At 43.9% G+C, this 72089-nt stretch overlaps 1 protein-coding gene across 1 annotated transcript; it reads right to left on the reverse strand.

Annotated features, from left to right (window-relative positions):
• Positions 1 to 2310: 2310 nt before the first annotated feature.
• PRKRIP1 (PRKR interacting protein 1) lies at positions 2311 to 55387 on the reverse strand. The gene is made up of 6 exons (XM_073616657.1): positions 55199 to 55387; positions 50847 to 50925; positions 34553 to 34653; positions 23743 to 23828; positions 8267 to 8319; positions 2311 to 2549 (listed from the first exon to the last, which is right to left on the reverse strand). The coding sequence occupies exons 1-6, from the start codon at positions 55319 to 55321 to the stop codon at positions 2479 to 2481; spliced, it is 513 nt and encodes a 170-aa protein (XP_073472758.1). The 5' UTR covers positions 55322 to 55387; the 3' UTR covers positions 2311 to 2478.
• Between the last annotated feature and the right edge of the window lie 16702 nt (positions 55388 to 72089).

Here is a 72089-nt window from a genome sequence, read left to right on the forward strand (position 1 = left end):
CAAGGTGTTGACTTGCCATCCAAGTTGTCCAGATGCCAATCTAATCAAGCATGTATGGGATGTGCTGGAAAAACAAGTCCGATCCATGGAGATCCCACCTCGCAACTTACAGGATCTGCTACTGACAGTTGGTGCCAAATACCACAGCATACCTTCAGAGGTCTACTGAAGTCCATTCCTTAATGGGTTGTGGTGGGTTGTCATAATGTTATGGCTAATCAATGTATAGTGGGGTTTACGCAAATGTGACGGTGGAAGTGAAAATATCCTTTATAGCAGAACTCCAGGAATTGCAGCAATTATAAAAATGTGCTAGTGTATAAGGGGTTTAGTCCAAAAGTTTATACTATCCTGTGGACTTCTCTATTATTTACTAATTTTTTTTTTTTTTTTTTTTATTTACTTAGTGCTGGGAGTACAGCTAGGGCTATACTCCCAGCACTCTGACAGGAGAGCTAAGCTCTGCTACACAGCAGCTGCTCTGCCAGTCCCTCCCCTGTCTATTTAAAGAACACTTTGTATGTTTCCAATGGATTCACATAATACAAAGCCTTCCATGATTGCAAGGGGAGAGGAGGGTGGGGCAGCTACTGTATCAGGGATCCAAAAGTCCTTTGTCAGAACACTGAATGTATAGTGATAGCTATACTGGCACTCAGTAAAAATTTAAACAGTAAATAAAAGATATAATTGCATGAGGTGGCACACCCCTAAATGAGCCAGCAGAATTTTTTAAAGTATTACAATTCTTCTTTAAATGTATCTAAAGCCAAACATTCTCTTGGTATTAAAGGAGAAGACCAGCCTGAGCTCGTTTGGCTGGGCTTCTATGGATCACAGGAGTGCAATTAAGTTTGCACTCCTGTGACCCGTTTTCAGCAGAGAGCGGTCTGAAGTCCGCTCTCTGCTGATCTCACACAGAACGGTCCAGGCACCGCTTCATCCCGACTCTAGAAGTCTGGATTAGCTGGGTGCCTGGACTGATGGCCGTCTCAGCGAGCCGCTGAGACGGCCACTCCCTGCCCCTCCACAGCTCAGCACTCCAGTGAGTGTGGAGGAGCAGAGCAGGACAGGAGAGCTGCTGATTGACAGGCAGCAGCTCTCCTCTCGGGGAGCTGTGTTCTCAATGCAGAGACACCGGGGGAAATATAATGGGGGAAAAACCCCAAACCCATACTTCTTTAAAATGTGGAGAAGAGTTGTAGTAGTCAGTGTGCCCGCTGTGGAGATTTGGCTCCTTATATTTATTCCTGCGACAGTTGTCAGCAATAGAAAGTGTTGAGAAATTCAGACTTTGGAGCTGGTACTAGAAAATTAATAAATGGGAAATGTTCAGCGGGGACACCTATTCCATTGACTTTGGCAAGAGTTCATAAAAGTTCTTGGGTCTCCAGGCCTAGAAGTGAAACTTTCCTAATAGAACACAGACAGCAAAGAAAAAAAAAGGGGGGGGGGGGGGGGGGGTTTTGACCATTCCCCTACATTTTGCCTTCAGATATATTTTACATGATTAGAACTGCTTAGGCTTCTTTAATAAATAATCTAATTTGCATTATTATCAAGCATCACTTGTTTGTCAAAAAAAATTGGCTTCAGCTTGATTTGTTTTCTAAAGTTTACAGTAGCTGCTCTGTCATCTACCAACTCTCACACACTAGGGTTGATTTACTAAAACGGGAGAGTACAAAATACAGTGCAGCTGTGCATGGTAGCCAATCAGCTTCTAACTTCCACTTGTTCAGCCAAGCTTTGACAATAAAACCTGGAAGCTGATTGGTTTCTATGCAGAGCTGCACCAGATTTTACAGTCTCAGTAAATCAACTTCACCGTATCTTAGATCTTAAGAGTACATAGCCGTGTCCAATAACCGGGCCAAGCAGTTGAGTTTAATTGAATGTACAGGGTCAGAGTATTGATACTGTTATACACTAAAGAATGGTGAAACAGTTATAGAAGCAACTATCAGACTTGACATGATCATGTAAAACCAGGGTGAAAATATACATATTCCATAATTACACCTGCACAGTTGTAATTTAAGGCTGGATTTTCAAATTTTTAAATAAGGCCAACTGGGACAGGCTCGCTTAACTAGTGTTTCCGAAATAACCCTTAAATATAGGGAACCCTCATAATATATATACAGAAGAACAATGTTAATATGACTTACATCAATGCATGGTCAAAATCTACAATATCTGCCTTGTGTGTAATCAATAAACCCCATAATAATATATGGATTTGTTCATGGTCAATGGCTTCTATAATACCATTATGACTTGTAACTAATACAAAATAAAGTATACATATTGGGTCTGTCACAATCTTGCTGTTATTGTATGACTGGCTGTGTTTTAGCATCCAGTTTTAAAATCAGGGCAGTGATCCAAGTCCAATAATGTTCAAATCCTTATTTTTGGAAGATCTTCAGCCCAAGATAAAAAAAAAGTCCATAAATGGCTCCTAACACAATACGTCTAGTCATCAGACTCATCCTCTTCAGAACTCATCTCTTTATCTTCCCCTTTTTGAGGATCCTTCTGTGTTCCTAAAATAAAAGGCACATGCCATAGTTAAGATTCAGGGGTCAAGATTAGTAAAAGTAATTAGTTTGCATTGTGATTTTAAATGATGAATACAAAAATATGCCTATTTCTCACCACCTCCAATCAGTCATCTCCAGTTTTATTTTGTAGAATAAGGGCAAAAGGACAGAAACCATTTTTACCCACCAAAAAGATCAATCAGTGTTGTACAGTGAGAGTATTGGATAGTGCTGAAATGATGCTTCCAGCTACAGGAAATGTGCCCCTGTATTATGCACGAGTGTTTAATTACCTCACATGGATAACAGACATGCAAAAGTAATTAATTGGATGGACAATCCCATTAAAAAAAAAAAAAAAGATTTAGAGCCAGTTCACACCACATGCAGTCCAGTGCGTTTTTTTTTTTCTGCATAGAAAGTAGGTTATATGGTTTTCAGTGGCATAGTTCACACCAGTGCTTGCAGTTCCAGTGAAAAAAGTAAAAGATGCTGCATTTTTTCTGCACTGAAACGCTCCTAAATGCACCAAAAACACACACTGGAACACACATTTTCTTATTTAAAGTTAAGAAAAAAAAAAAAACCGGGGGGAAGCACTGTACTGCATCAAAAAATGTGTATGCAGAAAAGCATCTGGACTGCATTTCTATGGTGTGAACTGGCCCTTAGGGTCTATTCTACAGATCATATTCATGTAATATTCAATAGAAAGATGTCCACACATTTCAATATCACGGTACTATAATCTGATTGTGGTTTCAAATACATCTATGGAAATGAACACATTTGGGCATTTTCAGCTCAGTACCAACTGTAGAAAAACGACCAGGAAGGTTGAAAAAGTTTTTATTTATTTATGGTTGCAGAATATGGGGTAGAATGATAAAACAGGTTAAAATGTTTATCAATTTCATCTTTTTATCAGAAAATCGAAAAATTATGGGATAACCAGCTATCTGAAAATGAATGTAATGTAGGCAAATCCCGATTTCTGCAAAAGATATGTAAACAATCGCCCCCCTTAGTTATCTTGCAGTATCACAGTGATGATAAAGGCCTACCATGATAATGTGAGGTATCTCCTGGTGTGTTTGAGGAAGAAAAGGCAGGGATCATATCATATTATACAAGAGTTTAAGCACTCTAAGGTAAGGGACATAGTCCAGACAGGTATACTCATGTGCACTGATTGACATACGCAATGGAATTCATAAAGACTGGGGCAAACAGATTTTATGAAAGTGTCCCTCATGCATTGTGAATTTGATGTTTAATGCCCCAAATTCATGTACCTGTCTAGAACTTGTACTTGAATTTGGCTCATGCTGCACCACTTTTAGAATGCACTCGAGACACTTTCACAAAATCTCTCTGTAAGCCCAAAGAGTTGGTCTTAATTAGCTCCACTTTTACATTTGACGCATTCAATGCGACACAATGTAAAAGTGGCACATTCTAGAACTACCTGAATTTGGAGCACGAGTCACCGTCAGAACTAATAGTGGCACAATACAATCTCCTGCGCTCGGGAGCCTGGTCAACCCCCTTAAAAAAAAAATAAATTGAATATTGCACGTCTTGCCGCCCTCCTCAGAACAATGAGTATCCTTAGAACTGAAACATACAAAAAGAAAAAGGAGGGCGCACCGACCTTGTGCATTACCAAAGATAAAATTTATTTATAAAATATAACAAAATTATACTCACAAACAAGCTTTAAAACAAGGCTCATCGATACTCCCTCCAGCAATTGGGAGCAATATCTCTAGACACCTGCAACCTGGACCAGATATTTGGAGGAACCAGATGCCATCGCAAATGGCCGTTTGCGATTCCATCTGGTTCCTCCAAATATCTGGTCCAGGTTGCAGGCGTCTAGAGATATTGCTCCCAATTGCTGGAGTATCAATAAGCCTTGTTTTAAAGCTTGTTTGTGTGAGTATAATTCTTGTTATATTTTATAAATAAATGTTATCTTTGGTAATGCACAAGGTCGGTGAACCCTCCTTTTCTTTTTGTAAGAACCAAAAGTGGCACAATACATTAGCAAGATTAATGTTAATTTTCTGGGATTAACACCAGAAAAGTGGTGCAGCAACTTTACTGAATTCCCCATACTGGGTCATAACAGTGTGCTGGGGCGATGACTGGCTGCATTGTGTGCTGGAAGTCACAGAACTGGGAAAAGGCTGGCTTATGTTACCTACCTGGTCATTAAAGTGTATGTTATCCCTAACAATTACCTTCTCTAATTTGTGCTCTTTTTTCTGTTATATCAGAACACTGTTTTTGTGTGGTTTATCTGTTCATTAAGGGCCAATTCACACTATGTGTGGTGACAGACAGATTTTACTGCATGGTAAAACATCTGTTACTGCAGAGACACACAGGAAACAATTGTTTCCTATGTGTCCAATTCACACTGCAACTCAGTCTAGCACAGCACTGCAATAAATGCAGACATGCTGCATTTTATCGCAGCTCACCAGCCCGAATCACACTGCAATGTGAAGAATGAGCTGATAACATTGCTTGACATAACAGGAAATTATCAGCCCTGCCCAGATCACCTCAGCTGGATGATTACAGAACACCTCCCCCATATGCTATGGAGGTGAGGGGAAGGGTTTTGTAGTCCTAACACACATCCTATTCTAAGGAGACAACAGAACTCCTCTATAGATACAATACAGTGAGTGAGTGTGGCCAACCTAAGACAGGAAGAGTATTACTGGTAGGATCATCAGGAACAAGTAAAGAAGAAAAAGGTCTAACAGAAAACTAATGCAGCCACCACATCTAAAAGACTGGCAAGCTAAAATATATAACTTTTTGTTGCTGGGCTTACATACACTTAAAGAGGAGGTCCACCTGAAAAAAAAAAAAAAAAAAAAAAAAAAAAAGTTAAAGGCCAGCAGCTACAAATACTGCAGCTGCTGACTTAATAAATGGACACTTACCTGTCCAGGGTGCCCGCGATGTTGGCAGCCGATCGAACGATCGGCTCTCGGCTGCTACCGCCACCATCGTCGGTGAGGGAATTAGGAAGTGAAGCGTTGCGGCTTCACTTCCCGGTTCCCTACCGCTCATGCGCGAGTCGCGCTGCGCATGATAACTGGTCCCCGCTATCTCCTGGGGCCTGTGTGTTTCCCAGGAGACAGCGGGGGGGGGGGGGGGTCATTGAGGGGCGTGACTATTCCCGGAAGTGGGTCAAATACCTGTATTATACAGGTATCTGCACCCCCCTTCCCCCTGAAAGGTGCCAAATGTGAAACTGGAGGGAGGGAGGGTTCCGAAAAGCGGAGGTTCCATTTTTGTGTGAACCTCCGCTTTAAAGTTGGTATAGTATAAATGGGTATACATTTGGAATAAATCTGCTGGTGGTTATTTTGGCACAAGAGCAGATAATAATCATTATTTATAGTAAGTGAGTTTTTTTCTCCTGATGCCATTTGACGTTTGAACACCTAGGACAGTACTACTCCCTCTAGCTTCACTCAGGTGTAGTACCATATGGGAGTGTTACTTATACTTTTATTGGTCGTATATTCATACACTTGTTAGCATTTGGATACATTTTATTGCAAATACTATTGCGGTGATAATATAAACATTTTTTCATGCCCTGATATCATTTAACTGCACATTGGAGGGATTATATATAGATTTCTAGGTTGTATGGCATATTTTGTGCTTGTGACCAGGATCACATACAGTCATGGCCGAAATTGTTGGCACCCCAGAAATGTTTCCAGAAAATCAAGAAAATCACGTAAAATCAAGAAAAGTATTGCAGTAACACATGTTTTGCTATACAGATGTTTATTCCCTTTGTGTGTATTGGAACAAAACAAGAAAAAGGGAGGAAAAAAAGCAAATTGGACATAATGTCACACAAAACTCCAAAAATGGGCTGGTCAAAATTCTTGGCACCCTTAACTTAATATTTGGTTGCACACCCTTTGGAAAAAATAACTGAAATCAGTCGCTTCCTATAACCATCAATAAGCTTCTTACACCTCTCACCAGGAATTTTGGACCACTCTTCCTTTGCAAACTGCTCCAGGTCTCTCTTATTGGAAGGGCGCCTTTTCCAAACAGCAATTTTAAGATCTCTCCACAGGTGTTCAATGGGATTTAGATCTGGACTCATTGCTGGCCACTTTAGAACTCTCCAGCGCTTTGTTGCCATCCATTTCTGGGTGCTTTTTGATGTATGTTTGGGGTCATTGTCCTGCTGGAAGACCCAAGATCTCGGACTCAAACCCAGCTTTCTGACAGTGGGCTCTACAGTGCGACCCAAAATCCTTTGGTAATCCTCAGATTTCATGATGCCTTGCACACATTCAAGGGACCCAGTGCCAGAGGCAGCAGAACAACGCCAAAACATCATTGAACCTCCACCATATTTCACTGTAGGTACTGTGTTCTTTTCTTTGTAGACCTCATTTCGTTTTCGGTAAACAGTAGAATGATGTGCTTTACCAAAAAGATCTATCTTGGTCTCATCTGTCCACAAGACATTTTCCCAGAAGGATTTTGGCTTACTCAAGTATATTTTGGTAAACTGTAGTCTTGCATTTTTATGTCTCTGTGTCAGCAGTGGGGTCCTCCTGGGTCTCCTGCCATAGCGTTTCATTTCATTTAAATGTCGACGGATAGTTTGCGCTGACACTGATGTTCCCTGAGCCTGCAGGACAGCTTGAATTTTTTTGGAACTTGTTTGGGGCTGCTTATCCACCATCCGGACTATCCTGCGCTGCAACCTTTCATCAATTTTTCTCTTCCGTCCAAGCCCAGAGAGATTAGCTACAGTGCCATGGATTGCAAACTTCTTGATATTGTTGTGCACTGTGGACTAAGGCAAATCTAGATCTCTGGAAACGGACTTGTAACCTTGAGATTGTTGATATTTTTCCACAATTTTGGTTCTCAAGTCCTCAGACAGTTCTCTTCTCCTCTTTCTGTTGTCCATGCTTAGTGTGGCACACACAGACACACAATGCAAAGACTAAGTGAACTTCTCTGATTTTAATCTGCTTTCAGGTGTGATTTTTATATTGACCATACCTGTTACTTGCCCCAGGTGAGTTTAAAGGAGCATCACATGCTTGAAACAATCTTATTTATCCACAATTTTGAAAGGGTACCAAGAATTTTGACCAGTCCATTTTTGGAATTTTGTGTGACATTATGTCCAATTTGCTTTTTATCCTTTTATCCTCCTTTTTTTGTTTCCAATACACACAAAAGGGAATGTTGGAAAACCAAACGTGTATAGCAAAACATGTGTTACTGCAATACTTTTCTGTGAGAAATACTTGATTTTCTGGAAAAATTTCTGGGGTGCCAACAATTTCGGCCATGACTGTAAGAATTCTCTTGAAAATTTGTTCACTTTTTTTTTTTTTTTTTTTTTAATTAGAAGTTATTATGAGGCTGTCTTCTGTTGATAGGGGGATCATGATCTTATTGGTATATTGGGACATGTATTCTACTACAGGAATGTTTGGTGATACCTTGTACACTTTTTTGTAGGAGTCATACTTTTTGATATATCGATTACAAAATAATAAAATTATTTGTACTTATGCTGTATATCAAAATTAGTGCAGATATTTTTATTAGGATTTCAGTTGGTGTGTGATAAATGTGATTTATCAATTATGGTAAATCATGAATATATATATTACACAAAAAAAAAAATATATACAAACCATTGTTTTCTTGTTTTGCTTTTTTAGCCTTTTTCTTCTCTTTAAGCTTTTGTCTGTAAATAACATTGAAGGTCAATTTAGTCTATATAGCACCACACATTTATGTTACGATTTTCACATACAATATAAAAATTAAATGCTAAAAAAAAAAAAAAAAAAACATGAAAAAATATATGATGAAATATTTTCTGCTAACAGGAATAGTACATAGCCATAGTACATCGGCAATTTTTCTCAGTATTCAACCTCATACAAGCAGGGTTTAATACAAGACACATGCTTTAAAGGATAAGTTCACCATCCACAGCCTCTCCCCCACTCCCTGTGACAGCGGGTGGGGGGATCTTCTCCTAGCACCCGTTGTCACAATTTGAAAACAAGATGGCCGTTTGGTCTTGAAAGGGTAGACAGGAGAGACTTTCAAACACAAATGAAATAATACACTATTATCCTATTTCTCCTCCCCTTTTCCACCTAACAATGGATGCTAAACTGTTCCCAGACTATGGACATTAAATAATTTACATATTCATAACAAGCAGTAAAACAGCTTTTAACAAGCCATCTCTGACCTCTCTTGTGACTTGTACTATGAAGTAATTAATTCTCAGAGATCACAACAAAGACTCTAGGGCAGGTCAAATTTCTGATTTCTAGCAGCTAAACACCCACTGGCAGACTGACAAGATTCTTTAGCAGTATAAAGTAATAGAAAAAAAAAAAAAAGCCGAGATGTCAATGCCTGTTTTTAAACTTTGAAGACACATTTCTCCACAATGCCTGAGGCTACAGGAGGTGCATGACAGCTTGTTTTAGTGTGCTTTTACTGTTAGTTCAGAATATTTACAGTGCCTTGAAAAAGTACTCATACACCTTGAAATTTTCCACATTTTGTCATGTTACAACCAAAAACGTAAAAATGTATTTTATGTGATAGACCAACACAAAGTGGCACATAATTGTGAAGTGTAAGGAAAAAATATATATATATATTTTTCAAATTTTTTTACAAACAAAATTATCTGAAAAGTGTGGCGTGCATTTGTATTCAGCCCCCCTGAGTCAATATTTTGTAGAACCTCCTTTCACTGCAAATACAGCCGCAAGTCTTTTTGCACAACTAGAGTGAAATTTTCGCCCATTCTTCTTTGCAAAATAGTCTAAGCTCTGTCAGATTGGATGGAGAGTGTTTGGACAGCAATTTTAAAGTCTTGCCACATATTCTCAATTGGATTTAGGTCTGGACTTTGCCTGGGCCAGTCTAACACATGAATATGCTTTGATCTAAACCGTTCCATTGTAGCTCTGGCTATTTGTTTAGTGTAGTTGTCCCGCTTGAAGGTGAACCTCCGCCATAGTCTCAAGTCTTTTGCAGACTCTAATGGGGCGTACACACTGTCGGACTTTCCGGCTACAAAAGTCCGACAGCCCATCCGACAAACTTTCAACTGACTTTTTAACGAATGGACTTGCCTACACACGATCACACAAAAGTCTGACGGATTCGTACGTGATGACGTACACCGGACTAAAATAAGAAAGTTGATAGCCAGTAGCCAATAGCTGCCCTAGCGTGGGTTTTTGTCCGTCGGACTAGCATACAGACGAGCGGATATCTGGGTCCGGCGGAGTTACGACAAAGATTTGAAGCATGTTCCAAATCTAAAGTCCGTCAGATTTGTGACTGGAAAAGTCCGCTGAAAGTCCGGAGAAGCCCACACAAGATCGGATTGTCCGCCGGACTTGGTCCGTCGGACTTTTGTAGCCGAAAAGTCTGACCGTGTGTACGCCTCATTACAGGTTTTCTTCTAAGATTGCCCTGCATTTGGCTCCATCCATCTGACCAGCTTCCCTGTCCCTGCTGAAGAAAGGCATCCCCACAACATGATGCTGCCACCACCATGTTTCACAGTGGGGATGGTGTGTTCAGGGTGATGTGCAGTGTTAGTTTTCCACCACACAGTTTTGCTTATAGGCCCATTAGGGCTGGGTTCAGCCCTTTCTTCTCAGAGCTCTGTGCGCTGCTGTCGGTTAATTGCCAGCACTCTTCATTCCACAGTGACTCACCTGGTCTTCATTTCCTGCTCATCAGCTAGCTCTGCTAGCTATTTAAACTGCATGGGTCAGATCTTCTGTGCCTTCGCCTTGGTCAACATATTCAGACTCTCTCTGCTGTGTTTTCCTGTAAGACACTTCTGCTTGGCTGACATCCCTTCTGGTTCCTGATCCTGTTTGCTGCACCCGACTTGGCTGATCTCTGGACTGCCGTTTCTCTGGCTTGTTCTGAATACCCGTCCTGGTTACCGAAATCTGGCTATGTTTTGACTACGTTTGCTGTGTTTATACCATTTTATTAAATAGTGTGATTTTTACTGCACTTCTGTCTTAGTCTGATTCATGGTTCCTGACAGTAGGCGAAGGCCATGAATTCAGAAGATGCAAGCAATCCACTTATTGGTAATATTTTTTCCAGATTGGATGAGCAGGACCACATCCACTGCATGGATCAGTGTGCCATAGCGTTACAGACGCTCCAGAGTCACCTGGATCCTCCCACTGAGGCTGTTCTGGTACAATCTGTGTTGCAGGCCATCCCTGCTGATGTTCGTGTCTCTGTGCAGGCACCCACCTCGAATATTACCTCTATAAAGGAAGCATGTCTGGTTCTGCTCCGCTTCCCAAGCAATTTGGGGGTGATCCAGTTCAATGCAGAGGGTTTCTCAACCAGGTTGGGATATACTTTGAGATGCTGACCCAGGCGTGTCTCACAGATAGAAGCAAAGTAGGCTTCCTGATTGAGCCTTGGCCTGGGCAGACCCTCTATGGGAGACACAAAACCCTGTCGTCCTGAGTTACCCTGAGTTTGTGGCTTCCTTTAAAATGGTATTTGACGTTCCTGCACGCTTCACTTCTGCTGCCCAAGAGCCTCATGTCCATCAGAGTACGAGAACTGTTGCAGATTACGCCATTCCGTACTCTGGCAGCAGAGGTTGCTTAGAACAAGGAGGCCCTTGTGGCTGTTTTTTCTCATGGTCTCTCGAATACCAAAGATGAGATAGCAGCCCGAGACATACCCACTGAGCTGGAGAGGTTGATCACGTTTGCCGTTCTCATTGGACTTCAGACTCTGAGAGACCTTCCTTTAACCACTTCCCGCCCGCCCTATAGCGGATTGACGTCCGGGAAGTGGTTGTGTTATCCTGACTGGACGTCATATGACGTCCAGCAGGATAACATGCCGCAGCGCGCCCCCGGGGGCGCGCATCGCGGCGATCGGTGGAGCGGTGTGTCAGTCTGACACACCGCTACACTGATCTTGGTAAAAAGCCTCCGGCGGAGGCTCTTTACCACGTGATCAGCCGTGTCCAATCACGGCTGATCACGCTGTCAATAGGAAGAGCCGTTGATCGGCTCTTCCTCACTCGCGTCTGACAGACGCAAGTAGAGGAGAGCCGATCGGCGGCTCTCCTGGCAGGGGGGGTCTGCGCTGATTGTTTATCAGCGCAGCCCCCCCTCAGATCACCCCACTGGACTACCAGGGATGCCACTAGGACCACCAGGGAAGGGGCAACGTGGATGGCCAGGTATGTACCCCATGGCCATCCACATGTGCCCAATCTGTGCCAATCAGTGCCCACAAATGGGCACTGATTGGCACTATGTCCATGATATGCCCAGATCTGCCCAGCAATGCTCTATCAGTGCCACCTGTCATTGCCCATCTGTGCCACCTGTCATTGCCCATCTGTGCCACCTGTCATTGCCCATCAGTGCCACCTGTCATTGCCCATCAGTGCCACCTGTCAGTGCCCACCTATCAGTGCCCATCAGTGCCACACATACGTACCCATCCGTACCACCCATATATACCAATCAATGCCACCTACGAGTGCCCATCAGTGCCGCCTATGTGTGCCCATCGGTGCCACCTATGTGTGCCCATCGGTGCCACCTATGAGTGCCCATCAGTGCCGCCTATCAGTGCCCATCATCAGTGCCCGTTAGTGCCACCTCATCAGTACCACCTCATCGGTGCCCATCAGTGCCGCCGTATCAGTGCCCATTATTGAAGGAGAAAGCGTACTTATTTACAATAAAATTTAACAGAAACAAAGAAAAACTTGTTTTTTTTCGAAATTTTCGGTCTTTTTTTATTTGTTGCGCAAAAAAATAAAAACCGCAGAGGTGATCAAATACCACCAAAAGAAAGCTCTATTTGTGGGAACAAAATGATAAAAAATTTGTTTGGGTACAGTGTAGCATGACCGCGCAATTGTCATTCAAATTGCAACATCGCTGAAAGGTGAAAATTGGGCTGGGCGGGAAGGTGTCTAAGTGCCTGGTATTGAAGTGGTTAAGGAGTGCTTGCGGACGCCTCCTGTGTGTTTTGCTCCGAGCTTTGCAGTTTCCCCCGTGCCTCCCTCACCTCCCATAGCTCCTTGTTGCAGCTATGTGTGGTGGTTAGGGATGAGCCGAACACCCCCCTGTTCGGTTCGCATCAGAACATGCGAACAGGAAAAAAGTTTGTTCGAACACGCGAACACCGTTAAAGTCTATGGGACACGAACATGAATAATCAAAAGTGCTAATTTTAAAGGCTAATATGCAAGTTATTGTCATAAAAGGTGTTTGGGGACCCGGGTCCTGCCCCAGGGGACATGGATCAATGCAAAAAAAAGTTTTAAAAACGGACGTTTTTTCAGGAGCAGTGATTTTAATAATGCTTAAAGTCAAACAATAAAAGTGTAATATCCCTTTAAATTTCGTACTTGGGGGGTGTCTATAGTATGCCTGTAAAGGGGCGCATGTTTCCTGTGTTTAGAACAGTCTGACAGCAAAATTACATTTTGAAGGAAAAAACTCATTTAAAACTACCCGCGGCTATTGCATTGCCGACAATACACATAGAAGTTCATTGATAAAAACGGCATAGGAATTCCCCAAAGGGGAACCCCGAACCAAAATTAAAAAAAAAAAAAAAAAAAGATGTGGGAGTCCCCCTAAATTCCATACCAGGCCCTTCAGGTCTGGTATGGATTTTAAGGGGAACCCCGCGCCAAAAAAAAAAAAAAAAAAGGCGTGGGGTCCCCCCAAAAATCCATACCAGACCCTTATCCGAGCAGCAACCTGGCAGGCCGCAGGAAAAGAGGGGGGGACGAGAGTGCGGCCCCCCCCCCTCCTGAACCGTACCAGGCCACATGCCCTCAACATTGGGAGGGTGCTTTGGGGTAGCCCCCCAAAACACCTTGTCCCCATGTTGATGAGGACAAGGGCCTCATCCCCACAACCCTGGCCGGTGGTTGTGGGGTCTGCGGGCGGGGGGCTTATCGGAATCTGGAAGCCCCCTTTAACAAGGGGACCCCCAGATCCCGGCCCCCCCCCTGTGTGAAATGGTAAGGGGGTACTTACCCCTACCATTTCACTAAAAAACTGTCAAAAATGTTAAAAATGACAAGAGACAGTTTTTGACAATTCCTTTATTTAAATGCTTCTTCTTTCTTCTATCTTCCTTCATCTTCTGGTTCTTCTGGTTCTTCCTCCGGCGTTCTCGTCCAGCATCTCCTCCGCGGCGTCTTCTATCTTCTTCTCCTCGGGCCGCTCCGCACCCATGGCATGGGGGGGGAGGCTCCCGCTCTTCTCTTCTCTTCTTCATTTTCTTCTCCGGGCCGCTCCGCAATCCATGCTGGCATGGAGGGAGGCTCCCGCTGTGTGACGGCGCTCCTCGTCTGACAGTTCTTAAATAACGGGTGACTTGACGGTTTTCCCTGTGACGTCACGGGGAATGCCACAGGGAAGTCCCGTCATGTCCCGTGCGTCAGAGGGGGGCGGGGTCACCGGGTGGCCCCGCCCCCCGTTATTTAAGAACTGTCAGACGAGGAGCGCCGTCACACAGCGGGAGCCTCCCTCCATGCCAGCATGGATTGCGGAGCGGCCCGGAGAAGAAAATGAAGGAGAAGAAGAGAAGAAGGAAGAAGAGAAGAGGATGAAGAAGAAGATGAAGAGAAGAGCGGGAGCCTCCCCCCATGCCAGCATGGGTTGCGGAGCGGCCCGGAGAAGAAAATGAAGAGAAGAAGAGAAGAAGAGAAGAAAAGAAGAAGAGAAGAGCGGGAGCCTCCCCCCCATGCCATGGGTGCGGAGCGGCCCGAGGAGAAGAAGATAGAAGACGCCGTGGAGGAGATACTGGACGAGAACGCCGGAGGAAGAGCCAGAAGAACCAGAAGATGAAGGAAGAAAGAAGAAGCATTTAAATAAAGGAATTGTCAAAAACTGTCTCTTGTCATTTTTAACATTTTTGACAGTTTTTTAGTGAAATGGTAGGGGTAAGTACCCCCTTACCATTTCACACAGGGGGGGGGGCCGGGATCTGGGGGTCCCCTTGTTAAAGGGGGCTTCCAGATTCCGATAAGCCCCCCGCCCGCAGACCCCCACAACCACCGGCCAGGGTTGTGGGGATGAGGCCCTTGTCCTCATCAACATGGGGACAAGGTGTTTTGGGGGGCTACCCCAAAGCACCCTCCCGATGTTGAGGGCATGTGGCCTGGTACGGTTCAGGAGGGGGGGGGCCGCACTCTTGTCCCCCCCTCTTTTCCTGCGGCCTGCCAGGTTGCGTGCTCGGATAAGGGTCTGGTATGGATTTTTGGGGGGACCCCACGCCGTTTTTTTTTTTTTTTTTTTTGGCGCGGGGTTCCCCTTAAAATCCATACCAGACCTGAAGGGTCTGGTATAGAATTTAGGGGGAACCCCACGTCTTTTTTTTTTAATTTTGGCCAGGGTTCCCCTTAATATCCATATCAGACCTGAAGGGCCTGGTATGGAATTTAGGGGGGCTCCCACGTCATTTTTTTTTTTTAATTTTGGTTCGGGGTTCCCCTTTGGGGAATTCCTATGCCGTTTTTATCAATGAACTTCTATGTGTATTGTCGGCAATGCAATAGCCGCGGGTAGTTTTAAATGAGTTTTTTCCTTCAAAATGTCATTTTGCTGTCAGACTGTTCTAAACACAGGAAACATGCGCCCCTTTACAGGCATACTATAGACACCCCCCAGGTACGAAATTTAAAGGGATATTACACTTTTATTGTTTGACTTTAAGCATTATTAAAATCACTGCTCCTGAAAAAACGTCCGTTTTTAAAACTTTTTTTTGCATTGATCCATGTCCCCTGGGGCAGGACCCAGGTCCCCAAACACTTTTTATGACAATAACTTGCATATTAGCCTTTAAAATTAGCACTTTTGATTTCTCCCATAGACTTTTAAAGGGTGTTCTGCGGCATTCGAATTTGCCGCGAACACCCCAAATTGTTCGCTGTTCGGTGAACTTGCGAACAGCCAATGTTCGAGTCGAACAGGAGTTCGACTCGAACTCGAAGCTCATCCCTAGTGGTGGTTTATCTCAACAATATCCTCATATTTTCCAATTCCCTAGAGAGCCACCACACAGATGTCTGCTGTGTGCTGCAGAGGCTGAGAGATAATAACCTGTATTATTGGAGAAGTGGAGTTTCATCGTTAACAGGTTAAATTCCTGGGTTATGTCATTTCCACTGCTGGTTTTTCAATGGACCCAGAGAAACTTTTGGCAGTTCTACAGTGGCCCCGACCCATGGGTTTACATCCTTTGCAAAGTTTTCTTGGCTTTGCCAATTATTAATCAGAAGTTTATTCGTAACTTTTCGTCTTTGGTCAAACCCCTGACTGATATGACCTGAAAGGACGGTAATCCATAGAATTGGTTTTCAGACTCCCTTAATGCCTTTGTTTCTGCTCCTGTGTTGGTACATCCTGATCCTATGGTACCTTTCAGCCTTGAGGTTGATGCATATGAGACTGGGAGTTGGTGCCCTGTTGTCTCAACGTCCTACCTCAGAGCGCTATGCATCCTTGTGGCTACTTTTGCAAGAAATTGTCTCCTGCGGAATGCAATTATGAGATTGGGGACAGAGTTGTTAGCGATCAATTTAGCCCTTAAAGAATGGGAGGCATCTCCTCGAAGGTACCACTGTGCCAGTTCTTATTCTGACTGACCATAAGAATCTCACATTCTTGTCTGAGGCTAAACGCCTCTCTCCCAGGAGGGCGCGATGGGCTCTTTTCTTGTCAAGATTCAATTATATAGTTTCATTCTTACCCGATACTAAGAATGTAAGGGCTGATACATTGTCGCAACAGTTTTCCTCTGCTTCCAAGATGGAGTCGGTTCCTGTGGTTCGTACCAGTCTCACTTCACCTTTAGGCGATAGAATTCTTGCCGCTCAGATCCATTTTCCTCCTGAGAAACCTTGTGACCGCTGCTTTGTCCCTGAGAGTCTCCACACTGCCGTGCTCCAAACTTACCATTCTCCCAAGGCTGCTGGCCACCCAGGGAAGAATCAACTCATTTGGGCTATTTCCCAACAATTCTGGTGGCCTAGTCTACGCGTTGATGTAGCCGCCTTCATAGCTGCTTGTTCCGTGTGTGCTCAGAGTAAGACACCACAACACCTTCCAGTGGGCCTCCTACAACCTATACCCAATGGAGAGAGGCCTTGGACCCGTCTATGGATTTCATTGTGCAGTTACCCAACTCTCAGCGCAACACAGTTATCCTTATGGTGGTTGACCGGTTCTCAAAAATGTCTCATTATATTCCACTTAAGAAGTTGCCCACATCCAAAGAACTGGCTTCCATTTTTGCTTGGGAGATCTTTCGCTTACATGGGCTACCCAAGGTTATCATCTCGGACAGGGGTAGCCAGTTTGTGTCCAGATTTTGGCAAGGCTTCTGTGCACAGTTGGGAATTCAGCTTTCTTTCTCCTCTGTGTATCACCCGCAGTCCAATGGGGCCGCAGAACGAGCCAACCAGTCCTTGGAGCAGTTTCTACTTTGCTACATTTCTGACCACAACAACTGGCAGACCTCTTACCTTGGGCAGAATTTGCTCACAATAGTGCAGTCAATACCACTTTCAGATTGTCTCCATTCATGGCGAATTATGGTTTCCAACCATCCATGTTGCCTGACTCATTTGTTCCTCAGAGCATTCCTCCAGTGGCTTATGCTTTAGACCTTCCTTCTAATGCGTATTTCAAATGTATTTCATGTCTCCTTATTAAAACCTGTGGTATGCAACCACTTCACCAACTTGTTACTAGGTCCTCACCCAGTTCAGGTTGAGAACCATGGGGAGTATGAGATACAATCCATTATTGATTTCCGAAGGTTCCATGGGCACATACAGTACCTGGTTCATTGGAAAGGGTACGGTCCGGAGGAACGATCTTGGATCTCATCCTCAGACGTACATGCTCCCGTCCTCCTTCATGCTTTCCATAGATGTTTTCCCCTCAAACCTGGTGGTCCTCCGAGGGTAAGGGGTCGTTGAGGAGGGGGTACTGTCAGGGCTGGGCTCAGCCCTTCGTTCTCAGAGCTCTGTTCTTAGCTGTCTGTTAATTGCCAGCACTCTTCATTCCACAGTGACTCACCTGGGTCTTCATTTCCTGCTCATCAGCTAGCTCTGCTAGCTATTTAAACTGCATGGATCAGACCTTTTGTGCCTTCGCCCTTGCTCAACATATCCGGACTCTCTCTGCTGTGTTTTCCTGTGAAAGACTTTTGCTTGGCTGACTTCCCTTCTGGTTCCTGATCCTGTTTGCTGCACCTGACTTCGCAGGTCTCTGGACTCCCGTTTCTCTGGCTTGTGCTGACTACCCGTCCTGGTTACCGAACTCTGGCTATGTTTTGACTATGTTTGCTCCGTTCATACCATTTTAGCATTTTATTAAATAGTGTGATTTTTACTGCACTTCTGTCTTAGTCTGATTCATGGTTCCTGACAAGGCCAAAAAGTTAAATTTCGGTCTCATCTGATCAGAGCACCTTCTTCCACATGTTTGCTGTGTCCCCAATATGGCTTCTCGCAAACTGCAAAACAGGACTTCTTATGGCTTTCATTCAACAATGGCTTTCTTCTTGCCACTCTTCCATAAGGGCCAGATTTGTGGAGTGCACGACTAATAGTTGTCCTGTGGAGATGCTCCCATCTGAACTGTGGATCTCTGCAGCTCCTCCAGAGTTACCGAGGGCCTCTTGGCTGCTTCTCTGATTAATTCTTGCTTTGCCTGACCTGTCAGTTTAGGTGGACAGCCATGTCTTCGTAGGTTTGCAGTTGTGCCATACTCTTTCCATTTTCGGATGATGGATTGAACAGTGCTCCGTAAGATGTTCAAAGCTTGGGATATTTTTTTTTATAACCAAACCCCGCTTCAAACTTCTCCACAACTTTATCCCTGACCTGTCTGGTGTCTTCCTTGGCCTTCATGATGCGGTTTGTTCACTAAGGATCTCTAACAAACCGCTGAGGGCTTCACAGAACAGAGGAATTTATACTGAGATTAAATTACACACAGGTGGACTCCATTTACTAATCAGGCGACTTCTGAAGGCAATTGGTTCCACTAGATTTTAGTTAAGGGTATCAGAGTAAAGGGGGCTGAATACAAATGCACGCCACACTTTTCAGATATTTGTAAAAAAAAAAAGTTATCACTTTCTTTCCACTTCACAATTATGTGCCACTTTGCATTAGTCTATCACATAAAATCCCAATAAAACACATTTACGTTTGTGGTTGTAAACAGTTGTATGTAGGTTCACTTTAACTAATTTGCTGACAACAGGGGACATCATATCCAGCTCATATTTTTCTTTAACATTTACACCAGGGGTCTGCAAACTTTTTACTTTGAGGGCCACATCATATAATTTCGTAGATATTTGCGGGCCGAAAAAAAAAAAAAGTTGTTTAGAAATGAATCCTTAGCCATGAAATAGAAAAGAATTTTAAAGGCTGCCATCAGAGCCCGGAGCCTTGTGCACCAGGGCTAAACACTTAGAATTTCCCCATACAGTACATCTGTGTCCTTATCAGACTCCCTGCCCATTTCTGTCCCCAGTAGTGTCTCTCCATACATCTGTGTCCCCATCAGAGTCTCTTTACACAATTGTGTCCTCATCAGACTCTGCCAGCACATTTGTGTCCCCCTTTACAGCCACCCCCACTCATCAGAGACCCTGCCACACACTATCATCAAAGCCACCTCCCCACACCCATTAAATTCCCTCCTGCCCATTTGTGTCCCCATCAGAGCCCCCCCATCCTTGTGTCCCCTATCACATTTGTGTCCCCACCAGAGACTCCCTGAACAACTATGTCCCAATCATAATCCCCCCCTGAATATGTGTCCCCATCAGAGCCCCCCCACACTTGTGCCCCCATCAGAGTACCCCCACCACAGAGTCCCCCCACCATTGTGCCCCCATCAGAGACCCCCTGAACAATTGTGTCCCCATCATAATCCCCCCTGAATATGTGCCCCCATCAGAGCCCCCCCCCATCCTTGTGTCCCCTACCAGAGTCCCCATCCCACATTTGTGTCCCCGCCAGAGACTCCCTGAACAACTGTGTCTCCATCATAATCCCCTCTGAATATGTGTCCCCATCAGAGCCCCCCCAAACACTTGTATTTCCATTAGAGCCCCCCCCTCCACACTTGTGCTCCCATCAGAGACCTCCTGAACAATTGTGTCCCTATCATCCCCCCTGAATATGTGTCCCCATCAGAGCCCCACCCTGCACAATTGTGTTCCCTCTCAGAACCCCCCTTCACATTTGTGTCCTCCATTACAGCCCCCTCCTTCCACACTTTTGTCCCCCCTTCTCTTGCGTCCCCACCAGAGCACATTTCTTTCTCCCTGCACCGTCATAAATTTCCCCTGTAGATCTGTGTACATTACCGCTGTGGTACTCCTCTGAAGGGATGGCTGTAGTGCAGATCTACTGCACTTCCCCACCCGGCTGTTACACGGGCACACTGTATGTGACATGACAGCGTTAAGGTCACTGAATTTAACTGCGGGCGGGAGCGGAGGTGCAGCCGGTCTGCACTGAATGAATCTGAACTTCATCGGGTTTCTCGATTTGCGGGACTTGCTCTGCACAGCCTCACTGCCTGTCAGTATGCAGAGCAAGCCCTGCAACCCGAGCAGAGACCATCCCTGCAGTGAGTCTAATGACTCTAGCTGCTGGCCGGATGTGGCCCGAGGGCCGTACTTTGGAGACCCCTGTTTTACACTATCAAACATACACAGAAACAGTGACTGCTGAATCTGACTGTTTAAATGTTGTCAGTCTTTTTTCCTCCCCCCGGAAGACGTTGTTTATTGCTTTTTAATACAATTTTAAATAAACACTGAAAAAAATCCTTAAATTAAATAAGGAAAACAATACATTCTCATGTCCTTTCATATATGTCAGCGAAACGTGTGACAGTACATTAAGTTCAAGATATTCACATATAAGAAATTAATAGAGAGAAACTTGTAGTCTTCTGAGAACCATATTGAGGTTAGGCTGTAAGAGGGGAACATGACAAGAGTCCCCTGATCTTACTAAAACTCATTGGGGGATTTACTAGTAGTGTAGGCGAGTTGGTAAAGAGGGGGGGGGGGGGGGGGGGGGGGGGACAGAGTTGATTAACTCTTTCCACCCAAAGTTGGAGAAAAGGGTAATTTCCAGGGGAATAAAAAAAATTTGGGGGCAGAAAAGTACAGTGCCTTTAAAGCGTCGTTCCAGCCGAAATATATGACTTTCAAGATAAAAAATACCCCTATAATACTCATGCCTCGTGCAATGTAACAAAGGTATGCTGTAAACTATGCCCAGTTTTCTATTTGTGCAGCATCGTTTTCTTACTTTGTGAAGTTCCTGCACAGCGCGGCCATCTCCAGTGTTGGCATCTGAAGCCACAGTGTCCCCCTTGCTGAATTTTGTGAATGCTGGCAACCCAGCATGCACATGCCGATCTCACGCATGTGCAGTGCGGTGCAATCCTGGTCAGCTTACCATGCCAAGCTGACCAAGATTTTCCATTGACGCCAATGTTAAATGTTACTGGGTCCGTGCCATGCCAAGCTGACCAAGATCTCCCAGGAGCCAATGCAAAACCAAAAATGATGTCCACGGCCGCGGCTGCTAAAGGAGGAAGTGAAATTAGATATAGGCTTAAATCAGTTAAGTGAACGGAAAAAAAATAAAATAAATTGCCAATTCATTTTAAAGGATGCACATTAGTGCTGCATGGTGAGGAGTGAAAAAATGTGGGTGGAACTCCGCTTTAAGCATTTTTTGGTGTGAGGGCTAATGGGAAAATACTCCACTAGCCCTAGGAAGTACAGTATCTCACAAAAGTAAGAACACCACTCAGATTTTTTAAAATAATTTATTATATTTTTTCATGGGACAACACTGAAGAAATTACACTTTGCTACAATGTAAAGTAGTGAGTGTACAGATTGTATAACAATGTAAATTTGCTGTCCCCTCAAAATAACTCACACAGCCACTAAGGTCTAAACCACTGGCAACAAAAATGAGTACACACCTAAGTAAAAATTTCCAAATTGGGCCCAATTAGCCATTTTCCCTCCCCAGTGTCATGTGACTTGTTAGTGTTACAAGGTCTCAGGTGTGAATGGAGAGCAGGTGTGTTAAATTTGTTGTTATCGCTCTCACTCTCTCATACTGGTCACTGGAAGTTCAACATGGCACCTCATGGCAAAGAACTCTGAGGATCTGAAAAAAAGAATTGTTGCTCTACATAAAGATCGCCTAGGCTATAAGAAGCTTGCCAAGTCCCTGAAACGGAGCTGCAGAACGGTGGCCAAAACAATACATCGGTTTAACAGGATACGTTACACTCAGAACAGGCCTCTCCATGGTCGACCAAAGAAGTTGCGTGCACGTGCTCAGCGTCATATCCAGAGGTTGTCTTTGGGAAATAGATGTATGAGTGCTGCCAGCATTGCTGCAGAGGTTGAAGGGGTGGGGGGGGGGGGTCAGCCTGTCAGTGCTTAGACCATACACCGCACACTGCATTAAATTGGTCTGCATGGCTGTCCTCCCAGAAGGAAGCATCTTCTAAGGATGATGCACAAAAAAAGCCCACAAACAGTTTGCCGAAGACAAGCAGACTAAGGACATGGATTACTGGAACCACGTCCTGCGGTCTGATGAGACCAAGATAAACTTATTTGGTTCAGATGGAGTCAAGCCTGTGTGGCGGCAACCAGGTGAGGAGTACAAAGACAAGTGTGTCTTTCCTACAGTCAAGTATGGTGGTGGGAGTGTCATAGTCTGGGGCGGCATGAGTGCTGCTGGCACTGGGGGGCTACAGTTTACTGAGGGAACCATGAATGCCAACATGTACTGTGACATACTAGAGCAGAGCATGATCCCCTCCCTTCAGAGACTGGGCCGCAGGGCAGTATTCCAACATAACAACCCCAAACACACCTCCAAGAGACCACACTGCCTTGCTAAAGAAGCTGAGGGTAAAGGTGATGGACTGGTCAAGCATGTCTCCAGACCTAAACCCTATTGAGCATCTGTGGGGCACTCAAATGGAAGGACATTTTCACTTAGGGGTGTACTCACTTTTGTGGCCAGCTGTTTAGATATTAATGGCTGCGTTTTGAGGGGACAGCAAATTTACACTGTTATACTAGCTGTACACTCACTACTTTACATTGTAGCAAAGTGTCATTTATTCAGTGTTGTCACATGAAAAGATATAATAAAATATTTACAAAAATGTGAGGGGTGTACTCACTTTGTGAGATACTGTAGGTCTTGGGACATTTTAAATTAGGCAGGCTGAGACCGTGTAAATAAATCACACACCAGGATGCAGAATAATTGCATCTTGGGGCAGGAGCATATAGTCTAAAAGAAAACCTGCTTCATGACTGCAGAGGCAAAAGCAGAGTGGAGAAATGTCTTTTTTAGATTAGACAACCACATGGGGTATAGTATGATAAAGTTTGAATTGAATTAATTTTTTTTGGAGGAAATAACTGAGGACATATATGTTTCCTCAATATTTTTCCAAGTCCTCTGAACAATTGTAATATAATATCATGCCATTTGGATTGAAATAGGGGAATATGTGACGTTTAAACAGTGTGCAGCTTGATAAAGTACTTGGAAATCAATTTCTTATTATCTCAACATAATAAAGGTTTTTCCAAAATGTTGGTGCCAGTTGGAGATCAGCATACCAGTAAATGTGAATGCATGTAAATAAGCCTATGTACAGGAACCCTGATACAGACAATACACAAAGTCTCTCTATTGGATAACCCAATAGATGAATGTGCTATATTCTGTATCTATCAATGTGAGTCGCACTTTCAACATCTGTGATAAATACAGGGCCAAAAATAAAGCTGAAGCTCTATCGAACAAAGCAGGGCAGCGATAAGTGCAAAAAAGAGAACTGTCACATGTATACAGACTACCAAACACTAGAAGATTATCCGAATAATGGAGTAGGGGTACAGCCAGGAGCCCTTTGTTTTATAATACAGTATGGGGTCCTTCTCATACACCCAGAGGAATTAGCTGGACTCCCGCTTTAACAATGCAGAACTCAATTACCTTTTCAATCTGCGTTTTGCTGTTCTCTCCTCTGCCTTCACTTGGTTATCCTTTATTTTTAATTGAAATTCTTCATCCAGCTTTTGCTGTAATAAGGTAATAGTCAGTTGGTTTGATCCACACAGCATACATTATATAAACTATACATTTCTTTTTCCAAATACACTATTTCAACAATAATCTGAAAGAAGTATAATGAACATCAGATAGGAAAGCAGGGCGAGGTTACAAATGCATCAGAAATAACGCTGCATGTCATGGGAAAAAAAATAAATAAAAAAGATGCTGACCCAGATCATCTTACTTTTATCTCTTGACTTAAGAATAAATAAAGTGTCCTATTGATGGGGATACAGGATGGCTGATTAGGATTCCCTGGCCAATAGTTGCTTCTATAGTAGTAGGAGAACTGATCCAGTAGTGCCAAGTATGCCAATAGGCTTTGGATTAGTTTTGTTGTTTTTCTTTAAGATAAAGTTAAAGCTGAACTCAGATCACAAAAACTTTCATGTAATATATTGTTCAATAGCCACAAAAGGATATACATGAAATTTGTCTGCACCAAAGGCTTTTGCAAACCCAGATAAGATAATAGTGACATTACCACTGTGCTGTACATAGCCTGTGCAGAGAGCAAAACTGGGGGAGGGACCCAGCAAGCCCCACCCACTACAGGCTGCCTGCAGAAAACTACAGGAGGGGGCGGAGGCAAGGAAAAAAAAAAAAAAAAAAAAACAGAATCACTGAATTGGGAAAAGGATCATCCCCCTTATGTCAGTATTTTCTTGCACCACATTTTGCTTTAATTACAGACTTTAGTCTGTTGGAATATGCCTCTACTAACTTTGCACATCTAGACTTTGCAATATTTGCCCACTCTTTGCAGAACTGCTCAAGTTCAGTTAAATTTGAGGGTGACCATTTGTGGACTGCAGTCTTCAAGTCATTTCACAGATTTTCAATGGGGTTTAAGTCTGGGCTCTGACTAGGCCATGCAAGGACATTCACCTTTTTCGCCTTCACCCTCTCTGTGGTAATTTTTGCTGTGTGCTTTCAGTCATTGTCATGTTGGAAGGTAAAACCTCTTCCCATTGACAACTTTCTGAGGGCAGGAGATTTTCCTCAAGAATTTGTCGGTATTTTTCCCCATTGATTTTTCCTTCTATCCTGACAAGTGCTCCAGTCCCTGCTGCAGAGAAACTCCCCCATAATAGGATATTAACACCTCCATGCTTTACTGTAGGAATGGTGTTATTTGGATGCTGAGCTGTATTGGATTTCCGACAGACAAATCATTTGGTGTTGAGGTCAAATAATTCATTTTATTCTCATCTGACCATAACCCCTTTTTCCATGTGGCCTCAGAATCTTCAAGGTGAGTTTTGGCAAAGCTTAGTCGTGACTGCATGTGGCCTTTCTTGGGGAGTGGCCTTTTTCTTGCAACCCTCCTATACAAGCCACATTTGTTGAGAATTTGTCATATTGTTGTCACATGCACACAAAGACCACTCCATCATAAATTACTGCAACTGCTCTCGAGTTGCTGTAAGCCTTAGTAGCCTCTCTGACCAGTTTCCTCCTGGCTCTTTCAATCCAGTTTGGAGCAACGGTCTGATCCAGGGAGGGTCTGTGTTGTACCAAATACCTTCCATTTCTTAATAGACTTCACTGTGCTTCTAGGCATTAATAAAGCTTTTAGAATTTTTATGGTACCCATCTCCTGACTTGTGCCTGTCCACAACTTTATTCCGGAGACCTTTTGACAGTGCCTTGCCACCCAAAGACATGCTGGTAGGTTACTTAGATCCTGTCAAAAAAAATTGGCCAAATATGTGTATGTTGTATGTGTATGTGTTTGTAAGCGCGTCGTGACCCCATGGGGCAAAGGACCGCGCTATACCACAGATAGACACCGGTGGCAAAAGTGCCCTGAGGCGATTCACTTGCATAGGTAGCGCTATACAAGTCACTCATTCATTCATAGTTGATAGTTTGCTTCAGTTGCACTATTAGGATGGGTTCACACTGGTACGACAAACGCTTAGGCATTGGGAGCTCATGTCGCATGACGTGTGAAAGTCAATGTTTCCCTATGAGAGCAGTCTTAACTGGTCGACTTTGAAAATGCTCACTGCACTACTTTAGTCCGACTTTGATCCTACTTCAGCCCATTGAATATCACTAAAGCCGAATCGTGGTCTTAACTGATCTGACTTTGGCATGCGACTTGTGCTCTGATGATCTTGAAGGGGAACTCCATGCCAAAATAAAAAAATAAAATAAAAAACGGCATGGGTTCCCCCTCCAAGACCATAGCAGGTTCTTGGGTCTGGCATGGATTTTAAGGGGAACCCACCCACTCAGAAAAACCGGCCCAAAGCACGTTGTCCCCATGTTGATGGGGATAAGGGCCTCTTCCGACAACCCTGGCCGTTGGTTGTTGGGGTCTGCGGGCGGGGGTTTGTCGGAATATGGAAGCCCCCCTTTAACAAGGGGGCCCCCAGATCCCGGCCCCCCACCCTATGTGAATGAGCATGGGGTACATTGTACCCCTACCCATTCACCAAAAAAAAAAAAAAAAAAAAAGTGTGTCAAAAATAAAACGCAGTACACAGAGGTTTTTAAAGTAATTTATTAAGACAGCTCCGGTGTCTCTTCCAATTTCTTCTCCCCTCTCCGCTGAAGTCTTCTAGCCCTCTCTGGTTCTTCACCCTCTGTCTGCTGTCTTCTGCCTCTGCCGGGTCTTCTTCGTTGTCTTCTCGCTCTTTTGCCAGGTGTTCTCCCTCTGTTCTTCTGATGATGTTGACTCAATGCTCTCTCCTGCTCTGTTAAGTGCGCGGCGTGCCACTTCTTATATTGGCATGAGGCAGGGGGTCACCGGGTGAAGTCATCCGGAGGCCCCGCCCCTTATGTCGTCACCACCTCATCATGCCCCGGGCGGTGACATAAGGGGTGGGGCGTCCGGATCACTACACCCGGTGATCCCCGCCCCATATCAATACAAGTAGTGGCAGACCCGCACACCTAACATTAAAGCGGGAGAGAGCATTGAGCCAACATCGGGAGAAGAACAGAGGGAGAAGACAGCGGAGAAGACCCAGCAGAGGCAGAAGACAGCGGACAGAGGGAGAAGAACCAGAGAGGGCTAGAAGACATCAGCGGAGAAGAACCGGCAGAGGCAGAAGACGTCAGCAGAGGAGGGAGAAGAGTCGGAGAGGGAAGAAGAAAAACCGGAAGAGACGCCGGAGCGGTCTTAATAAATTATTTTAAAAACCTGTGTGCTGCGTTTTATTTTTGACTGCAAAGCAACAAAATGTGATTAATTTAAAAAGGGGGGGTGGTTCTTTTCTATACCCACTGTATAAATACAAATTTATATATACACACACACACAGATACAGTGGATATAAAAACACAGCCCTGTTAAAATGTCAGGTTTCTGTGATGTAAAAAAAAAAAAATGAGACAAAGATAAAATAATTTCATCATTTTTTTCCACCTTTAATGTGACCTATAAACTGTACAACTCAGTTGAACAACAAACTGAAATATTTTAGATGGAGCAAAGTAAAAATAAAATAATATGGTTGCATAAGTGTGCACACCCTTAAAACTAATTACTTTGTTGAAGCACCTTTTGATTTTATTACATCACTTAGTCTTTTTGGGTATGAGTCTGTCAGCATGGCACATCTTGACTTGGCAATATCTGCCTACTCTTTGCAAAAACACTCCGAATCTGTCAGATTGCGAGGGCATCTCCTGTGTGAATCACCCCACAGATTTTCAATAGGATTCAGGTCTGGGCTCTGGTTGGGCCAGTCCAAAACTTTAATCTTCTTCTGAAGTCATTCCTTTGTCGATTTGGATGTATGCTTTGGTTCGTTGTCATGCTGAAAGATGAAGTTCCTCTTTTTGTTCAGCTTTCTAGCAGAATCCTGAAGGTTTTGTGCCAATATTGACTGGTATTTGGAACTGTCCATAATTCCCTCTACCTTGACTAAGACTCCTATTCCAGCTGAAGAAAAACTGGAGTTAGACTTACCGGTAACTCTTTTTCTAGGAGTCTTCCAGGACAGCCTCAGACATAGGGCTCTTCCCTCCGGATCAGGAAACACATTCACCTAAATAGTTAAAAGGAGGTCCTCCAGGCCTTCCCCTTCAGTTCTAAAAGACTCTAAAAAAGGCTATAAAAGACGTAACACACTGGTATAACATTAGTATATCCCTTTTGCACCAGCTATAAAGTCTGGGTGGTAAACCAGGCTGTCCTGGAAGACTCCTAGAAAAAGAGTTACCTGTAAGTTTAACTCCGGTTTTCTCTTATAGTCTTCCAGGAGAGCCTCTGAGATAAGCAAGAAACTCTGTTAGGGCAGGACCACTGCCTGGAGGACCTTTCACCCAAATGCCTGTTCTTTATCAGCAACCAGGTCCAAGCAATAATGCTTTGCGAACGTGGAGTAGCTGGACCACGTCGCTGCTCTGCAGATCTCCTCCAGAGTGGCACCCCCTTTCTCTGCCCAGGAAGTTGAAACCGCCCTAGTTGAATGTGCCTTAACTAGAGGTGCTTGTCTCCCTGCCAACCTGTATGCCTCTAAAACAGTCATCCTTATCCATCTGGCGATGGTGGATTTTGATGCTTTAAATACTTTGCGTGATCCCGCAAAATTCACAAAACAAAGATTCTGTCTTCCTGAAGTCTTTGTTGATATCTAAATAAACTAAAAGGCTATGCCTGACGTCAACTGAATTCTCCTTCCTCATCGACCTCTGAGGAGGAGTAAAATGTTGGCAGGATAATGTCCTGAGTTCTATGAAAAGTAGAAGAAACTTTGGGGAGGAAACTAGGATCTGTTTTAAGCACAACCCTATCCTCCAAAATCAACAAAAATGGCTCTCTAATCGAGAGCGCCTGCAACTCACTCACTCTTCTGGCTGAGGTGATTGCAATCAAAAAAGCTGTCTTTAGAACCACCCACTTAACATCAGATTTTTCCAGAGGTTCGAAAGGACTCTTTGTAAGTGCGCTGAGGACCAAGGATAGATCCCAGGAGGGACAGGTTCTGACCTTCACTGATCTGGACCTGGAAAGAGCCTTAAAGAATTTCTTTACAAAACGATCCTGCTGCAGGGAGATCTGAAGGAAAACGCTCAAGGTGGCAGCCTGTACCTTCAGGGTACTAAAAGAAAGACCCAATTCCAGTCCTGCCTGGAAAAAGTCCAACACTGCTGGAATTCCTGGTTCCACCTGTCCCTGCTCCGCTAACCAGGAACTGAACCTCTTCAAGACCTTGGTGTAGATAGCCCTGGTTACTGATTTACGGCATTCTAAGAGAGTCTTGATGACTCTTTCTGAAAACCCTTGAGCCCTTAACAGCTGTTCCTCAGATACCACGCTGTAAGTCTGAGGGTCTCTATCTGAGGATGTCGGATAGGACCGTGTGTAACCCGATGAGGGAGGATCTGAAGAGGAATCGGAGGATATATGACCAACCTCTTTAGGACTGCAAACTAGGCCCTCCTTGGCCAAAACGAGGCTATCAAAATGAGATCCCTTTGCTGGGTCAGAAATTTTTGGAGGACTGCCACAACTAACCTTACTGGGGGGGCTGGCATAGCAAAGGTTGAAGTGCCATGCATTGGCAAAGGCATCCAACCCTCTGGCTCGATCCAGCGATTGCAGGGAGAAGAACTGAGCAACTTTCTTGTTGCTTTCTGAGGCGAACAGATCCACCTCTGGTATGCCCCAGGTCTTCACAACCTGCTCGAACACTTCCTGGTTGAGCGACCATTCGTCCCGTTTTACTCGCTGACGACTGAGAAAGTCTGCCAGAGAGTTCTGAGTCCCCTTTAAATGTACTGCTGTCAGAAAAGCCAGGTTTGATTCAGCCCAAGCGAAAATTTCGCCTGCTATCATCTGCAGTGTAGGGCTCCTGGTCCCATTTGTTTATGCATTTATGCCAGTAGCTCCCACTGATTCGAGGTCCATCTGGCTTCCACCTGAGACCAAGATCCTTGAGCCAGATCCTTTTCCAGGTGTGCACCCCAGCCGAAAGAGCTGGCGTCTGGTTGTTACCACCAGAGCTGTTAGTCTGAACCACAACAGACCCCTGTCCAGCTTGTGATTGGCTCGCCACCACCATAGTGTCCTTTTGACTTTGGTGGATATAGGCATAAGTTAATCCAAACCCTGCTGGCTGCCATCCCAGCACTGCAGAAGGAGAGCCTGTAACGGGCGCTGATGAAACCTTGACCAAGGGACTGCTGGAAAACAGGATGTCATTAACCTTATCACTCTCATGACATCTGACATGGGCTTCCTGATTGGTCTGGAGCTGCGCTACTGCTAGACCCAGTTTCTCTATCTTATCTGATGAAAGAAAGACCTTCCTCTCTATTAAAGAAATCCTGTGTCCCAGGTACCGTACTTCCTGGGTTGGGATCAGCTGGGACTTGTCCCAATTGATCAACCAACCAAGAGAACGCAGGAAAAGTTGTGCCTCCTGTAGGTTCTCTTCTAGCTGCCGATAAGACTGGACGACAAACAGAAGATCGTCCAGATAGGGGATCACTGTAATGGCCCTGACGCGCAGCAGAGCTAAGGCCTCTGCCAGGACCTTCGTGAAAATCCTCGGAGAAGATGCTAGTCCAAACGGTAGTGCCCTGAATTGGAAGTGGAGAACTTCCGAATCCACCCTGACTGCTAGTCTGAGGAATTTCTGGAAATCCCAATGTATCAGCACATGCAAATATGCGTCCCTGAGGTGGATTGTCGCCATATAACAAATCGGGAAACAAGAGATTTGTTACCATAAAGATAGACTCCATCCTGAAACGCTTGTATCTGATAAACTTGTTCAGGGAGCGGAGATTGAGAATCAACCTGAACTTGCCTGACGGCTTTCGGACTACGAACACATGGGAGTATACCCCCTGGCCGTGTTCCGCATGTGGTACCTGGCTGATAACCTGTTGATCCAACAGCTCTCCCAACAGCAAACTCAGAGCTCCTGCTTTCTCCCAGTCTCCGGGTAACGGGTTAACTAAAAAGGTGGGTGGAGGAACGGCATTGAACTCCAACTTGTAGCCGTTTTCTATTATCTTTAATATAAACGGGCTTGAAGTTGCATTGGTCCATTGTGGAAGGAAGTCCCCCAACCTTCCTCCCACCGGAACACAGGAGTCACTGGGACTTTGGGGTGGTCTGAGGAGGATTGAATAATATTCCTCCTCTACCACGTCCTTTGTGACCTGTCCAGTGTTTAGGACGACCCTCTCTCTCCTGTTGGGTCTGCTGCCTGAAACCTTGAAAAAGACGTCTACCCTCAGGTTTCTTTTTCTCTGGGAAAGCCTTCTTGTCCTGGGTACGTTTCAATGCCTCCTGAAGCCCAGGTCCAAAGAGGTGATCGCCTGAGAAAGGCAATCCACAAAACTTGAGTTTGATGCTGCATCTCCTGACCAAGCTTTCAACCATACGGCCCTTCACGCGGCATTTACCAAAGCTGCAGACCAGGCTGCTAGCTGTACAGATTCCGCAGAAGCGTCAGCAAGAACCCAACTGCTTTAAATAATAAAAAGGAAAAAGATTTTAGATTTTAGTTGTCGGGACATGCCTGCAGAAATGTGGGACTGCAACTGTGTTAACCAGCATTCTAGATTTTTGGCAACACAGGTGGCTGCAAGGGCTGGTTTAAGCCCAATAGAAGAGGCATCCCAAGCCCTCTTTAACAGTACGTCACCCCTTTTATCCATGGGGTCCTTAAGGCTAAATAAGTCTTTTTGGAAACCTTCGCCAAGGGCGCATCCAACTTAGGGACCTTGTTCCAAGGATGTGCCATGTCCTTTTCGAAAGGGAAAACTACGTTTAAGACTGCCCGAAAAGAACGGTCTTCTTTCAGGGTGCTCCCACTCCAGCAAGATCGCTTCTACTAGAGATGTGTGCACGGGAAAAACTCTGGATTTCTGTGCAGAGACCCCCTGATACATAAAGTCAAGCTTAGAAAGCCGTACCAACTCCTCTCTGATCTCTAAGGTGTCATAAATCGCCTTTAGTAAGTCCCCCACATCGTCCAGCGTCAATCTGTACCTGGACCCTCTGGAGAAATCTTCCTCATCCTCAGAATCAGACCCCGAGTCTGCTTGAGAAGAGACAAGCAATCTGGGTTCCCACTCTCTAGCTTCTGTATTCTCCTGACTAGGCTCAGATAGAATAGGCATACTTGCGGTTCTAAAAATAGGCACAGAGAGACCCTGCATCCTATCCATCATTCCTTTAAATGATTTGAATGTGGATGCAATTTCGTCTTTCAACAGACGTAAGGATTTTATGACACTCGGTCATAGAATCATCTTTAGTTAAACTGCTGACACATTCAGGGCAAAGTGGTTTCTTCCAATTGGAGCCTAGCTTTGACCCACAAACGGCACATTTTCTCCTGGGAGGCTGCATCAGGGACTTGTCCTGTGCTTTACCCTGAAAACAAAAAGAAAGACAGAAAACACCCATGAGAGCCTACCCCTGCCCCTCACCACCACTGTGCTTGGATCAGAGGGAAGGAGAGAAGTGCCCAGCCCTTCACCTGTGGTTCCCCACCCAGGGAAGGACTTTGGTCACAAGAACCCTACCCCCCTCCCAGAGTAAGCCATGGTCTGCCCTCACCACGCTTACCTGAGAGGTGCCGGTGCCAGAAGAACCGGAGTCAACCGACTGGGATGCTACAGTACCCTCCATGGCTCCTCGGTGTTTGTCACAGCCTCTGCTGGATCTACACTGGCTCCGGACGCCCAAAAAAAAAAAAAATATTAAAAAAAACAAAAAACACGCCGTGCCTGAAGACCGGAACCTTGTCTCAATGTGCCCCCTGATGCTGCGGCTCCGCCGGAAGCTGTGTCACTTCCGTTAGTTGGAGCGCAGAAGCCCCTCCTCCGATGCACGCAAGTCCTCTCCTACACCCGGAAGAGCCAGGTAGCATGCACCCCGTGATGGACGCTGTCCGCCCACCGACCGAGCCACAGGAGGACAGAGGGTAGGTGCGTGTGGCGAAATTTGAGGCAGGGTCCCACCGCAATCTTCAGGGGTCCAACTCTCCCCGAGTTTTTAGGAAGCAATGTGCTAGCAGCCCTCTCTTCCCTGCTTAGACAGAGGGACGCTTGGGCAGAGGAGAAGGTTTGCCAGAGGCTCATCCAGGACACTTCTGGGACATAAAAGCTCCCCAGGTTCCTTACATGGTTCCTTCCCCTCTGGCAGGAAACACAAAAAAACTGAATGGGAATGCCTGGAGGACCTCCTTTTAACTATTTGGGTGAATGCGTTTCCTGTCCCGGAAGGAGGAGCCCTATGTCTCAGAGGCTGTCCTGTTTCTGCAAAATTTAGCAGGGCTTGGATGTTTTTCTTCATAAGAAAAGGCTTCCATCTTGCCACTCTACCCCATAGCCCAGACATATGAAGCATACAGGAGATTGTTGTCACATGTACCACACAGCCAGTACTTGCCAGATATTCCTGCAGCTCCTTTAAACTTACTGTAGGTCTTGTGGCAGCCTCCCTGACCAGTTTTCTTTTCATCAATTTTGGAGGGATGTCCAGTTCTTGGTAATGTCACTGTTGTGCCATATTTTCTCGACTTGATAAAGACTGTCTTCACTGTGTTCCATGGTATATCTAATGCCTTGGAAATTCTTTTGTACCCTTCTCCTGACTGATACCTTTTAACAATGAGATCCCTCTGATGCTTTGGAAGCTCTCTGTAGACCATGGTTTTTGCTGTAGAATGCGACTAAGAAAATGTCAGGAAAGACCTAGAACAGCTGAACTTTAATCAGCAGTACTTTAAATGATGGAAGGTGTGTACTGACTCCTATTTAACATGAGTTTAAATGTGAGTGCCCAATTCTGAACACAGCTACTTCCCCAGTTATAAGAGGGTGTGCACACTTATGCAACCACATTATTTTAGTTTTACCCCCCCCCCCCCCAAAAAAGATTTCAGTTTGTTTATCAATTAAATTCCAGTTTATAGGTCACATTAAAAAGGTAGAAAAAGTTCTGAAATTATTTATCTTTGTCTAATTTTTTTACATCACAGAAACCTGACATTTTAACAGGGGTGTGTAGACTTTTTATAACTGTATAGAAAATATCTCTCAAATATGGTCTTTACAGTAAATATTGCCGTCCTTATCTTTTCAAGGTGTTCTTCACATTTTTAATGGGTCTTAAAGGTACTACCACTCTTTTCCTGCCAAGGTAAAGAAAAGGTGAGAATGCAGTTTGGAGGCTGGGTTCACACTATGTGCAGCCGCGGGGCACAGCAGGGGGTCTGGTGCATCCCCGTTCACCGTTTCAAGTCCAAATTCCTGAGCCAAAGGACCCTTCTGGGGAGAGGAAGAAGGAAGGAGGAGGTCCTGGTCCCTTAAAGCATATTAAACAGCACAGTGCTTGTGCTGTGTAATCTGTCCCCCTCTAAACTGTAAAGAAAAACCTGGCTGAACCTGCCACTTCCTGTATCCCCCCCCCTCTGCGCTGACCACGAAAATCAAGGCTGCTGATCTCCCCGGCTGATGTCAGAGGGTGATCTTAGCCCCTCCTGCAGAAGCCATCCATTGGAGCTGCACAGCGACCACGAGTCATGTGAACGACCTGAACATCGCCTTAAAATTGGCATTTACAAGCCTTGTTTTTTTTAAAAGACTTATACAGTGTGCTATGCCATCCTATAATAGAAGGGATGGCACAGCTTTATACTTTAGGGTTCACAAACACTTTAACAATAACTAGGTCACTTATTTAAGAAGGAAAGATAAAAAGGACCTCCTCAGACATGACATCCATGAATTCTTGTCTCTGATACTCTCTGCGACGGAGATGGCGATACACATGAAACTCCCCACTGCCAGCACCAGCACTGGAACCTAGAAAAAGTAAATGTGCAAGAAAGAGGATTTCAATTTATTTTACAGATGCAACACTTGAAGCTTTAAGCGTTTGTTACCCCAAAACTTCATATTCCTGATATGTGGCTGCTGTTCCATGTACTTGTATGAGAAAGTTTGCCGTTCTCTTTGTATTGCTTCCTTAGAAGCGTAACTTCACTTTTGTTTAGAAAAAAACATTCCCTCTGGGTGATCTATGTACATTGCAGGGTTTAAACCAAACGTTGTTGCAGATTCCTATCTTTTGTTATTCGGAAGAAATCACTGCTTATTCCTGTGTGCCGAGTGGGTCTAATAGGAGCGGTTTCATAATTATCAGTCAGCTGTGCACCTGCAGAAAACTAATGAGGAAATCTGCTGGGCCTGCACCCCTTTAGACGTGTACCTATTGGGAGTGTCTCACCCAAAAAAAAAGACATTTGGGTTGCAGGGGATGTCTGAAACTGACTTGTATCTTAGGCAGACTTCTGGGAAAATTGGTGAGCCAATCACACAAGCAGGAAATTATGTTTCTGGTGGTGGTCAGTACAACTCAAGGTAGCCATATTGCATTGCATTTTTAGAAAATTAAAGCAGCTGCAGATTGAAAACGAAAGGTAACTTTTAGTAACATTCAATCCCAATATAAATTGTGTCGCAATTGTATACGCTATATTATTTTTTCGTTATTTGATATTTTTGTTTCCCCATGAAAGTGGAGTTACCCTTTAAGCGAAATCCCTGGGGTTCCTGCCAGTCACTCTGCTGTCCTACTAAAAACTGACATGCTAAGTAGGAGAACACAACATGGTCAGTTCTCTAGCTATGCTGGGTACTCAGTATGCTCTCCTCCAATGATTAGACTTGTCCTGACACGCCCCCACTGCACAGCCATTCACTAGAAAGCTCAGTGTGCTGCTGCTTCTCCTCCTCCCCCACCTCTTATGCAGCTGAGAACAGAGGGAATGCGATCACTTAAACGGGTCCCGACCGGCACACGCCAATGTACATCGGCAGAAAGGCATGGCTGGGCAAATGGGCGTACCCATACGTCCCTTTAAATTTGCCGCCGTGCCATTGTGTGCGCCTCGCCGCCGGCGCGCGCCGACTGGGAGCTCCGTAAGTCAGGTCGCGGGTCACACGGACTCGATCGCTGCGGGGATACCTGCGATCGCCTCACGGAAAGGAAGAACAGGGAGATGCTAATGTATACAAGCATCTGCCTAGTGACAGTGTCACTGATCTCTGCTCCCTGTTATCGGGAGCAGAGACCAGTGACGTGTCACACATAGCCACGCCCCCCACAGTTAGAAACTCTCCAGGACATACTTAACTCCTTCACTGCCAGTGTCCTTTACACAGGAATCAGTGCATTTGTATAGCACTGATTGCTGTATAACCACTTAACAACCGGCCCATAGCCGAATGATGGCTACAGGGTGGTTTCTTAACCCTGGGAGGGCGTACAGTGACGTCCTCCCATAATTCTGCTCTCGCGCGCCCCGAAGAACATCCAGAGGACCCAACGCATCACGGATCCCGGTAAATGGCCGCTAATCGCATCCATTTACCATGTGATCTCTCCGTCAAATGATGGAGCGATCACATGTAAACAAATCGGTGTCATGACGCCGGTTCCTCTCCTCCCCTCTCTGTACCGATCGGTACACTGTGAGCGGAGGGGGGGGGGGGGAAATCGGATGGCAGCAGCGCTGTGGGCTGGATCTGTAGTGCCCACAGGGCTGCTCTGTGACAACTGCCATCCTTCCATCCATGCTCAGCCATCCCTCAATGTTCTGCCATACCCCGCCATAAGAACGATCATATTGGTCCACTGACCCAATTCACCATATGCCCGTGTTCTCTGCCTCCATGACCAGGACACGATACGAGCAGATCTTGCGGTTCATGCATTTCAATGACAATGAACTCTGTCATCCTCAAGATTACCCTGGATACGATCGGCTCCACAAAATTCGGCCCCTCGTAAACCACTTCAACCAACAGTTTGCAGCCTTATTTACTCCCGATCAAGTTGTCTGCGTAGAGGAGTCCCTGATTAAGTTTTCTGGCTGCTTGTCTATCAAACAGTATCTTCTCCGCAAGCGTTCCAGATATGGGGTCAAGATGTATAAACTCTGTGACAGGGCAACAGGCTATACAATAGGATTTTTATAACAGCTTACCTGTAAAATCCTTTTCTTTGAAGTACATCAAGGGACACAGAGCCATAGTAATCACTATGTGGGTTTTGGGCCACCTTCAGGTGATGGACACTGGCACAACCTAAGACAGGAAGTCCACTCCTTATATAACCCCTCCCACTACTGGGAGTACCTCAGTTTTTGTAGTAAAGCAATACACGTGTATAACAGAAAGAAGGGAGGGACCTCTGTGTCCCGTGATGTACTTCAAAGAAAAGGATTTTTACAGGTAAGCCGTTATAAAAATTCTATTTTCTTAAGCGTACATCACGGACACAGAGCCATAGTAATTACTATGTGGGATGTCCCAGAGCAATGCCAACTGAAGGGAGAGAGACAACAAAATTAGGGCACCATGAGATTAGGGGATTTATACTGCAGCTTGCATCACACTGCGCCCAAAGGCAATATCCTCATTATTTTTTAAATCTACCTGATAGAATGTGGTAAATGTATGGACTGAAGACTAAGTTGCGGCCTTGCAGATTTGAGCCATGGAGGCTTGGTGATGCACTGCCCACTTTGACTGCTCTCACCACATCAATAGAATGTAGTGACTTTTCTTCCGTAGAACCAGGTTCTGTAAAAAATTAAGGTAGAAACGTAGAACAATATCCTGGTTTAAATGAAAACCTGACACTACCTTTGGTAGAAAGTTAGGATGAGGACGCAATACTACCTTAACCTTATGAATAATTAAATATGGCTCTTTACAAGAAAGAGCAGCCAACTCTAGTACCCTACTTGCAGAAGATATGGCTACCAGAAAAACTAGTTTCCTTGTCAAAAGGACCAAGGAAATATGTCGTATCAGCTCAAAAATAGGATTTTTTTAACAGCTTACCTGTAAAATCCTTTTCTTTGAAGTACATCACAGGACACAGAGCCATAGTAGTTACTATGTGGGTTATAGGCCACCTTCAGGTGATGGACACTGGCATGCCCTAAACTAAAAAGTGGACTCCCTATATAACCCCTCCCACTGGAGGGAGTACCCCAGTTTTGCAACAAAGCAATACACGTGTATACCAAAGAAGGGAGGGACCTCTGTGTCCTGCGATGTACTTCAAAGAAAAGGATTTTACAGGTAAGCTGCTATAAAAATCCTATTTTCTTATCGTACATCACAGGACACAGAGCCATAGTAGTTACTATGTGGGATGTCCCATAGCAATGCCAACTGAAGGGAGGGAGACAACAAAAGTAGGGCACCAAGAGACTAGAGGACTCAAACTGCAGCCTGCAGTACACTGCGCCCAAAGGCGATATCCTTATGATCTTTTACATCTACTTGATAGAATCTGGTAAATGTATGGACTGAAGACCAAGTTGCGGCCTTGTAGATCTGAGCCATGGAGGCTTGGTGATGCACTGCCCAAGAAGACTAACAGCCCTGGTGGAGTGCGCTTTAATATGACAAAGGAGGAATTTTCCTCTTTAAATCACAAGCTTGAACAATCACTTGACAAATCCATTTAGAAATAGTAGATTTTGACGCTGCCTGTCCTCTTTTAGGACCGTCTGGCAACACAAACAAAACATCTGTTTTACGAATCTGAGTGGTCACTTTCAAATAGACCTTGACCTCTCTCACCACATCAAGAGAATGTAGTGACCTCTCTTCCACAGAACGAGGTTCTGGAAAAAATGAAGGCAGAAAAATATCCTGGTTTACATGAAAACCTGACGCTACCTTCGGTAGGAATTTAGGATGAGGCCGCAATACAACCTTATCCTTATCAAATATGGCTCTTTACAAGAAAGAGCAGCCAAAGTCAAACTCCTCCTGCAGAAGATATGGCAACCAAGAAAATTATTTTTCCTCGTCAAGAGGACCAAGGGAATATTTGGTATTGGCCCAAAAGGCTGCTTCTGTAAAGCCGACAGGACTAAATTTAAGTCCCAAGGGTTCAGGGGTGACCTGACTGGAGGATTAATCCGCGTTACCCCCTGAATAAAGTTATGAACCAGAGTGTATGAAGCAAGTGGTTGGGGGGGGGGGGGGGGAGGGGACCCACCAATAAAGCCGACATCTGGCCTTGACAGTACTCAAGGCCAGCTTAATTTCTAATCCTATCTGTAGGAATTCAAGGATCCTACCTATGACATATTTCCTGGGGTGCCAACCCCTGGACCCCTGGGTTTACACCAGGAGACATATGCCTTCCAGACTATAGTATATGACTTTGGAGGCCGGCTTCCTAGCATTAACCAAGTAGAAACTACTGAAGCCAACAGCCCACAATCTTTTAAAATGTGGGTCTCAATAGCCAAACCTCTACATTTAGCGAGAGTAGGTCTGGCCATAGCGGTAGGGTCCAAGGGTTCCCTACCGCCATTTTTACGATCTCGGCAAACCAAAATCTCCTGGGCCAAAAGAATCACCTCCTTTCCTTCTTGCTTGATCCTGCGAGAAGGCGAGGAATAGGCAGAACAGGAGGGAACGCATAGATCAGTGAAAAACTGATCCTACGGAAAAAAACAATGTATCTGTTCCGTATGCCATCGGATCCCTTGTCCTTGACACAAAGGTGTCGATCTTGTTGTTGAACCTAAACGCAAACAGATCCACGTCCGGAACTCCCCATTTTTGGCATACTGACAGTAAGATGTCGAGGTGAAGGGACCATTCTCCCGGGAACGATTGTTGGCGACTCAAGTAGTCCGCCTGTCAATTCTCTCTTCCTGGAATGAAAATTGCTGATAGGCAAGGAATGTTGTTTTGCCAAGATAGAATATGATTCACCTCTCTCTGGGCTCTGGACTTCTCGTGCCCCCTTGGTGATCGATATGGGCCACAGTTGTGGCATTGTTGGATTGGATCCTGACAGGACAATTCCGTAGTCTGAGCGTCCAGGCCTCCAGGGCCAGGCGTACTGCCCGAATCTCTAGAATATTGATGAACAAGGTCATCTCTGATTTGGACCACTTCTCTTGGACAGACGCTTCTTCCAGGACTGCTCCTCAGCCCAGAAGGCTGGCATCTGTTATCACTTTCCCCCAGTTGTGACACAATGGCATGACAACATTTACTAATTAAAGGAGACATTCATAAGAAAATTTTGAAAATTTATTAGAAAAACTCTACTTACCTTTCCCGCAGCAGGGTTTTCTGTGGTAAAACAACAGACCCAATCTTCACCCTTCATGGTGGGTTCTGTTAAACCTTCAGGAGCTGGGGATCCTCGAGGAAACCCAGAATCCTGGACCTGTAAAAGCACCTCCGCCAGTAAAAACTTTATGGTCTTAATACCAAAAAGTATTGGATCCCGGGGTCCAGCTCTCTAGAGAGAAGCGTTACAGGCAAGACCCCGTTTCTTCAGATACAAGGCCCGGGTACCAATCAATTCGGCCAAAAAAACACTTTGAATGGATCCGGCTGCATAGCTAGTCCCAGCAAGGATTGTTCCAGTGGAGCTCAACACAGCACATCTTTACTCGTGACCAACACCTTAGACACTGGCGAAAAAACAGAGGTACTCCCACCAGTGGGAGGCGTTATATAGGGAGTGCACTTTTTAATTTAGGCTTGCCAGTGTCCACCACCTGAAGGTGGGCTATAACCCAACATAGTAACTACTATGGCTCTGTGCCCCGTGATGTACGATAAAAAAGGCTGTTTCTGTAATGCTGACAGAACTAAATTCAAGTCCCAAGGGTTCAGGGGTGACCTAACCGGAGGATTAAGCCGCGTTACCCCCTAAATAAAGCTACGGACCAAAGAATGCAAAGCAAGTGGTCGCTGAAATAATACCGATAAGGCCAGCTTCATTTTTAACCCCATTTGCAGAAAGTCAAGAATTCTACCTATGATATACTTCCTGGGGTGCCAACCCCTGGATTCACACCAGGAGACATATGCCGTCCAGACTAATAAATATTGATTCTGGAGGCCGGCTTCCCTGCATTAACCAATGTAGATACCACTGAACCGGACAGCCCACGCTTCTTCATAATGTGGGTCTCAACAGCCAAACCGTTAAATTTAGTGTTTGTAAGGTAGGATGGAATGCCGGACTTTGCGAGAGAAGGTCTGGACGTGGTGGTAGGGTCCATGGGTCCCCTACCGCCATCTTTATGGATCTCTGCAAACCAAGATCTCCTGGGCCACAAGAATCACCGACTTCCCTTCATGCTTGATCCTGTGAAGAAGTTGTGGAAGCAGCAGAATAGGAGGGAATGCATAAATCAGTGAGAACTGATTCCACGGGAATACCAAGGCATCTGTTCCACAAGCTAGCGGATCTTTTGTTCTTGACAAAGGTGTCGATCTTTTTGTTGAACCTGGAAGCAAAACAGATCGACATCTGGAATCCCCTTTGACATATTGTCAGGAAGATATCGGGGTGAAGAGACCATTCTCCCGGGAACAACTGCTGGTGACTCAAGTAGTCCGCCTGCCAATTCTCTATTCCTGGAATGAAGACTGCTGACAGGCAAGCTACATTGTTTTCTGGCCAAGTTAGGATATGATTCACCTCTCTCTGGGCCGCACGATTTCTTGTGCCCCCTTGGTGATTGATATAGGCCACTGCTGTGGCATTGTCGGATTGGATCCAGACAGGACAATTCCGTAATCTGAATGTCGAGGCCCTCAGGGCCAAGCGCGCTGCTCAAATCTCTATAATTTTGATGGGCAAGGTCATTTATGACCTGGACCATTTCCCTTGGACAGTCGCCTCTTCCAGGACGGCTCCCCAACCCAAAAGGCTGGCATCTGTTACCACCTTCCAGGTAAATGGTAGGAAGGATTTTCCTTTCTGCAGAATCTTGGTTATCAACCACCAACTGAGGCTCTGGCGCACCTTTGGAGACAAGCACATTGGGAAATCTAGAGCTTGGACCTTCTTGTGCCAAGCCGATAGGATCCTGTTTTGCGGCAGTTTCGAATGAAAATGAGCATAAGGAACGGCCTCGAATGAAGCCACCATCTTTCCCAACAACCTCATGCAAAGTCGAATAGAAGGATTCTTCTTTGCCTGGACTACCTGAATCAACTCCCTTATGGCACTGATCTTCGCCTGGGGTAAGAATACCCTCTTCTGGGCTGTATCTATGATCAGACCCAAGTATTCCAATCTCCTTGATGGTTTTAAGGAAGATTTCTCTAAGTTGAGAATCCAACCTAGTTATTCCAGGTAGTTGACTGTGGTGACCATACTTTGGTCTAAGCAGGCTACCGACTGGTCTATCAAGAGCAGATTCTCTAGCTAAAATCGTTATACCTTGAGCCCTTAATCTGGCTAGAGGAGGGGCCAAAACCTTTACAAATACTCGAGGAGCAGTAGCTAGTCCGAAAAGCAGAGCTACAAACTGAAAATTAAGATTTTCTATCTTGAACCATAGATATTTCAGGTGAACGGGGAAAATCAGCACATGGAGGTATGCATCCTTGATGTCGATTGATGCCAGAAATACTCCACCTTGTAGGATGGAGACTACTGATCGGATATTCAAAAACCGGTTTAGATCTTTGACATCTAGAATGGGTCTGACCTCACCATTTGGTTTGGGTACCGTGAAAAGGTTTGAATAAAACCCCAATCCCTGCTCTTCCATGGGGACCACCGATATCAGCTTTTGAGACAAAAGATGGGCCAATGCTTGAAAGAGAGACTTCTTTTTCTCTGGATCCCTGGGAACGTTTGATCTGAGAAAAGGAGGAGACAGGGACTCTCGGAATTCTAGTTTGTACTCTAGAGTAATTGAGGAAGTCACCCATTTGTCTTGACACTCTTCCTAACAGACCCTTGAGAACTGCAGAAGTCTTCCCCCCACTCGAGCGAGCGGGGGCATCCCTTCAAAAGGAGGCTTTTGCATTTCGTTTTGTAGGTTTCCTTCCCCAGGACTTCATTTGTCCCTGGGGTTGACCCTGAGGTTTACCTCTTGAATTTGACGGTGGAGGCATTTGAGACTGCCTGGAGGCCGATGCTCTGGGCACTGGAGAAGAGGCTCGTTTAAATGAAATACACTTACTCCTTTTCCCAACTGGCAAAAGGGCACTTTTCCCATTAGAAATTCTTTGGATGTACTTATCCAGATCATCCCCAAACAGCCGTTCACCACGAAAAGGAAAACTAGCCGGGAGCTTTTTGCAGGGCGCTTTGGCTGACTCATTTTTCAACCATAGTATTCTACGCATATGCACCAGCCCCGGCGTGAGGCCTGGAGAATAGAATCTCTCATAGCGTCTATTGCAAAACATAACGCCCTTGGTAGCTCGGCCAAATCTTGGGCCTGCTGATCAGGAATAATCTTCAGCATTTGTTTAAACTGGTCTCTCAAGGATTGACATACCTCAATTGCTGCCAGCGGAGACTGAGTTATTGAACCTGCCAGAGAAAAGGTGTTTTTTTAATAGGAATTCCAACTTTTTATCCATTGGATCCCTAAGCATTTGAGCATTGTCTACCGGACAAGTCAAACTTTTATTCACAGGAGATAGCGGCGTCAATTGCTGGTATCTCCCATTTTTTATTAAACTTTTCCTCCATACGATAAAGTGTTGAAAACCTTTTAGGAGGATAAAAATGCTTATCTGGGTGATCCCACTCAGAATACATAAGCTTTTCCAGCAATGAATGGATAGGAAAGGCATGCGCAGCTTGGGGAGGCTTTAGCGAACCCAAACAAAAAGTAGGCTTGTCAGCCGACTCCGTTATGGGTAGCATAAATGTGGAGCGGACCAATTCAATAAGAGCTTGTACCATCAATCTTTCAGATTGTGAACCATCAGCCTCTTCCCGGTCCCCTGAGAAAATTCATCATCTCCCACCCCAGTTCTTCAGTTTGAGGGTCCTGTTTGAGGGTAACGGAAGGGGACTTATCGTGCTTAGTCCCACTCTGGGATGCGATTAAAGCGCTAACCTTTGCTCCAATACTAATATGGTTGAGGAAAAAAATTTCTTCAGTAACATAGACAGGGGCTGCAGTGTTGGAAACAGTTGCAGTCCCTCTTAAGCCCTTTTTTGGGGTGTTTTTATCCCCCTTCTGACCATAGCTAGATGCACAAATGCAGAGGTACTACCAGAAGAAATCGCATTCACTGCTTGAGCAATAGTCCAGCAACTGCCACTGCTATTAACGCTCATATATAGGCAGTGGACTTCCTGTCTTAGGGTGTGCCAGTGTCCATCACCTGAAGGTGGCCTATAACCCACATAGTAATTACTATGGCTCTGTGTCCCGTGATGTACGATTAAGAAACATAGTTTTATGGTTTACGAGGGAAGAGATAGTCACGTAGAACCCGAGAACTGCCCAGACTACATAGGGAGCGCTAGTAAGATCATGTGGGACTCGGTGTCACCCTTATTCGGAAAGGGGTACCACTTGTACGTGGACAATTATTACACAAGCATGCCACTTTTTAGTCACCTTTTTGATTGTGGAATTGGCGCATGTAGCACCGTGCAATCTAATCGCCGGGGGGGGCTTCCTCCAAGGGCTTGTAGAATCCCGACTTAGACGGGGGGAGAGAGCCTGCTTGAAATGTAATAATTTGTTAGCAGTGAAGTGGAGGGATACACGGAATGTTTTTGTTCTGTCCTCCCTTAATGCAGATACGACAGTCCAAATTCCTACGGCGACTGGCGTTGTGGAGAAACCCCTCTCTGTCCATAAATACAACCTTAACATGGGAGGGGTGGACCTCAACGACCAGTTGTTGGCGTCGTACCCAATTGCCCATAAGGCCAGACGCTGGTACAAAAAAAGTGTCTGCATATTTATTCCAATTGGCTCTGCTGAATGCTTATGTGCTATACAAAGCTTCAGGACGAACTGGATCCTTCCTTAAATTCTAGGAAGAGATCGTCACAGCCCATCTGTTTCCAGACGGTGCTGTGGCCCACCTTCCCAACGCAAATGCAGTGAGCCGGCTGCATGAGAGGAATTTTCAGTATGTCCTCCCTGGTACCCCTACCCAAAGAAATCCCCAAAGAAGAGGTTGTGTCTGCAGAAAAACATGGATTTAGGCATGACACCCGCTTTTATTGTCCCTCCTGTCCTGACCAACCTGGTCTCTGCATCGGTGACTGTTTCAAACGCTACCACACACTAGTGGAGTATTAGCATAGGGTACAGCATTGCACAGTCCTAGGGCACACTTACACAGGGTCTCTAAAGATGAGATGGCCATCACATTTTGAGAGACCCTAATCTGGAACGTTTACAGTTTATATAAAAGTGCAAAACAAAAAAACCAAAAAAAACACACAAAAACAACTTTAAAAAAGCCAAAAATAGTTTGGTTTTATTTTTCTTCTCTCTCTATTGTTCTCTTTCTTATGTTCGCTCTCTATTGTTCCTGTATTTTAGAACGGTAATGTTTTATCGAACATATTTGCTTTGCAGGTATAAAATGTCTTATTGGGGAATTGGCGCTGTCCAGCTATATGTGCATAGGTAGTGATACCAAATATTAATATTGTGCGTGTAACAAATATATTTGCAAGGGTTGAGGTATCTCAAGTGTAAACAGTACACCTAATAGGTATGATGTGATAAAGTGCAACGTGCTCCTAAAATATATGTAAAAATGCCATTATACCAAATGATTATATATAAGTCCATATCCAATATGGTGAAAAAAGTGTTTAAAACAATCTATAAAACAATGGAGCTGACAGTGCTCCGATAACCGGCTCGCAGCTCGTGATACTCACACGTCAGCATCTCTCTGTTCGAGCTTGTGTATGTTCTGGTTTCCAGCTGTCGGGCGGTGGAACGCACGCCACACCACGCTGCCCAGCAGCTGCGAGCCGGTTATCAGAGCACTGTCAGCTCCATTGTTTTATAGATTGTTTTAAACACTTTTTTCACCATATTGGATATGGACTTTTAACAATAAACTTCAGTTTTTTTCGGATTCACGCTATGAAGTATTTTCTTTCCTCACTTCATATGAATGCTTTTTACTGGGGATACTACTACGCCAGAGCTGGATAAAATACCCCTGGACGGAGGATCACTTCCCGGTTTCGCCATCGCAGGATTGTCTACATATGCCTTTTACCCCTGCAGGGGTTAGGCAGTCCGGTGAGTGCAAGCACGAGTGGGGGTGCAGTGAAGGACGGGACACGATCAGTTAATCCTGAGACTACGTTTTTCTTCACCAGAAGGACACACTTTTAGGACTCTTGATTTTGGACACTCACTTTTCATAAGTTCTTGTTTTCTATACACAAAAATTTCCTTTAAATTTTGGACTTTTTATGCACATATGCTGGGGATTTCTATTTTTATTTTTATTTTCTAATTAAATAATTGTTTGCTTGGATTGTCAAATATTGGTTTGATTGCCACAATTGTTTATTTACTGGATTCTGTTTTTTCTGCCATTTTTCAACTTATAGGCATATTCCTCTATACACATATAATCATTTGGTATAATGGCATTTTTGCATATATTTTAGGAGCACGTTGCACTTTATCACATCATACCTATTAGGTGTACTGTTTACACTTGAGATACCTCAGCCCTTGCAAATATATTTGTTACACGCACAATATTAATATTTTGTACACGTATCTACAAACCTTTTTAGCACTTGTACGAATCACTACCTATGCACATATAGCTGGAGAGCGCCAATTCCCCTGTTTAAAACTTTTTTACTTTTTGATTTCACCTTGGTGATTTTCATTTATAGGGGGGCAGCAGTCTTTCCTTGTCTCTATATTCCTAAGCGCGGAATTATTATCATAAAATAAAATGTCTTACTGTTATACTGTAAAGTTTTACTTTGTTTTATTGTTAACCATCATTTGCTTAGCAGGTATGCCATTCAGCTGGCTGCAGCACGGGTGTATTTATTTATACGTAAAAGCCATGACTCCAGCGCTGTATGAGGTGATTTCCACCGCAGTATTTAAAAAAAAAAAAAAGGGGAAGCATGGGCAGCAGGGGTGGAGGAGCGATTTGCTCCTACCATTAGGGGCGGATTGCCCCCATGCTTCGGCATATATTTTTTAGGTACAGATTGTGCTAAAAAAAAAAAAAAAAAAAAGTTGTTTTATTGAGTCATTAGAAGTGGGTGGATGAAGGGCGGTATTCTAATGGTGGGCATACCCACCGATCAATCTTTTTTTTTTTTCGTTCAGCCCACAGGCTGCAAAAAAAAAAAAAAAAAAAAAAAAAAAAAAGGAACATACAATATATGCCCAACAAGGACCAGCAACGTACTGGTATGTTGCTGGACTTTGAGTGGCTATACCAGAATGATGCCTGCAGGTTTAGGTATCATCTTGGTATCATTCTTTTCAGCCAGCGGTCAGCTTTCATGTAAAAGCAATCCTAGCGGCTAATTAGCTCCCTCCCACTGCTTGTAAAAGCAGTGGGAGGGAGCGCCCCCCCCCCACCATCTCCCATTGTTTTCTCTGGCTCTTGTGTCTCAGCAGGGAACCCAAGAATGCAGCCGGTGGTTCCGCCAGCTGACCATAGAGCTTATCAGAGAGCAAAAGGGCTCCAATCATCTCTATGACCTAAGAAACCGGAAGCTACAGCCATTTCGTGACTTTGACTTTTGCCGGATATAAACGGCGCCATTGGGAAATTGGGAAAGCATTTTATCACACCGATCTTGGTGTGGTCAGATGCTTTGATGGCAGAGGAGAGATCTAGGATCCAATAAACCCCAATTTAAAAAAAAAAAAAAAAAAAAAAAAAAAAAAAAAAAAAGGTAGTACCTGTCACTACCTATATTTTTTTTAAAATAAAATCAAAAGCAAAATAAATAATTAAAAAAAAAAAAAAAAAAAACACCCTGATCTCTTCCCCCCCCCCCGTGCTCATGCGCAAAGACGAACGCAAGCGTCAGTCTGGTGTCATATGTAAACCGCAATTGCACCATGCATGTAAGGCAGTAATTTTAGCAGTAGACCTCCTCTGTAAATCTAAAGTGGTAACCTGTAAAGGATTTTAAAAATATAAGATCATCTTGTTTTTTTCATCAAACATTTTTGGCAATATAGTGTGTGTTTTAGTACATTAAAATTAAAAAAAGTGTTTTTTTTTTTTTTTTTCAAAAAAATTGCGTTTGAAAAAAATTGCGTTTGAAAAAAATTGCTGCGCAAATATTGTGTGAGAAAAACTAAACATTTTAATCTGTAGGGCCTTTGCTTTAAAAAAAATAAATAAATATTAAAGTATATATAATATTTGGGGGTTCAAAGTAATTTTCTAGCAAAAAAAATGTTAATGTAAACAAAAAGGGTCAGAAAAGGCTTTACCTTTAAGTGGTTACAAGAGTGGGTGATGTGTGACATAAGCTTCTAATGTGCATAAAATGCCAGGACAGTTCAAAACCAACCCCCCCCCCCCCTTCCCCCTAAATCACATTTTTTTGGAAAGTAGACACCCCAAGCTATTTGCTGATAGGCATGTTGAGTCCATGGAATATTTTATATTTTGCCACAAGTTTTGGGAAAATGACAAACTTTTTTTTTTTCTTTTTTGCACAAAGTTGTTACTAAATGATATATTGCTCAAACATTCCATGGGCATATGTGGAATTTCACCCCAAAATACATTCTGCTGCTTCTCCTGAGAACGGGGATACCACATGTGTGAGACTTTTTGGGAGCCTAGCCGTGTACGGGGTAGAAATGTGAAGGCCTGGAAAAAAAAAAAACGGAAAAATTTGGAAAAAAAAAACGCTTTTTTTTTTTCATTTTTTTTCCTGAAGGCTTGTTTGTTTTTTTCCCAAAAATTGGAAAAATTGAAAAAAGAAAAAAGAAAAAAGAAAAAAGAAAAAAAAAAAAATGTGGAATATTTTATTTTAACATGATGAATAAGATATTTTAAGACAGGGTGTTCAAATATTTTCCAAATCATTTATAAAATAAAATTTATGATATCAGATTATTCTAATTTCTGTGCACTGAGTGAGGACAAGCAAGTCCTAGGTAACAAACTGAACCCTCCAATACAACAACCGTATGCATTTCTTCCTTTAGGAGGTGCTGTGCTGCTATTTTAACAAGAAAAAGGTTTCAGTTTTGCTTTTGCATGTTAGTGGGTGTGTTTGGTTTGTTCTGTCCTCTTCACTAGGCCTCAAAAGCATTGGAAGAAAATACAGAGGAACAAAAAGGACCTGAAAGTATATACTTAATTAAAAAAGGTAGAATCACATTTATGCGAATCTGAATCCAGAAAACTGAATCATTTAGCTACATTAGTTTATCTTTATAAACTTTTGTGTAAATAATAATTTAATTACCAGTAATCTGGTTCTTCCCCCACCCCACACACAACCATAGATTAGTGTCTTCTTGCAAAGTAGTAATTTTTTTCTTGTTTTTATTTGCTACTCCCCTCAGAAAAATGGTGAGACCAACATCTAGCATATGAAGGCATTTTCACATTACAAGTTCTTCTGAAAAGAAAAATGTGATTTGCAAATATTGTCAGATGAAATATGCATTTCCAAATGCTACCAGGATGACAAAACACATTCTTGTATATAACAAATGTCCTGTAGATATTAATCCTTCATGGATCGTAGTGAAGAGGACAACAATGATGACAATGCACATAGTTTTTCTCAACGTTCTTGTAACAGAATTACTTTCAATCTTAAAAAGACAAAATAGTGCTAATGTAGCATTTTTTAAAATTTTTCCGTAAATTTCCATTTTTTTCCCCCCCAAAAAAGTTTTTTTTTCCAAGCTTCAAAATTTCTGGAAATTTTACATCTCTGGTACGGGGTACCGAAAACCAAAGCACCACCTTCAGGCTAAGGGCGTAAAATGGCGATTTCACTCCTCACTACCTATCACAGTTTCGGAGGCCGTGAAATGTCAAGATAGCACAAAACCCCCCAAATGACCCCATTTTGGAAAGTAGACACCCCAAGCTATTTGCTGAGAGGCATGGTGAGTATTTTGCAGCTCTCATTTGTTTTTTGAAAATGAAGAAAGACAAGAAGAATGTATTTTTTTTTTCTTTTTTCAAATTTTCAAAACTTTGTGACAAAAAGCGAGATCTGCAAAATACTCACCATACCTCTCAGCAAATAGCTTGGGGTGTCTACTTTCCAAAATGGGGTCATTTGGGGGGTTTTGTGCTATCTTGGCATTTTATGGCCTCCAAAACTGTGATGGGTAGTGAGGAGTGAAATCTAAAATTTACCCCCTTAGAAATCCTGAAGGCGGTGATTGGTTTTCGGGGGTCCTGTACGCGGCTAGGCTCTAACACATGTGGTATCCCTGTACTCAGGTGAAGCAGCAGAATGTATTTTGGGGTGTAATTCCACATATAACCATGGCATGCGTGAGCAATATATCATTTAGTGACAACCTTGTGTAATTTTTCATTTACTTGTGACAAAAAAAATAAAAATATTCAATGGGCTCAACATGCCTCTCAGCAATTTCCTTGGGGTGTCTACTTTCCAAAATTGGCTCATTTGGGGGGGGGGGTTGTACTGGCTTGCCATTTTAGCACCTCAAGTAATGAGATATAGCATCTACAAACTAGGGTACAACCTTTTGCGCAAACCAATAAATATATGCTTATTGACATTTTTTTTTTTTTTTTTTTTTTACCAACGACATGTGTCTGAATACATTTTGGCCTAAATGTATGACTAAAATTTAGTTTGTTGGATTTTTTTCTATAACAAAAAGTAGAAAATATTTTTTTTTTTTTTTTTCAAAATTTTTGCTTATATCGGAAAAAAATAAAAATCACAGAGGCAATCAAATACCATCAAAAGAAAGCTCAATTTGTGGGGGGGGGGGGGGGGGGGACGCAAATTTAGTTTGAGCACAGCATTTCATGACCACACAATTACCAGTTAAAGCAGCGCAGTGCCAAATTGTAAAAAGTACTCTGGTCATTGAGCAGCCAAATCTTCCGGGGCTGAAGTGGTTAAAGGAACAGAATTTTTTTTTTTTTTTTTTTTTTTTTTTTTTAGGGTAACAAACACTTTAACATTGTACTTTAACTCAGTAATATAAGAATGTTCAGCTAGAAATAATACTTACCCATAACATCTCTGACAAATTCTGGTGGAGCTCTTGGGTTCCATTCTTTTAGCCTTTCAGGTATTGGGGCAGGTTTGTCCTGTAACACAGAGGATACTAATTCTAATTAGGTGGGTTTTTATACACAACTCCACTGTTACGCTATAGCTGTAATTGGCTATTTTTACATTTGTCTCTGGTTTTTCAGGCACGCTTCAAGGCTTTGTAAAAAAAAAAAATACTTGTCATAGAAACGTGAATTGGGAAGCTTCAAAAAAAAAAATAAATAAAAAATATATATAATACTTGGTGATATATGCAGGCCTTATCCTGATATATTATAGCGGCAAAATTATTTTTGGGTAACATTTTTTTAAGCTGGCACACTGGCAAAAAAAAATCCTTAATAGTCACAAATGGTATAAATCCACTTGAGCTAGGTTTACACTTCTACCTTCTGTGAAAAGCAATCTGTGGTGGATTGCTGCTCAGAGTGTGGCTAAGCACTCCTGAATGCCTGTTTTTTCTGTACAGCAATTTTCAATGGGACTAATGTGTTTGCAACCGCAAGGCCAAGTGTCTCATGGTTGCAGTGTGACCCCATTTCCTTGAATGTGCATTGCCATGCTAAAATTTGCAGCGGTATGTGAACATTCCACTCTGACTGTATTAGTAGGCTTTAGGAGGGTGGTCAAACCATGGCTCCACTTGCCTGTTTTTCCAATCAAAACCCCATTCCCATCTGCCCCTTCCCATGTGAAAGAGGCCCCAGTGTGAACCAAATTCCTTTGCAAACCCAGAAATTATATTGTAAAAGTAGTGCTGATGTCACCACCATGCTGACCCCTCCCTCCCTTCATCCCCATGCTATACACACACACATGGATACTCACATCTCCAGTGCTCCCTCATCCATCACTGTCAGCACAAAATACCTAGTGCTTCCAAGTACAGGAAAGAATGGGACCTACTTCCATGGTGAAGTGTGCAGCTCAGCAGCCAATCACTATGCCCGATTTAAAATGTTTTTTAGTGAAAATTGTTGAAACAGTTTAAACATTATTTTTGGGCTAACTGGTAAGTGTGCTGAAGAATTTTTTTGTATAACTTGATCCGTTTGCCTACTTTACCCTAGAACAACATGACCCATCAGATGTATAGCAGACACCCTCTTGTGCAGATTCTGTGCAAATAAAGATTTTATTGGAATGTGGCATTTGCACATTTACAGTGGGGAAAATAACTTTTTGATCCCCTGCAGATTTTGTAAGTTTGCCCACTTACAAAGAAATGAAGGATCTATAATTTTTATCATAGGTGTATTTTAAATGATAGAGACAGAAGATCAACCAAAAATTCAGAAAAAAAAAAAAAAAAAACACATGATAGAAATGTTATACATTGAGTTGCAGTTCACTGAATAAGATAAGTATTTGATCCCCAAGCAAAACATGACTAAATACTTGGCGGAGAAATCCTTGTTGGCGAGCACAGAGGTAAGATGTTTCTCGTAGTTTGTGTCCAGGTTTGCACACATCTCAGGAGGGATTTTGGTCCACTCTTCTTTACAGACCTTCTCTAAATCCTTAAGGTTTCTTGGCTACTCAAAGTTTCAGCTCCCTCCATAAATTTTAGGATTAAGGTCTGGAGACTGACTAGGCCACTCCATGACCTTAATGTGCTTCTTCTTGAGCCACTCCTTTGTTGCCTTGGCGGTATGTTTTGGGTCATTGTCATGCTGGAAGACCCATCCATGACACATCTTCAGTGTTCTGGCTGAGGGAAGAAGGTTCTCATCCAAGATTTTAAAATACAAGGCCCCCTATAGAGCTCAATATTGGTCTCATCTGACCACAGCGCTTTCTCCCAATCCTTCTTGGAATCATTTAGATGTTCATTAGCAGACTTCAGATGGACCTATACAAGTGCCTTCTTGAGGAAGGGGACCTTGCAGGCGCTGCAGGATTTCAATCCATGTCGGTGTATTGTGTTACTAATGGTTTGTTTGTTGACTGTGGTCCCAACTGCCTTGAGATCATTCACAAGCTCCTCCTGTGTAGTTCTGGGCTGATCCCTCACTTTTCTCATGATCATCCTTACCCCATGAGGCGAAATCTTGCATGGAGCTCCAGACCGAGGGCGATTGATGGTTATTTTGTATTTCTTCCATTTGCAAATATCGCTCCAACAGTTGTCTCCTTCCCACCAAGCTTCTTGCTGATGGTCTTGTAGCCCATTTCAGCCTTGTGCATCTTGTCCCGATGTCCTTTGACAGCTCTTTGGTCTTGACCATGATGGTGAGGTTTGAACAAAAGTAAAAGATTCTGTGGACAGGTGTCTTTTATACACATAACAAGTTATCGTTAGGAGCACCTTCTTAAATTGACAGGACTAATCTGTGTACAACATGAGCACATACTGTAGCCAGTCTGTGAGAGACAGAATTATTGTTGGTTGGTAGGGGATCAAATACTTATATTATTCACTGAACTGCAACTCAGTTTATAAAATTTGTTTTTTCTGGATGTTTGGTTGAACTTCTGTCTCTATTATTTAAAATACACATGACAACAATTATAGACCCTTAATTTCTTTGTAAGTGAGCAAAACATACATCTGCAGGGGATCACATACTCATTTTCCCCACTGATAAGCTTTCATTAATTTATGTAAAACCTTTATCCTAAAAGGAAAAAAAAACTGGAGTTTGCTTTAAATTTGTTAGTCTAATCTAAATCTGCTAGTACAGCCCCGCCCCCCAGGCTGATAATACTGCTGTCCAAATTTGCCCCCTATGTTTTTTCATCCAAAGAGAAAAAAAAAAAAAGGAAAAAAAAAAAAAAAAAAAGGAAAAACTAATGCAGCCACCACATCTAATGATTGCAATATATTACATTTTTCATGTTAAGTTTAATACCGCTTTAAGCACCTTGGTAAACATACCCCAAAAATACACTATATTGTCAAAACTATTGGGACACCTGCCTTTACATGCACATGAATTTTAATGGCATCCCAGTCTTAATCTGTAGGGTTCAATATTGAGGTGGCCCACCCTCTGCAGCTATAACAGCTTCAACTCTTCTGGGAAGGCTGCCCACAAGGTTTAGGAGTGTGTCTATGGGAATGTTTGACCATCGGGTTGAGGTCAGGACTCTGTGCAGGCCAGTCAAGTTCCTCCACCCTAAACTCGCTCATCCATGTCTTTATGGACCTTGCTTTGTGCACTGGTGGGCAGTCATGTTGGAACAGGAAGGGGCCATCCCCAAATTGTTTCAACAAAGTTGGGAGCATGGAATTGTCCAAAATGTCTTGGTATACTGATGCCTTAAGAGTTCCCTTCACTGGAACTAAGGTGCCAAGCCCAACTCCTGAAAAACAACCCATTGCACAAAGCAAGGTCCATAAAGACATGGATGAGCGAGATTGGGGTGGTAGAACTTGACTACCCTGCACAGAGTCCTGACCTTAATCTGATAGTACACCTTTGGAATGAATTAGAGCGGAGACGGCGAGCCAGGCCTTCTCATCCAACATCAGTGCCTGACCTCACAATTGCTCTTCTGGAAGAATGGTCAAACATTCCCATAGACACACTCCCAAACCTTGTGGACAGCCTTCCCAGAAGAGTTGAAGCTGTTATAGCTGCAAAGGGTGGGGCAACTCAATATTGAACCCTATGGCCTAAGACTGGGACGCCATTTAAGTCCATGTAAAAAGGCAGGCGTCCCAATACTTTTGACAATATAGTGTATATATTTTTTGTATAAAAGGTGCAAAAACATACTTTATTTACTGCACACTGCCGCAGACCTCAGGTCCCTCAGCACAACTTTCCCAACATCAGGGTGCGAGCGCACCGAGTATGGGTATCAAAGTGACAGCTCAGGCACCAGCACCTGTCCCTCAATTAGCCTGGAGAGAGGAGGAGAGCGCAATGCGGCGGTGTACCGCGGGGCAGTGACGCACACAGAAAACTAGTACACACGTAAGGATGGCTCCATAGGACTCTATGAGAGAAAGGAGCCACCCTGAGATCAGAGAGGGGGCAGCGATTAGAGGGCAGAAAAGGGAGGCATTGAGATCACTTGAAGGCTAAGCCATTCCTACTTTTCACTGCACTACTTGTGACCAAGGTCCTCTTCTCCCTAAACTGCCCCCCCCCCTTCTCATGCTCTATAGTTGGGAGTCATGCATGGGGAATATAAGGAAGATTTCATTGATTCCGATCTGATCTTGTTAGGAATATAATGTGCATTATAATTTACCATGCAGGATTATAGAAAGGCACTGTATGGGGTGTCGGGTTCGTTCCTCATCATCAGAGATCAGATCTATTTTATTACAGTGACCAATCACAGCCGTACACCTACCGGGTTCCTCATCAGCCGCTCCAGCTTCAGCCTCTGCTCGTCGGTAGCATTTTTCGGTATGACCAGAGGCTGGGGCTCTTTTTTGGGCCGAGCTGGTTTCGAAACTTCAGATTCTGCCGCCATACTCACTACTTACTGCTCACTTCTTGTTTACATCGGCGCGGACCGATGACATCATCTCTTTTAGAACGCTTCCCATTCGCAGGGGACTCTTCATTTACGGGCACAGAGACGCCATTTTTTTGGAGACTACAGCGTGAATTTGGCGTGGGCTGTCCACAACAAAATGTCTGTCTCGGAGGTCCCAGTACCTCTGGTGAATAAAATAGAGAATACTTGCAGATCCCTCTGGGGGGCTTACAACAGTTTATCAGTGTTTCTAGCTTTCAGCCAAACTTGCCTACTTTAAAGTGGCCCTTCACCCTCCATCTTTTACAAAAGAACATTTGTTTTAAACACAGTGTTATGTATTCATGCTGCATGGCAGCACTTCCACTTTTATCACCTAGGCAAAACATTTTTCCTGCACCCAGCTGGAGCACATAATAATACACTCACCGGCCACTTTATTAGGTACACATGTTCAATTACTTGGTAACACAAATTTCTAATCAGCCAATCACATGGCAGCAACTCAATCCATTTAGGCATCTAGACGTGGTGAAGATGACTTGCTGAAGTTCAAACCAAGCATCAGATTAGGGAAAAAAAGGGAATTTGGATAACTTTGAACATGGCATTAATGTTGGTGCAGGGCGGGCTGCTCTAAATATTTCAAACGCTGCTGATCTACTGGGATTTTCACACACAACCATCTCTAGGGTTTACAGAGGATGGTCCGAAAAAGCAAAAATATTCAGTGAGTGGCAGTTGCGTGGACCAAAATGCCTTGTTGATATCGGAGGTCAGAGGAGACTGGGCAGACTGGTTCAAGATGATAGAAAGGCAACCATAAGGCTACTTTCACGTTGAAGGCGTTTTAGCGCTAAAAAAAATAGCACCTGTAAAGTGCCTGGAAACGGCCTCCCATGCCGCCCGAGTGTTTTCACAATTGGGCGGTGCGCTTGCGGGACGTTACAAAAAGTCCTACAAGCAGCATCTTTGGGGCGGTTTGAGAGAGCTGTATACAGCGTTGTTAAACTGCCCCTGTCCATTGGAATGCATGGACAGCGCTTCCGAAGCACCTGAAAAGCGCTTCCAAAGCGCCGCAATAAGGGCAGTTTTAACCCTTTCTTCATCACCTAACGGGGGGTTAAAAGCACCTTTTTTCCATTTGTCAATTGTTCATCCATCCAGCAGGTGGCCCTGTCCTCCTTTTTTCCAATTGGGAGTTTTTTCTAGTACATTATAGTACAATTTGGTGTTATTAATCTTGTGTTGTTCTAACTCAATTTGTCGGACAATTTTATTTTCATTAATTTTTTACATACATGTTACATATGAATTTTATCCTCGGTTCAGACATTTATATGTCCGTGTTATATAAAACATTGTATGCATTTGAATAGTGAGGCTAATGCTGCGTACACACGAGCGGACTTTACGGCAGACTTTGTCCAGCGTACTTTTCGATGGACTTTACGACGGACTTTCCGAATGAACGGACTTGCCTACACACAATGAACCAAAGTCCGACGGATTCGTACGTGATGCCATACGACCGGACTAAAACAAGGAAGTTCATAGCCAGTAGCCAATAGCTGCCCAAGCGTCGGTTTTTGTCCGTCGGACTAGCATACAGACGAGCGGACCTTTCGACCAGACTTGAGTCCGTCGGACAGATTTGAAACATGTTTCAAATCTAAGTCCGTCAAACTTTTGAGAAAACAAAGTCCGCTGGAGCCCACACACGATCGAATTGTCCAACGAAATCCGGTACGCCGGACCAAGTATGCCGTAAAGTCCGATTGTTTGTACGCGGCATTAGAGTGCAATGATGGTTATTGTCTCTGAGGCTTGGTCAACAACAGGTAGGATGTGATGCGATATAAACATTCTCACATCGAGGCTGGGTTAACAGCCAGTGTTCTATCAGAAAGCAGCTACCCATCAGAAAGTGCATCCGAAGTGACGTTCCATCTCGACCATCTTGGTACATCCGCACTAAGCCTACATTCAGAAGACGGCAAGCGGACATCTTTTTACACCCACCGAAGTCTTGCATTTCACACTTATTTTTACCAGTAAACTGATCTTATATCGTGAAATACAGTATTTTTAAATCTGTCAAACTGTTTTGATGTTGAAAGCATCGGTCTTCTCTCAGATTAGCAAACCTGTGAGATCAGCAGGCATGCCGCTGCTTTTATAATTCAACATCAAAACAGTGTCACGGATTTCAAAATACTGTACTTCATGATATAACATTAGTTTACTGGTAAAAATAAGTGTGAAATGCAAGACTTCAATGGGTGTAAAAAGATGCCCACTTGCCGCCTTCTGACTGTAGGTTTACTACAGGCGAGTGTAGGTGTACCAAGATGGCCATGCTGGAACGTCACTTCCGTTACATATTCTTATGGGTAGCGGCTTTCTGACCAGACACCGGCAGGATATAAACATTCTCACATCGAGGCTTGGTTAACAGCCGACATAATGTGACGTGTCATAGAAGAATCACTCCTCTGTCTAATCTCACATCGAGGCTTGGAGTTGATTCATCTCTCATATTGAAGCTTGACTCCCGCAAGCGGCCATTCTTTTTTAGAACCTGTTTTGCATAATTGACTATATAAATGGAGTCCACCCCTGCTGTTTGGATATAAATACAGCGAAGCGTTAGCGGCACATACATGCCCCCAATGATATCAGTTGTGACGAAACATGTAGGGCGGAGCCTATGTATGTGCCGTCGCCATGCTGTTTAAACTGTATACACAAACCTGTTTGTTTCCATGCATGGACCATTTTCCTTGGATTGATTTTATACGCTTGTTACCTTTTATTGAATGTGAGTACCCTTCATCCCTCTTATGACATTAAAGAGTGTTTTTCGTGTAGCACCCTGTTTAGGCAGGGTTGCTCCTAAATTTACCTGCCAGGTGTAGTTACCTTGGCTCATCGTTAGGGATCAAATGATTTCACCCTAAGTCTAGAATTGCTGCCCTTCTCTCTACTGCCGCTAGGTGGCCGGGTATCTGGAGGCATTAGATAAGACAAAGGCAAAGCAAGGACAGATTAGGAGTATATGGGGTATCTCAGCCAATGGGCAGGGGTTTTATTAAATCTCTTGACCTGCTGGGAGAACCTATATATTTGGGTGGAGTCAGGTGATCGGTGTTCTGTGCCACCTGGATGGCTGTCTGGGTGGACGTGTGTTGTATTGCCCGGGCTGCTAGGCCAGAGCTTGGGCCTATCCCAGGCACATCTGGCTGCTAGGCTGTCTGAGGTCCTATCCAGAAGCAAGAGAGCAGCGTAGGATTGGGACCATCCACCTTGTTACCAGGGACCACTGTGAGTAGCTAAAGCAAGTACCAGAGCAGTATTCTCACCAACCGGGGACGGTGAAGAATGGGGAAACTTCAGCAGGTGTCAAGCCAGGGACCCAGCCAGCAGAGGTGACGCTTTTCAGAGCAGCCTTGTGTGTCAAGCCAGGGACCGAGCAGGCCAGTGGGGTGAATCTTGAGAAGTATCCGGAGTTTCAAGCTAGGGACCCAGCAGAGAAGCAGGGATGACGCTTGAGAAAGATACTAAAGTGAAGACTGGAAGAGCTCAAGGGATTCTGTAGCAGTGAATCAGCAAGTCTAGTGAGAGAGACAGGGCGCTCAGTGGGTTGAGGAACTACAAGAAGTGGTTGTAAAGAAAGTGAAGGAGTTTGTTACAACTTAGGAACTGTTCTAAGACTGTTGCCATAGGAGACAGCATGCATTTTTTTGCTAGAAAATTATTCAGAACCCCAAACATTTTATTATTTCTGACATCAGAGGCCCTGAAGAATAAAATAGTGGTTGCAATTTTTATGTCAAATGATATTTGTGCAGTCATTAATCTAACACAAATTTTCAGGAACACAAACACTTGACAAATACAAATGAATTTTAGTGCACAAAAACACAATATATTTTTCCAATTTTTTGTAAAATATAAAAAAAATGATGTTGCACTGAGTAAATAGATACCAAACTTGCCAAGATTCAAAATTGCGCACAATTGAGAAATGGCAACAATCTATAAAACCCAAAATTGTTCATAGGTGATGCTTTAAAAGCTTTTATAGGTTATCATTGTAGAGTTAAACATAAGCTTTGACACTAAAATTATTGTTCTCACTCACTTTAATTTTTTTTTTTTTTACACTTTTTTTTTTCATTGCACTTTATTATTATCACAAGGGGTGAACACCACTCTTTGTGATAGCTTGGGCGGTGACAGGTACTCTTTATTGAGATATCAGGGTTTGATTGGCTGCTAAACGTGGCAAAAAAAGTGATCAGGTGGCTGTATAGCTGCTTGGATCACTTTTACTAGAAAGCCGGTCTCTGGCTAAAAAAGATGATACGAGGATCATGGCTGGAGCTGCTCCAGCCATAGTCCTTGTATAACTGCTTCCTTTCCGAGGCCATATATATATATACATGCACTAGGCTGGAAGAAGTTAAAGCAGGGTGCTGGCAACTTGACAATTGGGATCTACTTATCAATGATACCCCTGCTGAGCCACCAGTTCCTGACCCAGGCCAAGCAGTAACCCAGGATCTGATCCCATCAGCCTACCGATTCCCTGGATGCCGAATTCTAGCTTCATCTTGGCTGCACAGTTTCTTGCCCCACCAGCGTGCCTCATTGGCTGGTGGCTCTTAGCCTGGAATCTTATTGGCTGACGGCTCTCAGCCCAGGAATCTTAATGGCTAGCGGCTCTCAGCCCAGGAATCTTATTGGCTAGCAGCTCTCAGCCTGGAGAACCTCATTGGCTGGTGGCTCTCAGTCTGGAGATCTCATCGGCTCAGTGTATGAGGGATGGACTTTCTGATACCTGTATTCCCTTACCCTCTGTTTTACTTACTACTGACCCCAGCACACTGCATTACATATTTTTGACCTCTGCACTCTGTTTTATATGCTCTTGAACTCTAAACTCTGTGTTACTTGCTCTTGACCCCTGCACTCTGTTACCTACTCCTCACCTCTGAGCTCTCACTGACCTCTGAACTCCGTGTTACCCTGACCCCTTTACTCTGCATTACTGCTGACTCTTCGTACTTTGTGTTACATACAACTGATCTCTGAAATCAGTGTTATTTACTCATGACCTCTGAACTTTTTGTTGCTTTTCCCTGACTTCTGCACACTACATTACTTACTACTGACCTCTGAACTCTGTGGTACTCTGGACTCCTGCACTCAGCATTAAAGCTGAACTCCAGCTTTTGATACATAGTTCATTTGGGCCAAAAAAAACAAAAAGTAGGGCGAGCAGCAGAGAGGACGTGTGGAGGCTGAGCTCCGTCTAGAGCACAGGAATCCACAGCCATCCTCGCTCATCTCAAGCTTTTAAAGCTTCATCTTGACATCAAAAGAAACTAGCTTCCTTCTGCTGCTGCCCCAGTGAGATATTAATCGCACTTGCCACTATCTTTGATTCTCGGCCTACAGTCAGACCTGAGTCTTGTGCTGCCGCCGCCATCTTGGGGCCTGCTTTGGGACCGAAGCCTGCCGCTCTCCTCTCCCACAGACCGGAGGATAAAAGGGACTTCTTCTCCTGGTCAGGCTGCCATCGGATGACACGGAGGGTTCGTGAGACGGCACACTACTGCCTGGAGGACATCGTGAGTGAGGTATGTCAGGTCTGTGCGCTGCATAGCTGCTCGGGAGAGCTCCTGCCATACTGCGGTACAATCCTCGCCATCCGCCCTCCTGCACAACAACCCTGCTCCCCACAAAGCACCCATAGCCCACCAGACGGCCGGTGAGCCGATCGGAGCAGATATCACAGCGATTCACAGTGCCTGAGGCCGCTCGGGAGACAGGCCGCGGCTCCGGCCTAGCAGCGGCCATCTTGCTACACCCGGCCGCGGGACCAACGCTTAATCCTGGCCTCACAGACTGCCCTCCACACGGCCTTTCCTTAGGACATTAGCAAGAGCACATCCGCCACCTGTGGCACCTGTCAATACCCCTCCACAGTGGCCAGCAGGTGAAATAGCAGTGAATGGCGGCCATCTTGCTGCACCCAGCCGAGGTACCAGTGCTCAATCCTGACCTTCCAGACCACCCTCCACACGGCCTTTCTTCTATACAGCCACCGGAGCCCATCCGCTACCTGTGCCACGCATTTACACCCCCTCTAGGCGGCTTGTAAGCAGAGTATCAGTTCCAGGCCTGTGAACGGTGGCCATCTTGCTGCACCCGGCGGCCATCTTGCTACACCCGGCGCTCACCATACTGACTCCTCTGCGACTGTTAAGCCACCCCTAGAGACTGGAGCACCCTGACCAGCCAGACCGTGACCCCCCAAGGATGGACAGACTGTCTTTATCCGGTGACAAGTGTTGAAATTGCAACCCCGGGGGCGTAGCCTGGACATGGCTGACTAGAGACGTGTTTTGGCTGGGCTCCCGTCCGTCTCTCCCCTATCCCAGCTATTTCAGTCCATTATTCAGAATATGTACTCCTCTAGAAGGAAGGCAGCAAAGAAAGCCAACAAACCAACTAAATCTACTCCTCAACCTCAGACACCGGGCAAAATTGAAAGACTTTTTCGGCTCTCCTTGCTCGGTTCCCCGGAACTTAAAATGGCGTCAGTGCTTGGTGAGCATACTGGAAGACAGACTCCACAAAACTCCCCATCGACTGACATGGAGGCGCTGTTGACCGACACCTATACGGGCTTCCCTGCAGATCTCTGCTCTGACTATGGTGAGCCGTCACAACCCCCCCTCACGATCTCTCGGAATGGCGGCGGAGCTGCGCTCTCTCCTGCAGGCACTCCCCACTAAGGCAGACATAGCGGCCCTCATAGAGACAGTGGAAACCGCTCACCGTAAAGAAATGAGCGTGATGAAGGCGGAGGTCCCGGCACTCACCACCAGAGTTGAGACGGGGGAGTCCTCCCTAGCAGCCCTGGAGTGGAGAGTGGCAGCTGTAGAAGGGATCCAGGACACTCAGGCGGAACTCTGCAAGACCAACAGCTTCACATGGAAGAGATGGAGGACCGAAGCCGCAGAAATAACCTGCGGCTGCGGGGACTGCCGGAAGCTACTGGTCCCGAGGACCTGGCGGATACAGCGATCGCCATTTTCTGCAACATACCCGGTGTAGATCTTCCAGATCGAGTGGAAATCGATAGGATTCACCGAACATTGGGCCCTAAACCGACTGATCCTTTGAGACCGCGCAATGTAATCTGCAGATTGCACCACTATACACACAAGGAACAAATTTTACGCAAAGCCTGGGAAGCAGAAGACCCAGAATTAGATGGTGTAGCTGTTAAAATATTTCCTGACCTCTCCCGTGCTACTCTACAGAGACGGGCGATCATGAAACCTTTACTGAATCTAGCCCGGCACAGAGGAGCCACGTATCGCTGGGGATATCCCCTTTCGGTCACATTCAGGAAGGAACAGAGATTCTTCACATTACATAAACCAGATGCTTTGCCAGCCCTGTTTTCCTTCCTTGACACGGATCCGATTGATGTGCCTAACTGGCTCGCCCCCCTGCAGCGACCACCAGGACACATGAATACACCGAGACTGGGGGGGAACCTGCCACCCAGACAACAGAGGAATCGTCGTCGACCCAGAGAGCCATCACAAGAAGATGCATGTGAGTCTTGAAGTATGCATCCCTTAAGACGAATTTGATTCAGGCTGAATAATGCCCAAAGTTTTTGCTTAGATTACTAATGCCGTCCACCCGACATCACTTGCCCCTCTGTATTGCCAGAGGGAATAGGGATTTTCTGAACCCTACTACCTAGAGAAAGAGGTCATCCTTTACACCGATTAGCAAGACTTCCGTCCTTATCAGTGCAGTGACCACTCATGATTAACCTGCATGATTCAATTAAAGCGGTCATTATACTTACAGCTGTAAGCTGGAGAAAGAGATGGGGTATACCCAGGAGGTCTCTTTCAACCACAGATACTCTCTGAAATGGAGACCTCAGGGGTTTAAATCCATCCACTTTAACAGAAGTCTCATGGCTACCCCAGATACTACCCTGGAAACATTTCTCGGAGGACATACTACAGAAACAGGAGAGGGGGTAGTGTCCTACTCCTCTCCCAATTAGGTCAGCATATCCTCTTGGAGGGCGCTACTCTGCCTTCTGGGAGTCTTATGCAAAAGACAATACCAGAAACATAAAAGGGAGTCGAGTTGAGCGAGACATTAGGCCTTGTCTCTACCTCGTATCCCTCTACTAAATATCTTCTTCCTTTACTTACTTCTCTTTCTCTACTTCTACCCCCCCCTTCTTTTTTTTTTTTTTCTCCTTCTTCCCCCATACCCGAACCCACCCTCCCCCCCCGCCCCGTAACAACATGGCATTTAATACAATCAAAGTGATGTCTCTCAATGCAAAGGGGCTTAATATGCCTGAGAAGGGACGCATACTAATAGATGACCTGAAGCGGACTCGCAGAGACATAGCCTTTATTCAAGAGACGCACTTTAAAACTAACAAATTACCGTAAATTATTCCCGTCAACTTATCACTCTACAAACCCAACCGCCAAATCCAAAGGAGTTTCCATACTAATATCCAGTAAGACTCCATGGCACCTTCTGAGCTGTATGATAGACCCATCAGGAAGATATGTTTTCCTTAAAGGCCTCATAGGTACTGTAAAAGTAACACTAGCAGCACTATATGCCCCTAATGAGCAGCAGGCCAAATTTATCCGAGAAACTTTGGAGAAACTAGACGACTTTAATGAAGGACAGCTAATTCTGGGAGGAGACTTTAACACCCCATTGATCCCATCTGTAGACACCTCGACTGGTAAATCTTCGATCAAACCAAATCAACTCAAACGATTAGCAAAAACGTTACACAAATCACAATTAATCGATATCTGGCGCTTACAGCACTCGGGAGAACGCGACTACACATTTTATTCACATTTGCACCAGGTATATACCAGAATAGATTATTTCCTGATCCCACACAGTCAGCTACATGCATTGGAACAGACCTCCATAGGCAATAGAACGTGGTCTGACCATGCGCCTATCTTCCTGACTTACACTTTGTCGGACATTTCTTCTCCCAGACACCGTTTCTGGCGTCTTAATGAAAGTCTCTTGCAAGACCCAGAAGTGTTGACAGACGTGACCAGAGCGCTGAATTTATACTTTCAGGAAAATGACCAACCAGACTGTGACCCTGGGATTCTGTGGAAAGCCCACAAAGTAGTTATCAGAGGAATCCTCATCACACATGGTGCAAGAATTAAGCGAGAAAGAAATAAACTCTCCCAACTTCTAAAGGATCTCGCTATTTCTGAAGCCAGACACAAACATGCCCCCACGCAGTCCTCGGAGACTACACTGACAGTTCTTAGAGGACAAATCACTGATCTCTTGCTCTATAGAGCTAAGGCGGCCTTACAGTTCTTTCGCAAACAGACATATGAGTCAGGGGATAAATGTGGGAAACTTTTAGCAAAGATGGTTAGAGACCACAAATCATCTACATACATCCCACATATCGTCACGACGAGAGGGAAAAAAAAGTCCTGCCAGCACTAATCACAAAAGAGTTTAACCATTTTTACTCCAACCTATACAATTTGCCACAAGTAGTTTCCCCCATGCCTGAGATAGAGGACTACATCACATCTTCTCAAATGCCATCCCTTACCCAGGAAATTAAGGAAGATTTAGACTCCCCTATAACTCTGATAGAAATTCAAAAAGCTATAGGGACAATGAAGCCAGGTAAAGCCCCAGGCCCTGACGGTTATACACTGCAATATTATAAAACTCTTCTCCCGATATTAGGACCTCATTTAGTTACACTATTCAACAGGGTCGGTGTTGATGGAGCATTTGCTAGAGAAACACTAGGTGCTCATATTTCAGTGATTCATAAGGAAGGAAAAGACCCGGCAGCATGTAGCAGTAACAGACCCATATCGTTATTAAATCTTGATTTAAAGATATTCACTAAAATTCTGGCTGTTCGGCTGGCGCAGCACCTTCAGCAAATCATACACCTAGACCAGGTAGGCTTCATCCCGTCTCGGGAGGCCAGAGATAGTACTACAAAGGTGCTAAATCTACTTTATGTCGCTAAGTCTCAGAAAATCCCATGTATTTTTCTCAATACGGACGCTGAAAAAGCGTTTGACCGGGTAAGCTGGCCATTTATGTTTGCGGTGCTCAGACACATAGGCCTGGGGGAGGTGATGCTTAACCGAATAGCCAGAATATATTCGAACCCAACAGCCCGAGTAAAGGCCAATGGAGTCCTATCGGACCCCTTCCCAATAACAAGTGGAACGAGACAGGGATGCCCACTATCCCCTCTCCTATTTGCTCTTTCCCTGGAACCCTTTCTATCCAAAATTAGATTGAACCCCGACATTCAAGGGATATCAATTGGTCCTTTGCAACACAAGATCTCGGCCTATGCAGACGACCTGCTCTTTTCGCTAACCAACCCAGGAGTGTCCCTACCGAATCTACTCGCAGAATTTGAGATATACGGGAAAATATCAAACCTTAAAATAAATTTTTCCAAATCGGAAGCAATGGGGATATCACTACAGGCCCATACTCTTCTGAATTTACAGTCGAATTTCAAATTTAAATGGACATCCTCCGCCCTGACTTATTTAGGCACGAAAATACCACCAGATCTATCTCACATCTATGAGAGCAACTTCCCCCCCTCCTAGCTAAGACCAGGATATTGCTAGAAAATTGGAATAAAGGGTTACACTCCTGGTTGGGAGGTGCAATTTACTCAAAATGAGTATACTCCCAAAATTTTTATACCTCTTCCAGGCCCTACCGATCAAGATACCTCCTATATATTTCAAACAAGTACAAGCCCTTTTCACCCGTTTTGTTTGGGCTCATAAAAAGCCTCGCATCCCAAGATCTCAACTATCCACACCAAAACATTATGGCGGTCTAGCACTACCAGACGTAAGGAAGTACTATCAAGCTACACACCTAGGTAGGGTTCTTGATTGGTGCCGTCACAGGGACTCTAAGTTATGGGCACAAATAGAACAACACCAAACCATTATACCTCTCTGATCTGCGATATGGTGCAGTGACTCTCTCCCTGCAGAATTGAAATCCCATCCTATCATCGGAAACACTATAAGACAGTGCATTCAAGCTACCTTCTACACCTCTCTAACTACCAAAACATTACCTTTAACCCCAATTCTAGGTAACCCCAAGTTCTTTCCTGGACTCTCCTCTTTGCAATTTCAGACCTTGAGAAGATCCAATTGTGTTTTAGCCTCACAATTTGTGCAACAAAATAAATGGCCCTCCATTTCAGAATGAATGGACCCAGTAGGTCTGTTTAAACTTCTGTTTTGGGATGCAGCATGAATTCACCATTTTCTCCAGACCTTCCCAAACCCTCAAAGTTACACCAGGCCTTTGACCACGTTTGAAGAATTTTGTAAAGACACAGAGCCATTGCCGCAGACCCTATCCAAGATGTACAGCCTATTGAACACCCCACCCCAGCCACCCAGATTACCATGCATTATGAAGTGGGAAACAGACCTCCAACGCACATTTACAACAGTCCAGAAACAAAACATGATTAGCCTCTCCCTTAAGTCCTCAATATGCACTAAAGTCCAAGAGACTATATAAGATCCTGACAAGGTGGTACCTAACACCAAATCGATTACATATCATTTTCCCTGATACTTCAAAGTATTGCTGGCGTTGTCACCAGGAAGAGGGAACGCTTCTACACATGTTTTGGTCATGTCCTATGTTGACAACTTTCTGGACTGCAGTTCGTACCATTTCCCAAAAATTCACTGACTTTCAAATCCCGAATGACCCGGCCTTTTTTCTACTTCACATTTCTTCCATACCAATCAAAACCTATAAGAAATCTCTACTGAGACATTTAACAAATGCAGCCAAATCCTGTATTCCCATGTTGTGGAAACAGCAATCCCCACCAACCACAGCAATGTGGTTGAGAAAAGTAGAAGACATAAATAAAATGGAAGACTTGATTATGACAGCTCAAGATAGACAGGAAACCTATCGGAAAACATGGACCCATTGGAATATATTCAAGTATTCAGAAGAGGGTAAATCCCTCCTTAAGAACTAAAACCCTACCATTTCATACTGATCAACAACCTACAATAATCATTGTACACAGGGATTCGCGTATCTGAACGCCTAATACCCCCCCCTTTTTTTTTTTCTCCCCCCCCCCATCTATTACTTTCTCTCCTATCTCTTTTTTCTCTTCTCTGGTAGCTGCCTCCTGACTAGGGTATTTATACTCTCATATCATACTGGGACTCTAATTCAGAGAAACTAAAATACCCATATAGATATTTAAAGATATGATAATGCTACATGTCTTGATGTATTACATGTACTATTATAATGCAATGTCGGGAGGCTGCAACCCCCTTTTGTTATATACCACTGTGGTATGTTGTGGGCTCTGCCCCTCTCTTTTCTATTGAAAACTAATAAAATATATATTTGAAAAAAAAACAAAACAAAAAGTAAAATAAATGAGGCGGACTTGTTGTACCACTTGATCTTCTTTTTCTTCTGTGCACGTTTTGTTTCTTTAAGCGTTTATATGAACCAGTAACAATAATTGTGTAGTGTGAGTAAAGTTTTTGTATATACAAACCTCAAAGCCAAGATAACGAATCATTAACAGATAGTGGAATGGAGGAGGAAGTGAAATATTGATAAGAAAGGTATGAATTCCAGTTTATATTGTTATGGAATTCCTAGAGAATGTATAGTGGATGGGGGTAGCTACGCTGGGTTGCCACACCTAGTATATGCATTTCCTTCTCCTTTTTGATTCTTAATTTTTGCTTTTTCAAAGCTATGAACTTTCACATGTCACAGAAGTTAACCATTATCTGTATTTTTTGGTCTTGGATTATTCCCTTATTACCTTGTCCACATTAAAGCAGTATTAAACCCTAAAGCAAACATTTATTATATTGCAGATTACCAACTCTTATGCCCTGTACACACGACCGGTTTTCCAGAATAAACTCTGAAGGTTTTTCCGACGGAATTCCGCTCAAGCTGTCTTGCATACACACAGTCACCCCAAATTCCAACCGTCAAGAACGCGGTGACGTACAACACATACAACGGCACTATAAAAAGGAAGTTCAATAACCACTGCACCACCCTTTGGGCTCCTTCTGCTAATCTCGTGCTTATTTCGTGTTAGTAGAAGTTTGGTGAGAGACGATTCACGCTTTTCAGACTTGTGACTATAAAAAATAATTCTAAACATTATTATGGAGATCTGGCTTTAAAAAAATAAAAGATTATTCATGAGACCACGAGAAATAATAAAGAAATCAGTTTGTCATAACTCTGTGTGAATATCAGCAGCAAAACAACTTCATTATTCTAGCATTATAAATCACAAAAGAATGCGCTGCACTAAAAGATCACAGAATTTGCAGCGTGACGAATGTGCTATCTCCATTACGAATGCTAGTTTTACCAGACCGAGCGCTTCCGTCTTGTACTTGCTTCAGAGCATGCGTGATTTTTGGTACGTCGGAACAGCATACAGACGAGCGTTTTTTCCGATAGGAATTTGTTCCGTCGGAAAAATATAGAACATGTTCTCTATCTAAGTCCGTCTGAATGGGGCATGCACACGGTTGGAATATATGATGAAAAGCTCCGTCTGACTTTTTCTGTCGGAAATTCCGACCATGTGTACGCGGCTTTAGATGTGATGGCTGCATTTGTTTCCTTTTTAGGCTTTCTTTCTTCTATTTTCATCTGGTGATCTAGCCAGCAAAGTCTGTTGATTTTCACAGTATAAACTCTCATCAGTGCATCAGTTTACTTGGATACTTGGATGAGGGGTGAATAAAATGCTCAGCTTTTATTTATTTGTGCAAAACCTTTATCTCAAAAGGGAAAAAAAAAACCTTTGCTGTAACCGATTATAAAGTGTGAGCTGAAGTTTGGCTGTTGCTTCTGTCCAAAGGTGCCCCCTGAGCTCCTCCATCCACAGTGGGGGCGCTCTAATACAGCAGGTGTGTTACTGGCCAGATCACCAAGTGAAAACAGAGGGGAAAAAAAGCCAAAGAAAAGAAAAGAAATGCAGTCCACTGACATCTAATGATTGATAAGCTGAAATAGAACACATTTTTGGGTTTAACACCGCTTTAAGTAGCAAGTACCTCCTATTTTGTCAGTGTTTTAGTTGCTCTTGGGGAACTACTACACCCAGAGGATTTGAACTGATTTCATTTAATCCTGTTTTCTGCTTCCCCCCTCTCAGCTCTTTTCCATGTTCAAACATTCAGCTGCATACACAGGATGATTAGCATATTTAAGAAAAGAAAAACAGGTAATTTCACTAGGCATAATGTAAACAAAATACATTAAGCAATTTTCAAATGAATGTATAATGTGGACTAAATTAATTAGATTGGTAATATTTATGTAGTGTGACTTTATACAATTTATAATTTTTGTAATATTTCCAGGCAAATGACTTAATACACAGGTAAAATACATACTGTATATGAAAGCTGTTTCACCCGCCAAAGAATTTGAACTTTTGTCCATCCAGTTTTGAGATTTACACAGTCCCACCACACAGCACATCGCCATTTAGCAGGGAAAGGGGGTCTTATCTTTCTCTGCTGCAGTTTTGCTTTCACTTGCAGGTCTCCTCCCCACCCCCACATGGGACTGAGCAGTAAAAGAAGTAGCAGCAGATTGAAGAGCTTATCTCTACTTAAATCAGTATGCTCTTTGCACTGCAGCACACCTTACTAGCTCCTTGTGCTGCTTCTCCCTCCCCCTCCCTGAGCTTGTAAGTGAAGGTACTGCAATAGGCTGATACCAAGTGAAATTTAGGTAGTTACCAAAAAAATACATGCACCAATAAAAGAAGTGCCAGATAAAGGAGTCCAGCTGATTTAATGGTTTGCACTAAAAACATACAATGCATTTCGAGGACCAGAAGACACTCCCCCCTCCATCAGGTCGTCAGTTAAAATAGGAAACTTATGCAATAAGTATGAAGGGCGCCAACCCAAAATTCAATACAACACCTAATAACTCAGGCTGCTGCTCCTTTAAAGAGATTGTATACCTTCCTTTATGATTTGTTCCTATAGGTAAGCCTAGAATGAAAAGTGGGAAGTGGGGCAAAACTGTCACCCACAACCACCTATGGGACCGAGTCAGGCATAAAAGAAAGTATTTTATAGGTTAAAAATTAAAGATGTTTGATTGGTCATAATTCAAGTATTGATTTAAATAAAAAACGGTACTCAGCTTGTGCTGGAGGGTATATAAACAAGTGGATTACATCAAGATTTTGACAGACGACGATGAAAGACAGAAGAAGATCGTTTGTTTCTGGATGAGATGAAATCCATGCTGCGTCAAATGATGGAGCGAGCCAGTTCCGAGGGCGGCGAAGAATGGATGCGGCAATGCTTATTATTGTCTACTGGACTACAAACTTCTGTCCCTTCCATCGAATCTGCTGCAGCTGTTCCTGTGTCAGACTTTGAGTTTGTTCCGCCTCCCGGGGCTTCTTCCTCCTCCGGGTCAAGCTTCCGTGCCTCATCGAGTTTCGCACCCGCCTCCTTTATCTGTCAATCAAGAGGCTTCGGGTAAGAGTCGGAGATTATCGCCGAGGCTAGATTCGGGCACTAGCGCAGTAGTGAAATCTGATCTCAGGCGTTCTACAAAGAGACCTCGCAGGTTCGAATCCCGGTCTCCGCCTAGAGAATTGAAGAAACAAAATGACAAGGTGAGACTTCCTAGGAGTTCTGCTCCTGTGAGACGAATTTTAACAAATAAAAAGCCTAATTATACAGTGAGTGTTGCTCCAAGGGGGGATGTTGATATTACACCTGTGAAGCCTCCTGTATTGTCCGAACATTTACTTGACAAAACTGTAAATATGGTTGATGTTGTTCCTGCTGTTGCCATGGATACTCAAGCTCTGCCTATTCGTGCAGTGGCGTTAACTGACAATGCGATGCAGGCGTTCCCTTCTACCAGTGCTGGTGCATCAGGTGAGTCTGATGACATTGCTATGTTATGTAATTTAGCAAAAAAGTTTTCTACTATTGTTCATAAATTAAAATCTCCTGTTATTGATGTTAATAATGTTGCGTCAGCGTGGAGAGTTGATTCATCTATGCTGACTCAGTCTATTGAATCTAGTACTTTGAGTAATGATTGTTTACGTCCTGCTATGTCATCTGTACATGTTCCTTCCACGCAAATTCCAGAAGGTTGTTTGAAAGAAGCGTTGTCATGCAAGCTTTCACCTTTGGGATTTCATCTTAGTATCGCTTGTAAAGAAAAAATCTGGAGTGGTGACTATATCAACATTTTTTCTTTGTTGCCTTTGTCTCCTGAACATCATTTAAAAGGGATGAAAAATTTGATGTTGGGAGGAATGCCTCTGTTCCTAGATCGTTTAACAATTGGTTACAATCATTTTGTATTTTTGCTAGTGTTTTAGGTGAAAAATATCCTGAACGTTGTAGTGGGCTTTTCCAACATGTTGAGATTATTTTGGAGGCCTATAAAAATTTTAATGGACAAGCTTGGTATTACTATGATGAATCCTTTCGTCAGAAATTGGCTGTGCATCATTCTCTTAAATGGGTGATGAAAGATGTTGGTCTCTGGTTAAACCTGCTGTTACCGCAAAAACATCAGTTTTCTAAACCAATTGTTACGA

This window comes from Aquarana catesbeiana, linkage group LG02 (assembly GCF_042186555.1).
Source record: "Aquarana catesbeiana isolate 2022-GZ linkage group LG02, ASM4218655v1, whole genome shotgun sequence".
In the NCBI taxonomy this organism is placed as follows: Eukaryota; Metazoa; Chordata; class Amphibia; order Anura; family Ranidae; genus Aquarana; species Aquarana catesbeiana.

Bases quoted from the DNA above. Each gene is read 5' to 3' on its own strand.
- PRKRIP1 (XM_073616657.1), bottom strand. From the start codon at position 55,321: ATGGCGGCAGAATCTGAAGTTTCGAAACCAGCTCGGCCCAAAAAAGAG. The intron at 23,829-34,552 runs GTCCTTTTTATC...ACCTTATTACAG, and splicing joins TGGATGTCATGTCTGAGGAG to CAAAAGCTGGATGAAGAATT. The intron at 2,550-8,266 runs GTTTGTATATAT...CTTTTATTTTAG, and splicing joins AGCAAAACAAGAAAACAATG to GAACACAGAAGGATCCTCAA.